Source organism: Leguminivora glycinivorella, chromosome 10, assembly GCF_023078275.1.
Source record: "Leguminivora glycinivorella isolate SPB_JAAS2020 chromosome 10, LegGlyc_1.1, whole genome shotgun sequence".
Taxonomy (NCBI): Eukaryota; Metazoa; Arthropoda; class Insecta; order Lepidoptera; family Tortricidae; genus Leguminivora; species Leguminivora glycinivorella.
This window is the reverse complement of record NC_062980.1, coordinates 21,174,760-21,246,848: the sequence shown is the minus strand read 5'-3', so window position 1 is coordinate 21,246,848 and position 72,089 is coordinate 21,174,760. Positions and strand designations below refer to the sequence as shown.

The window sequence follows — 72,089 nt, the reverse complement described above, 5'->3', positions numbered from 1 at the left end:
CCGGAACGAAAGTCGCACGTACTTACCGATAGGCTACCAGCGCTATAAATGATGGCATATTACCTACAAAATCGTTTCTGGTTATCTAACTAATCCTATACTAATATTATAAATGGGAGATTGTGTGTGTCTGTTTGTTTGTCCGTCTTTCACGGCAAAACGGAGCAGACGAAACGACGTGATTTTTTAACAACACTTTCGAAACCGGGCTCTACGCGGCGCTTGACAGACATTTTCGCTACAGCATGGGAAAACCCATGTAATCGGCTACGCTTCTACGAGCGTGTACCTGACAGTCGAAGTCTTTGGTAGCGAAAGTGTTACAGATAATACGATTGAGAGGACATAGGCTACTTTTTGTCTTTTTTCTAACGCGAGCAGGCCGCGGAAAAAGCTAGTTGTAAATATTTAGCGATTACCAAATGCGCTTTTATTATTAACTTTCGAATCGCAATTAATTTTCGTGCGTATCCATAAATTTGTTGTTATAAGTTACCTTCCGGGAAATGGCGGTTAACATTATATTTCCAACGCGCAACGCCCATTTCAAGATATTAAATTTCAAATCTATACTCAATATTATAAATGGGAAGAGTGTGTGTGTCTGTTTGTTTATCCGTCTTTCACGGCAAAACGATGGCGCGACAATTTGACGTGATTTTTTAAGTGGGAGATAGTTGAAGTCATGTTTTTGTTCTTGCATAGTGTACCACTGATTCTTCTTGATTACGATTATCTACGATTGCTTTCAAGCAATATTGTACCTTTTGTACTATCGACTGACCCAGGGCTCCACGAATAGACTAGCGCTGTGTCAAATATCATTGGAAAGCGATAGCATATGCTGGTAGTGTCCTCTTGCAACCACAAACCAAACTCCTATGTAAGCTGATTTTGTACTGTTTAGTATGTAAGGGCCAACATTCTTTTCTTTTTGGTGGTTGTAATAAATGTCTTTTTCTTCTTTTTTCTTTCTTTTCTGATGTTGAGTGACATGGTAATATTTTCAACCCCCCCCCCCCCCCCCGGAGCTGCTTGTATGGAGCATTACGCAATTTCCATGAATTTAATGCGAGTGAAGCTGCGGGCAAAAAGCGAATTATTAATAAATTTTAATAACTTCGTGACAGAGTGCAATTCTTCCTTTCCTTTAATGTTTTTAATAAGAATTTAATGTCGTCTCAAGATTGTGAAGTGACTCTGATACTCATTTGTAATAAAGTTAATTTTCTTGAACTAATGAATTTATATTTAAACCCTCGTGATATGACTTTCGGAAATTGTAGTTAAAATTGAACCCTAAAGCATTTTTAGGTACCTAACGTAACATAACATCCTAAGGTCCAAAATATGGGTACTTCAGATTGGTAAATTCGATCTGATAGAAACTTATATTAAATCCATACTAATATTATAAATGGGAAAGTGTGTGTGTCTGTTTTTTTATCCGTCTTTCACGGCAAAATTCGGAGCGACGAATTGACGTGATTTTTTAAGTGGAGATAGTTAAAGATATGGAGAGTGACTTAGAGCTACTATTTCTAACGCCAGCGAAGCCGCGGAAAAAAAAGCTAGTTAGAACATAATCGTATTAACTTTGTTTTTCTTTCGTTCAATTTTCAAACGAACTAAAATGAACTATTATTTGCACTAGAAGGGTTATTTGCCGCATGGCAAATATTGGAAATTGAAAAACTCATTGTTCATTTGGAATATATACTTTGGTTTTCTCTACTGTATAGAATTCTTCAAAACAGAGTACCTATAATTTGGCGCTCTTAAAAGCATTTCTTTTTTTTTTTGCCAATAATTCAGGGTCTAGGTTAATTGTAATTAGAATCACGAGTACCTTCAATCTCACTGTGAGACAAAGTAAGTCCCAGAATTTCCATACATTTTTTTACTTTCCTCTTTGTTACCCCACAACATGTACGAAAAATGGTAACAAAATAAGAAAAAATCGTATGGACAATTTTTTTAACTACTAGGATTGAAAAAGGCTAGTAATTCTGTAGAAATAGCATTTTTTTTTCAAAAAATATCACACTTCATAAAAAAGTGGCAAAAAAAGAAAATGCTGTTAAAAGGTTTGGCAAACATCATCATCCCCTTGCCCTTTTCCCATTAGTTTGGGGTCGGCGCAGCAGATCATCTTCTCCATTCCTCTCTATTAGCCGTCATTTCCATACTAATACCTTTCACTCTCATATCATTATTCACACATTCCATCCATCTTTTCTTAGGCCTTCCACTACCATTGTATCCATCCACCTCATATTTACCCCTTGTTTGAGTAAATATAGCTTATCCCTCCGCATTAAATGCCCATACCATGCTAATCTACTTCCTCTCAACCTCTCTCTGTCACTGGCGCTACCTCAGGCTTCCTCTTATACACCGTGTTTTTTTTGTTTTCCGTTAAATTCAACACGTCGTTAGGTTCGTTATCAGGAACCACCCTCTATAACACTTTTAGTTAACTTGCAAAAAAAATTTTTTCATTGTTTTCATAGATAATAAATGAATTAATTAGTGTGAAAGACCCTTAAGAATAATATCTTTGCTAGTGTCAAGTTATTGACGGCACATGTCAAAACAAATAACACTGGGAAGTAGTAAAGGCTGTCAAGCACATGTTCAGTAATTATTTTTATTTTTTTAATAACTCGATAAATCGTAAGAGTTAAGTTAAGACGCTAGTTTCTTAGAGAAATTAATTGTATTTGGTCTAAAGTTAACGGAATTCAATAAAAACAGGTGTATACTTATGAGTGTAAAACTTACAGGCCTTCATAGTCTACCTGTTTACCATCAATTACAACAAAAGTCAATATATTCTGTCAAACAAGTCTGACAGTAAATAAGAAGTAAGAAAACTATAGGTAGGTACCTTTTCTCCTAGCACCCTCAAAGAAAAGGATGCATATAGTTTTCTTTGTTCTTATTTACTGACAGACACTTTGGTTGACAGAGTTTAGTAAAAAAGTGGGTGCAATCCGAAGCCACAAACAAAAGGTAAATAACTAATAACCCCCACAGGGCCCAGTTTTCCCACTAATCTAAATAAATTACAACGCCACTATTTGCATTTCTTGTAATCGTTTTGGTTTTAATTGACTTACGCATAATGAGCACGGAGCGCTAAGTGAAATCTATGGCCGAACCCATTTAGAATTAACGAGCGGTGATGGAGAAAAAGTGCCCTAGATGAATCTAGTGTATGCTAATTGAGAAAATTATTGCATCTGAATCTCGAATCTATTTTGATTTTTTTAGGCAATTTTAGGGTCAACTGTACTCAGAATCACGAGTACTTTCTCAATCTCACCGAGAGACAAAAATGTATCCCAGAATTTCCATACATTTTTGTTACTTTCCTCTTTTGTTACCTAAAACAACATGTATGGAAAATTGTAACAAAATAAGAAAAAAATGTATGGGACAATTCTTTTAACTACTAGGATTGAAAAAGTAGTGATTCTGAGCAGAAACAGCATATTTTTTTTTTTAAATATCACATTTCATAAAAGTGGCGAGAAAAATGCTCAACTATGGACGATAGGCGACGACGGCGGTCGAGCGATCGTCGTCCACGCAAGACACGTCGTAATGGAAAGTAGTACTTTGAGAACCCTAAAGCCTCGGCCAAACATGGGGCGTTTTGTTAGCGTAGCGTTAGCGGGAGCGAAATGCGCGCGTTGAATGCGAGTTGGTATTCAAAGCGCATGCGCTGCCGATACGCTCCTGTTAGTCAGCATATAACACAGCGCGCATTGTGAGCGGACTTGTCTGAATATGGATTCAATGTTAACCATTTAGCTAATTGTTTCATTCCAAAATGTCGTTTTGATTTTTTATGTGTCATTCAATACTAATTAGAAGTTTATAGTTGCAAAATCGCGGATTGGCGGCGCATGAGCGCTTTGAATATTGCCAACGCTACGCTCTCAAAACGCGATTGTGTGGCCGAGCTTTAAATGCAGGTATCGGACCTTAGCCGAACTATCACGGCAAATACTTTTTTTTTTTAGTTTATTCAGAAACCAAACAGTCACATAAACACATTATATATTGGCAATAAAAAAATGTACTGCAAAAAAAAGAAAATAGCTACAAAAGACCTGGAGTTCCAGAATTGTACATTCTAAATAATGTTTACTTAATGAAAATATGTAGTGCCAATATAACATAAATACGAACGTTTCCGAGGAAACACGAGTGAAAACTCATCATGCACTACATCTGTAGCGTATAATAATATGTTTCTACAAGCATTTTTGTCGGTTTTCATGAAACAGCTTAAATAATAATTTAACATTATTCACAAGCGATAATGTTATCTTGTACGTGGCGATAAAACGTGTGTCAAAGCGGGATTATCGCTTTAATTCATTTATAAATAATTTGTCACTTTGAAACTTGTTTCGCAATTTGTTGATTTTATTGTCTGTGTCAAATTTATTTTATGAAATCGGCATGTATTAAAATTTATAGAAATCGAGGAATAGACTATTAGGTATACTTAAAGTAATTGATAATTCGATACGATACACCGTGTTTTTTGTTTTCCGTTAAATTCGACACGCAGTTAGGTTCATCATCAGGAACCACATGTAAGCATGCAGTTAGGTTCATCATCAGGAACCATATAAGTAGGAGGTAGGGCATAGCGAATGATATTCCGCTTTGCGTGGCAGGGCACAGCACAGCGGATATCGTCTCGCTCGAATCTAGAGCAGAGTCCAACTGGGGTAGTACCTCCGCCTTACAGAAGACCGCAGCCAAATAGCACTAGACCCTACTCATAGTGTTGTGTTCCTGCCGGTGAGTAAGGCTGCCAGAGCTCAACGAGGGTGCGGTGTGCTGATGACGGGATAGGACTTACGGAACTAACTTGTTCCGTCTATTGTCCTTTGAGTCGTCGGCAACCCGAACCCTCCTTGGAACTTGTACACTCCTTTTTGCTATGTACTTAACACAGCAAAAGGGAGTGTACAAGTTTCTAATGGGGTGGCAACGCGCATGTGACACTGTTTGAGTTGCAGGCGTCCATAGGTTACGGTGACCGCTTTACATCAGGCGGACCGTATACTTGTTTGCCACCGACGTAGTATATAAAAAAAAAAAAAAAAAAAAAAAAAAAAAAAGTATGTATATCGATTTCGCTTAAATTCTGAATTTTTTTTTCTTTTTCCATACATAATAAATGGATTAGTTAATGTGTTAGTGTGAGAGGACCTTAATCACAACATTAAAGTCATTGTCAAGTGTTTGACGGCACATGTGAAAACAAATATGTAACATTAGGAAGTGGTATGGGATGCCACACACACGTGCTCAGTAATTGGGAACTATTTTTTTTGTACATACATACATACATACATACAATCACGCCTGCTCTCCTAAAGGGGTAGGGGTAACATTTAAGAGGCTAGTTTCTTAGAGAAAGTGATTGTTTGGAGTTAAGCTAATATTCCTTAAAGGTAACGGAATTCTGTATAAAACAGGGTGTATATCCTTAAAGTATTTGATAATATTATTATCCTTAAAGGCCCTGCAGGAGCCTGAAATATACTCATTCCCTTTCCTGACTGTAAATTACTTTCTATGTGCCATTCATTGGAGATGTCCACGGGCATTTTCTAGAAATTGGGACCCAAAATTAGTGACAGTTCAAAAATTAACTCGATGTCAGTTTTGTGACGCAAATTAAGAATAAAATCTGTCGTAAAACCAACTTTTTTTCATGTTCTAAATGTAGATTATTGCTTACAGTTTTATGTAAGCAACACAAAAGCAATATTATTATTCAAATTTCATGCTTAATTGTCGTCACAAAACTGACATCGAGTTACTTTTTGTTAACACTTTCACTAATTTTGGGTCCCAATTTTTGAAAATGCTTCCGCACATAAATTTATGCAAACTTGTCTCATGAATATCTGGAGTGTTAAAGTCGTGGTAACGTTGTGTCTTGCTTGGGCGATGGTCGCGCGACCGTCGCGCGACCGTTGCCGTCGCGTCTCATACTTCCATATCGATAAGGTTTGATTTCGTATGCGTCGCATCGCCGTCGCGCGACCATCGCGCCGACCGTCGCCCACGCAAGCCACGGCGTAAGCGCTTTTTACAAATCTATACCCCATCGTAAAGTCAGCAACAAAACTATAAATGTATAGCCAAAGTGCCAAAATTATGTGCTGCATAACTGTATTGGCTGTACATTATGGTGTGTATATATATTTCTTGGCACTGTATTCACAGCTTGGTTGCTGACTCGTACCCAAGTTCTTTTTACTGATATTGTTCCCACGGTCTCTTTAACGACGGATGTGGCGGAGACAATTATTATAGTGTGAAATATGGTGTTAAAACCAGTCCAGGAATACTTCTTATTGGTCACTATTTATATCCCTGGGTCTGCCGTTGTCAACGCCGCTAGGTACATCGAGCTTATTGCCTCAGTGGTTGTACTAGTTAAGAACATTTTCAAAAAAAATATTGAATAGTTATTATATACTCCATGTTTCATAGTTAATTAAGGATGATTTTAATTTCGATTCAGAAAGTGTCAATCTCTATACAAAAATCAACCAACACTTCAGAGATTCTAAATGTGATATTATATCGAAGAGACCTCACGTTCGAGAATCTAAAACACACCTTGAGGAGCGTGCACTGGCCACCGAGGTCCATTACTGTACACAAAACGCTGTAAAGGTATCTTTAGATTTAAGCTCATATCAACATTAGGTACTGCCGCTTCACAGTTTGGTTATAAAATCATAATTATCAGTTCCGATCCAAACTGGCTTTGGTAAGATCTTAGAACGATAATGCCGAAGCCATTCCAAAAAGTCTGAAAATAGTTTTTTCGTTTTTTGAGACTTTTTTTGGGTAAGTGTAGTAGGGATGTTACGAATATTTGCATTCTGCATTCGCATATGCGAAAGATTCGTATTCTTTTTAAACATTTGCATTGACATTCGCATTCGCTTCAAACGATGCAAATGTTTTGCGAATACGAATATGTGCAAGTCGCAGCTTGTTCCTCGCCCGCGCCGGCCGCTCCAATTGCTACTTGTCGACCGTCGACTCGCGCATGCGCAGATAGCCCAAATTCGTAATGGCGTGAAGTTCGTACTAGGGATTTTGACCAATAGTAAGCATTTTTACCTAGCGGGTTGTTGGTGATTGCTTGGTTTTTATTTTGGTTTTTTATGGAATTCAGCGATATTCGCATTCGTATTCGTACATTCGCATTCTGAATATTCTGCATTCGCATTCGCGAATGTGACACATGCGACATTCGTGACATCCCTAAAGTGTAGGACCCCCACAAGGTGGACTTCACGACCTGGTGAAGGTGGCAGGAGCCCGCCGGATGCGGGTGGTGCAGGACAAGTCATTGTGGCAATCTTTGGGGGAGGTCATGTCCAGTAGTAGACATCTTTCGGTTGATATGATGACGATGATGAGACTTTTTTCCCTAAGATTAAACTTTGCATGGTTGAGCTATAGAGGTCGATAAGTCTATCTCAGGTCTGGGTCTGCTTTTGAGCCCAACTCGGCAACTAACAGGAATATTGGATCGCCAACACCGGTCGACGACATCGCAGGATGTGCCCGCTTATCTTATTGAAGCCACCACTGGCTTTATTACGTTTAAATTTTATTTATGGAGCCGATATGAGCATAGGTGTAGATGGTTTACTTCTGTTCGCTTGTTAAATGAAAATCACATCCTTTGATTACTATAATCAGTGTATAAAACGAAGTAAATTATATTTATATATTTAAACATAATTTACGTATATTACAATTAAATAAATAAATATTATAGGACATCTTACACCGATTGACTGAGGCCCACGGTAAGCTCACAGTCACTTATGTTGTGGGTACTCAGACAACAACATATATAATACATAATATATAAATACTTACATACATAGAAAACATCCATGACTCAGGAACAAATATCTGTGCTCATCACAAAAATAAATGCCCTTTTACCGGGATTCGAATAAGACTCCATTACTAAGCCAAAACCACCATAGTTATGGCTAAATCTCATATACCTTATAAATACTCCTTTTTTCCAATAAAAAAATGCACTGCGGCCAGTTGAATTAGAAAACGCAAACCAATGCATCCGTTAATACTTCGTTTTACAGCTATGAAATTGCACCAATAAATGTCGATCGTGTTTGATGTCTTAATGCGTCGACCAGTTTAGTTGGATCCATGTCAATCCGAGTGTTCCTCGTGTTACTGTTGAGTTGTGGGTTAGGGATGTGACACTTCGACAACTTTTTTTGCGGATAGCAAACGAGCTAGAGCTAGATGAGTCGACTAACGTTATCATCGCCTATAGGCGTAATCAACATCATAGGAGTTATAGTTATCACCGACTCTTGAGAATCTTAAATGCTTCTCGAAGAATTTCCTGTCGAAGCGCAAAAAGAAACATCTCAAGGGGAACATTTATTATTTTGGGAATATTAGGATGTAAGACACCAAAAATAGGGCTGGTCCGACAATCTGGCCAAGGTCGCAGGGAGCTGATTGATGCGAGCGGCGCAAAACCATGGCGATTCCTGAGCGAGGGCCTGTTGACATCATTCGTCTGATATGCTGACTAGGATGATGAACTAATTAATAGTTATACAAGATAATAAACAACACACAATTTCCCATCACTACTTGCATCATATAGGACAGGTAAAAGTCCTCAACACACTGGTCTCGTGCATCACCACCGCAAGCTAATCGTCCAACGGTAGGGGATTGCGGTGTGGACTGGTGGCCTAATTTCGTGTCCACTTTATCATTAACCTGTCCAGTTGATGATGCTGGGATATTATTGGTTTTAAATGGATATGAGTTGAGTTTAACAGCGCGGAATGGTTTATCCGATAAACGGCTAAAATTTACATATTCGTTAGTCTGCAATAGAGCTCTTATTATCCAAAATTTTCAAAAAGATCTCTGAATAGATTTGAGAAAATCATAGGATGACAAGGGTTTTTAAAACATTCCTGAAGCTTATTAGTAAAGTTATTAATTCCGTTAATTATTAGAGAGGAAAAGCAAGACATTATATGAGCATTTTTTATCATTCAGAAACGTCTCCGAACGATATTACAAGGCCAGAGGTCGCAGGTTCGAGTCCTGCCGGAGGTGTGAATTTTTCAATTATTCCTTTAATTTAAAAATATTATATGAGCATTTCATGAACAAAAAAGTAGGAATATACAAACGAAGAAAAATATACTTTAAGTGACACTAGACATCATTCAAATCAAATTTCCTCACGCTTGGCATTTAAAACGAAATCTTTTATATTTTAGATAAGGCATTGGAAGGATCAAACTTATGTGACATCACTTTCTATCAGAAATAGCCTCACTTGTAGTTAATGGAAAATACTAACGGACATTATTGGGGCAGTTTCATTAATTTTATCTTCAATTTCCATCGAAGGGTTTCCCATTAGGCACAATGCCCCGAATGATTTCGGACATCATTGTGCCCAAAGGTTGGGGCAAAATAGGGAAGTATTTATACTAGGGATTTCTTGCAGAACGGTTTTTTGCGCAATTAATTTGTCATGTCATGAAAGAGGAAATCTGGCAATCTAGAATACATAAGTAAGTAAAGAGAGCTAAAAAAACCGTGCGTCAAAATCATGTACCAGCTTTCAAATATAAAATATTATGTGTATTCTAGTATAGAAGCAAATTTTACAGACAAGGCAGGTGAGCAGACGGATCACCTCATGGCAAGGCGCCGCCCATTGGACACTGGCAGTTTGAAGTGCGTTGTGAGATAAAGCATTTATCTAAAGTTGGCAAGTATTTCATGGTGAGAGGTACGTTTTGCAACTAGTTTCTTCGCTACCTACTATTTAATGCTGATTGAATAATTCCGTCCGATTTTTATGCAACGCCTCTTTATTTAAAAGAAGATTTGACAATAGATTGAGTAATTTCTGAAATGAAACGACATCTTTTACATATCATCTCAACAACTAAGCGTTCTACACCATCCGCCATAACATTTTTAATCCAATGAAGCACCAAGATCGCAATTCAAGTTATCCTAGTTGAGTTGGGTAAGTAATCAAATCCGATCCTTCCACTAGGTTGTGCCGCACGTTATATATTTCCCCGAAAAACTCGACATCCCAAACGGTTAGCCTCATTCAGGTCAATTGATTGAATTCGTGGCCGATCGGCCGTCACTCCCGACGACCGATTAAGGGACCGAAAAAAATTGACATGAACCTGTTCCTTTATTGAAAATGTTTAATGGCGTTTCCCTCTTGTCTCGTTCAATCTAGAATAGTATTTCTACTGCTTGTCGAGCAGTAGACTCAAAGAAGAAGATGTTAGGGTAAGTTAGTCATTCAGTTGAATTTCTAAGATTTTCAAGACTAGTGCTAATTAAGATTCTTTTTTGAGTCCTTAAAGTCCTCCCAATAAGTTGATAGAAGTTGCAAATACTCGATTTTGTTTTCGAGTTGCAGATTAGGTTCTTTTGAGCCATTATTGAAAAGCCTCTATTTCACGTATGTTTAGTTCATTGTTGAATCGGATGTGTCTTTCCGTTTGATCTGCGCTTTGAAAAGGACATCCACAATGACAGAATAATTTTGACTTGAAACTACGCTCGAAAGTTTATTTTTCACAGCCTTATGAAAAGAATTGATATCTCTTCAAATTTTATTGAGACTCAAAAGATTCCTACGAAAATTAGGCGATACTTATATATTTTTCTAACTTACAGTGGTTCTTCTGCGACAAGAGTTTAGTAGGCAATCATAATCAAACCGTTGATTCGTTTTTTTGCGAACTTACCTTTATGTCCACTCCGCTTACGGCTCTGTGTACTTTATTAGGTTTGTGTATAAAATTTATGATTTAGGTAAACATTGATGTGTCCTTGGATAAATATAAACATTTGATAGAGACATTATTTCTTTAAAAATTTTAATACATGGATCAAAACTCTTGGGTTTTAAACAGGTTGGGTTGAGTAACAAAAAGTGTGTAAGTATCTCCGTTTTCTGCTTCATAAGGCAGGGCGTTTAAAGCTAAGGGCGTTTAAAGCTAATTCTCCACAGAAATGCCATCGACTTTATTTTTAACTCAGAACCGTATATCTCTGAAAATGAATCCCCACAATTTTTGTTACACCTTTACAGAAAAATGGTAGCAATGACTACTTTGTCATAAAGTCATCCCCACAATACATTATCTATTCCACTCAGTTACGGCCATAAATCCTATGAAAAAGATTCGCGCCACCGCCTGCCACTGAACTGTTAATGAGCAAGGCGGAATGCCAAAAAAAATGCCACCCGGACCTCTTGATTTATTGTAAATTACTTGGCCGTCCTGTTTTCCGCTAAAGTAACATGTTTTGAATTTTCAGAATGCCGTTTGGGGAATTTTTCATTTATTGCCGGTATGCCAGACTTTCTTGAGAATGTTTTTACAATCTGAAATTTGCGTTATTGAAAGATTATCTTGTTCATCTGTTTTCAATATTTGATGATTCAATTGAAGTTGCATACGTGGAGCATTTTTTTACGATTTATAGTTTTACATGGACGGGACATGAATAATTTTCATTGAATTGAAAAAAAAACATAGTGTTCCTACTTGTGTTTGTTGCATTCAAGCATTTATCATTGCGAAACTATATTCAAGGTAAAATCAGAAATAAACCAGTTGTAGAAATATCGTTCCAAACATGTGCATAATCATAAGATCATAGCATTGAGAAACATTCCCATTTTAGACTAAATTGCTCTATCATGTAAAAAGGTACGATTCTTGTAGCGATTTTCCCATATTCGTCCAATCCGTACATATCTTTGCGCTCTTTAAAGTTCAACCAACATTTACTAAACAATAATAAGGCAACAAAGTATGAATAGGGAACTATTACGGTAACGGAATATAATATAAGTAGAAATATCAAGTAGATTTATTATTTTTATCGATGTTATCCCAATTCACATCAACTATAATTATATTCTTGAGCGTCTCCAAGAGCTTTTGACTTCTTTGAAAACGTTATTTGTTAGCGTAAACTTCACAGAAAATATGATTTTATGGCTCTCATATCCGTTTCGGCGGCGCTGCTCACATGCTCTATATAATTAATGTAATTTTCTTTGACGATTATGCTATTGAGAAACGTATTACGTCAAAATCCCATAGGAAGTAGAAGCTTATTTTATCCAAAACTAGTGTAGAACAATACAGGAATGAAAGAGAAGGGCCTATAAAAGGTCAGCGGCCGGTAATTTGATTGTACTAATCCTTTCCAAGCCGATACTGTCCGATACGATCGATATCAATGAGGGAATATATTCCATTTGAATTACGTGTCGTTTTGTCGGTTTTGTAGTATTGCTTTTAGTAACTTCTTAATGATTGAATAGTCTTACTATAAAAATCAAGCTGTTGAATAAATAAACATACCGCTACTCTTTAAAACTAAGGCAAATTAAAATATTAACGAGTCTTTAGAAGTAGACGAATTACTTGATAATAACCAATTACCTTCGCCCAGTATTCGTTTATCGTAACTACTGTCAATTAACTCTTATTCATAACATAACATAGTACAAGTATCCTATTTACTGCATACATCTAAGCTTTGAACGTTTTCAAAATTCTCCAAAATGAACTCTATACTGTCTCGAGCAAGATAGAACTTCTATCAAATTCAACGCCAAAAATCCAAGCGATTCGCAACGGCCTAATGGGCGGGCGTAACGAGAAAAGCACCCTCGAGACGCCCCGAGCTAGCGGGAATGCAGTTAGGAATGAAACGAGTGTGGAGGGGCCTTTACGAGATGATTCAATAGACTAGTCGAGTTTTTCAATATGATTGCTGATGAAGCTAATAGAGGTTATTCAGGGTAATCGTAGTGCCACGATCGTGAATATAAAATAGCAGCTCTGAAAAGGATTTATAATGAAAGTTAATTTACTGACTGGAAAAAATAAAGAAATCTGTGGTCGTCTTTTCTGTTGCAGGATTTTAAAACTTTTAAATCGTTAATGTAGTATAAGTACTTTACGATAAATAACATTGCATCAAGGGCACCAAACAAACTACGAGTAACTTAAATTTATGTCTTCATCTTCAATCAAAAGGCCAAGCGATTAGATTGAAAAAAAAAAAAAAGCTTTCCATGGATTCAAATCTATCTTATTTCGTGCATACAAATTCGCGTTCCTGTGCTTAAAGATTATAATTTTTCTGACCAATTTATGTTTTTTTATCACAGAAAAACTACTTAACCAAGAAATCTTCAAAATACTTTAGCAATTTCTGATACTTTGTCACATAAAAGAAGACCTAACCACTTAACCAAAATATTTTCAGCAAAATTCGTCTCTTTACAGAGCAACGTCAAATTCTTTGAACAAAAGCTACAGTCAGCTGCAGAGAAAGCTGCAAAGAAAGCATTTGTATGCAAGGGGGTCTACTTTACTCTGCACCGGACTGTACAAAGGAACATCCCAGTTATTTGCGCTGTGACTTTTACTTTCCCGCTATTATACTAGGTCCTCTTTGTTACCTCCAAAATTTTTACCTGCAATAGCAACTTGTCCACACAATATGTCCGCAATTATGAATCATACTCCGAACCTGAGAATAAACGGTCCCCCCAATAAGAGTCCGGTTGGGGGTCGGAAGTGCTTGCTCGGCGTCGCTTGATTTATCGGAGCGCCGCGACGGATATGAACCCAGCTAGGACAAGAGACGAAACGTGAGCGAGTCCGTAAATCAAATAGGATTCTGTTTTAAGAAATACAAAAATATTTTTTTAATGATTTCGTTACCTATGTAAGTCTGGATGAAGGCGAAAATTATTACCTCTGCCACACTATGCTCCTTTGCGCTGCCGCGATGTTGCCCTCTCTGGCCACACACTGCCCTACTCACGCGATTAATCGCACTAAGTTGTTGCCGGCCCTTCGACTCGCGCCAAAAAACCGACAAAATAGGGAGCGATGGCATGACGAGCGGCATGACGAGTAGCGCGGCACACTGCCTCTGCCTACTTCCCACGCCGCTCGTCGAGAATGTAGCAGAGGTATATAAATATAGAAGAGAGAGAAATAAAGAAAGAGATGCGAAAGTAAAAATATTTTTAAGACATAAATTTTACACATGGGAGATTGAAGATCGAAAGACAGAAACTTGCTTCTTGCTTGATACATTCACTATTTGAAACTAACTCAAAAATCATCATAAGAGTCCGGTTGGGGGTCGGAAGTGCTTGCTCGACAGTCTCGGCACCGCTTGATTTATCGGAGCGCCGCGACGGATATGAACCGAGCACGTTGAGATCTCCGAGTGAAGGACAAGGGACGAAATGTGAGCGGGTCGCTATACTAGATAAATAAGATTTTTGGTCAATAAAAAAGACTAGGAGATATAAGAGGAGAGAGAGAGATCCAACAGATAAACATGACAGGAGAAGATCAGAAACTTCAATTAAATCCGTGAAGCTAACTAAAATCTACTAGTATGCTCAAACAGTTCAAGTATCTACAGTTAAAAATTAAACGTGATTCGCAAAAAGAAATAAGAGTCATGTTAAAAGTCAAGCATACAGATATAAATGCAAAATTCTCAACTAACAACTGCGATAAGCCCATTCTTTGCAACAAAATTCTGATTAGTCAGAATAGTCAGGCAAAGATTTGTCTGTCAGTGTCAAAGTGACAGATTTCTACAAAAATATATTTTTTACACTGTTAGGTCAGACCCAAATCTGAAGAAAAACTTCAAGTCAAAATCAGAATACTGCCCATAAATGTAATGACAATCGCTCATACTTGACACTTGGGCGTCATTCCGAGGCGTTACAACGAGAAATTTCTCATAAAAATTGAAAGAAAGCCTTGCTTATGAGAAAGTTATGTAGATTTTTCAAATGTGTAGCAAAAGCGCATTTATTTTAATGAAAGCGCTCAAGGCTTTCATTTCATACGTGGAAAGAAATATTGTTTTCGAGACAAATATTACACTACATTTACGATTTACTGATCGTACAAACTGGTTGATAAAAGCAGTCAAGTGAAAAAACAACAATTTGCATCTTTTTAAATCCAGAGAGAAATTTTAGGTAAAACATAACCCATCTTAGACTGTATTGTCACTTAACATTCGGGAATATGAACTGCTTACCTTTATCCAATCAAAAACACCCACAAAGAGTCAAATACACATGTATAAAAGCACATTTCGTTATGTACTTAGTGTGTAAAATTTTTCCTACACTAAATAATAATTTAGTTCAATTGTAAAGGCAAACATTTTGATTGTGTAACCAAGTTAAAGCAACTAGGAACCAACTACTAGAAACTGAATTGAAATGAGTAAACAAATTTTCTCAAATCGCCTCTTGCATTAACTGGAACGGAGGAAAAACGAATTGAACGGCACCCCGTTTTATTTCATTTGAGCAACTTCGGTACCGTACGTGCTATTCATACTGACCTAAATATTACGTAGGAAGTAGTCAGGAAAGAACAAAAATTCGAAGAAAATCCTATTAGGCGAACAGTGGCGAGAAATTGTTTTCATTTTTGCGAAACGAGTGCTCGTGATAAATTCGTTGTGATTTTTCTATTTGTGAGTTATTTCGATTGGCCCGAGGTGCTTGCAGGATCTAATTAGGTTTTGTTACAAAATTCTATTTCACCCAACCCAATACAAAAGAGTACAATAAATGATAATCGTAGAAAAGTGCGATAAAAACATTTCGCTCGTCGTCAGAAACGTTTGAAACTCTCTCTAAACATATGAGTTCAGCACATTCGGCGATTGATTTGTCCCATATTTGTCCTTGTGCAGAAAAAAGAGGCGTGACATGATAAGAGAGCTTATACATTTTATGTCTTGTTTTCCCGCTCATACTACATACCCATCTAAGCGGGTAGGCAATGATCACGGATTTCCCTTTGCTATGCTCCTGATTAACCACTGCATAACTTTTATCATAGACGCTCGTCGCTTACTTGCGTAAATTGCCTTCTTAAATTAAACGATCGATCGGAAGAAAATCATGTTCGACATTAAGATCTTTTATGAAGACTTATTATTTACTCCTTACCTCGTTAATCAAACAGAAACAACATCACAAAAGCAAACTAACGACAAGTGGAAGAAAAGGATCCATTCTTATACTTCCTTCGCCATACATAAATGATGGATGATAACTCAGCTACAGGTAACTTTATCCATTTTCGTACATGCTCCTTATCCCGATTCCTAAATTATTCAGAGAAACACGAAAAACAGATTTTCCTTGTCATTTCCTGATTTAGAAGCCAATAAAACGCCCCTCATTTCGCTGCTAATCTAATAACCTTGCAATTTTCAGAAGATTTCCATTTCCTTCGAAATTTAGCAAATAGAATGACCGGTAATAAATTTTGTCTATCGGTAGATAAATCACGGGTAGACGAGTCGTGTGCTTCTCTTTTTACACGGAGCTCCGTCAGTCTATTAGCTTTGACATAGGAAAATGCTGAGATTTATATGTCTGCACATACACTACAGTTTTTATCATGCGATCCTATTCCAACGTGCATTTCTTTGACCACCTTTTCTTTTGATTTCTTTCGTAATGTTTATTTATTGCACAAGGTCTACTTACATTTTTCAATTTTTAATTTTAACTCATTACGTGTATACAGTAAATTGTGATGAATTCCATTTCTTTGAGATTGCAATGAATAATAATAAATGCTACTTATAAAATTTTCTAATTAGGTAAATCTAAATGAGAGTTCATATTGTATTGCAATGAACACTCAACCTTACCTGCGAAGTTAAACTTTCATAAAGGTTACGCAGTTATTATTTCTAAATCCTCTCAGCAGACGTGTATTTCTTTTGATATCTAGAACATAATCCTTAAACATTTCTGATTCATTATTACTTGAGACAATAAATAAATTAAATTTAAATACAGTTACACACCTTACTCGTAAGCGTAAGTCGCAATTTTTATCATGTAATACTAACCTACCTTCACAATGTAGGTAATAGACATCTACTTAATGGAGGACCTATCAGAAACGAGCTTAGAGAATCCTTCAGACTCAAATAATAATCCGATAAAGATATTTATATAACGCAAGATAGTCACAAATTCGCAAACGCGACTTCTGATTTCCCAACGTTCGTTCAAGCAGCGCTTATACATAATTTATCCGAATCGACGTATCGTGTACCAATTGGTCGGTCTTGATCCGCTCCAGTCGCCAGATGTCGCCGGATCTCGGGATTTGAGCAGATTTATTGGACGAGCCGATAGTGTTCTATTAAAAATTCGATTTCGTTTCGGATCGACGATTTACGTATACTCGAACGAAACCGTGTAATTTGAAATTGAAAACTGGAACGTATTGAATCCGCAAAGAGGATTTTTCTAACACGTCTTGCGACATTTCGCGGAATTGCATTTGAATAAGAAGCGCTTGCTCATTTCCAACGTTATTTCGCAAACTTTTTCATTCCTTTGCATTGAATCGCATAAATTTTTAACGTTTAAAAAGGATTATGTCATAATATTTTCTAAAGTATGACGGAGACGTTGCAGCGTAAAAAATACAACGCTTATGTTAATGACGTACCTACTGGGAACTCTAAAATTCACATTTTACCTCGCTTTCATAGAGAAATTCTATTTCAGCCGCGTCGTTATAAAAAGGTTTTTTGAGGAGGAAAATGTTAATCTGTCATTTGAGAGTGTCATCAACTAGAAAATTATTATCTCTCTTTTCTAGTCTGGGTAATTTATTATGTTCTTTAACCTATTTAAGCTTTCTATTGAAAATTTTAGCGGATGGAAGAATTAATTTAGGTAACATTTAGAAATTAGGTTTATTTAGTAAAGTTAATTATGTAGTTGGTTACTTCACCGTCCTGTCAACTTTTACATTTAAGATTTTGCTTTTAATCATTATTAGAGTATAAACACAAAACAAAAAGTTAACTAAGCGTTATCTTAAATAAAATAAATAATCTTGGCATTAGATATTCGCTAAGCTAAGATGAAAGTATTGCCAGGATCACTGCCGCTGCCAAAAAGCTGATGAGGCGAGATACGAGATTGACACCAACTGGGGCACGGTATGTTTTGCTAATAAAAATGCATCTTTCTTAATTTTTGCTGTGCAAGTGAGTCCAGTTTTTACATGATCAAATTTTAGTGACCTCGGTGGTCATATAATTATAGGCCAATAATGGTGTGTACGTTTTCTACTAACAGCTACCTCATAAATACTATTAGTGCACATTTCCCTTTCAAACATATAAATAGTATGGAATGACATCGTCGTGTCGTGGAATATAATATAGATGACAATTTAGAGAGCGAGACGTTTATATGATTATAGATTGTAAACGATGCAAAAGAACGTTTAAGCTTAACAGTCATACTACCAAGTCAAATATTTCTAGTGATAACGAAATGAAAACTTTTATTATGTTCAATGGCCGTATGATGGTCGTGTATTTGTCACTTGTCATACCATGCGTCACTTTCGCACTTACATACTTGTTAGTACGAGACAGACATGGTGACAAATGATAGACAGCCGTCCATCTTAGCACTACTGATAAAATTATTTGATGACCAACGTTCAAATGTCAAACACAAACTCAGGGCAGTTCGAAAAGCTTTCGAACGCCACCTCAAATGCCGCGGACCACTGGCACAGAACACAACACACGGACAAGTCACACTACATTTGACGTTTATCTACACACTAGTATTTCAGGCGGGTGAACCTTATTATACGCCCGCTTTACTACTGTTACTATTATCTACTTGACCGTTTGTATGCCTTATTTCAACTACTATACGGTCAGAGTATGGCTAGTTCGTAGTGGAGTAGCTAGTACTAAGTTACTTCAAGCGCGCAATTCGTATTTGTTCTATTCCGCTGAAGAAAATGTATGTTCAGCTTACGTTTTCTAGTGTGTTCTCTACAAGTGTACAGTCTCCGGCAATAACATCGCACAAAAATAACGACGCAAAAATATCAAACATGCTGATATATTTCTAGAGCCATAAGAGGCTGTCAGATAGCCTGATTTTGTGCGACGATATTGCAATTACTGTACTAAAAGCATACCTACATTATTTTCTTCCTATCTTTTGATTATTGGGTATATCATTGAAAGACAGTTTTAAGATAAGTCAAATTCAATGTGTGCTGTTTAGTTTTCAACAACATTACAACGCTATTAATCATCATCATTATCATTTCAGTCGTTAATCGCCCACTGCTGAACACTATTAAATATTATATTAAGTAACAAATAACCGTTTTGAGGATTTTTAATATTAGGATGGCACTCAGTTACTTAACACTTGAAGTTGTGTACAAATTCAGTATAAGTATATTTTATGTTTAAAAACTAAATTCTAGAATATTCAATATAAACTGATCATTAATATAAGTTCCCCAAACAAAAGATTATTCAAGACTACAGAGAGCTCCTTAAAACGGTTTAAAACCGTCACCCGCGACAAAACTTCGATCCTTCAATCTTTACTTAACCTACATAAGACATTGTATTCTTTACTTGACGAACAAAACGTAGTCCAAGGCGTTTAACCTGATCGATCCTTCGAAGCCTCATTGCCATCAACTCAAGTTTACGGCGAACCGTGTCACGTACGGAATATATCGTCCCCTGCCTGCGAAGCGTCCACATCTCAAAAAACATGTTTGTGGGTCAGTAAGATAGACTTAAAGATGTCCTTCTGTTATGCAGGAAAACAAGAAGATTTGAGGAGAGACGTGTGGGAGGCCAGTCGGAACAGTAACCTGCACTCCAACTCCAGGGAATTGGACTGAATGACCGCATCAGCGATCGACAGCCCGCCTGTATCCGGCCAGGCGTCCCTGCACTACATTTACAGTAAGATAGCTCTAATTGGGTTAGTCATGTCATTTTGGGGCACGGTTTGTTCCTCAAAATGGACTGCTTCAATCTAGTGACACATGATGACATTTGACATTTGAATATTTATAACTTCGGTCACATTTTCCTATATAATATGAGGACACAAGTCAAAAAAAAATCTTAAAAGTTTCTGCAATACGGCCACGACTCAAAAGTAATTATGATATTTATAACGGGATATTTGAATTTGTATTGCAGGAAAAAGCTTTTGTGAAGATGTGGCCATATGCATCTTCCAAAAGGCTTTTAAAGGAGACTTTATTTATTTATTTTTTTAATAATGTCGTAATTTGAATGATTCTGAACACGAATGTGCAAAAATCACAAAAATCTAAATTTTCGAGATATGGTCGTTTAGCAGGCATGGGACGATATACATTCCTCCATTCTGAAAAGAGGTATCCACCAAAGGCATCATAAGCGTCATGTTACTTTTTACTGTCTCGCTCCCTTTCCCTTCCCTGCTTCGTTCGATTTACACGCTTCAACTGCGTAAGTATCTGTGTAGAGAATGTCAGCTGGTTGATTTGAAAATACACGCGTGATATCATGTGAAACGATATCGGGAGGCTTATTGATTCCCAAATTGTCTTAGTTGAATTTTTCGCAGATGTTTGATACTTGATACCTTACAGGTTTAAAATCTTGGCAATTTCAATTGTAAGATTTGTAAGGAGTGTCACATATTCCATTACTTCTTTACTTAAAAACGTTTTTATTTTAATGTTGGAATTGTAAATTTTGTATAAATGTTATTAGACCTTAATAAATACAATGTAAGGGATCTCTTACAACGAAACATGATCGGATATCTTAAAAAGTGCTAAACTTTGTAGCACACTTTGTAGGCCACTAAATCTACGTTCATCATCGAATTAATTTGTTTGTGTGTTGACTTTTCGAATATTATCAATACTACCATTTTGCATTATTGTCATGATCAAATAATTGGCTGTTAATTCCGACTGTCGTGGTGTCGCTCATTTCTATGGAACAGCCAATTTTTTTGCGATTTCAACATTGGTCCCATACTAAAAGTTGTCCATTATAACCTCAAAAGTCACTGTAAAAAATATAGCTGGTCCTTTTTTTATTTCAGCTACATACATTAGCATATTATGCTATATAGTTACCTACAAATACAGCGTTTTACTACCAACTGTTCTAACCTTATCTACCAACGCTACGTCCATAAAAAGACTCCTTTCCATGTGGGACGTTATAGACTTTATTGACCCAGTTTATCGCACACGTGTATCGTACCTGGGTAAATAGCCGAATGGCACAAACGCTCACGAAACGCTCGTAGATATCTATCTCTATCGCTCTTGCGTATTGGCGCGACAGAGCAAGACTACCTTTCGCGGCGTTTCGTTTTCGTTTCGCGTCTCAGAAATGCCATTCGGCTACGGCGCCTGTCTCATACAAAAATACCCCTTGAAATAGATCCTTTGTGCTCAACAAACTTTGTTTTTAGAACAAACTTTTCTGTGTAATTTTTACGACTTCAAGAAAAGAAGGTTCTTAATGTTTTTGGGTTTACAATGCGACTCAGTTACTAATGAATAAATTTTGTGTTTTTTGTTATGTAGTCATACTTTTATTTCTATAGCATTTCATTCAGTGCTCTTTGTGAAGCACTTTGTTGTTGTTACCTAAAGAGTATTATGTAAGTGTTGCTGAGTTTTTTTGTACCTTGTATATCTGAAATGTAGATATTGAAATTACCTTCTTTATCATTACAAATAATTTATTAAAAAAATTAAAAACAAGAGCGTTCATTCATCAAGCTACTCTTACCTCTGTACTTGAGAAATGTCTCAGCTTTGTCATGATGACCGGTCTGGCTCAGTCGGTAGTGACCCTGCCTGCTAAGCCGCGGTCCTGGGTTCGAATCCCGGTAAGTGCATTTATTATGTGTGATGAGCACAGATTATTTTGTTCCTGAGTCATGGATGTTTTCTATTTAAATAAGTATGTATTTATCTATTTAAGTATCTGCATCGTCGCTTAGCACCCATAGTAAAAGCTTTGATTAGTTTAAGGCTAAGTTGATCTGTGTAAGGTGTCCCCAATATTTATTTATTTATTTATTTTACATTACAAATTTCTACGTAATGATCACACATCCGAACATGAACATTATTCTCTTCTAAGTACATCATTTGAAAATATTTATTGAAAACATGAACGAAAAACATCCAAGCAATATTTTTGCGCTCATAACTTCTCAACTTTTCCATTGCAAATTTCTGCGACTTCTAAACATTTACAATCTTCCCTTCTTCGGTAAACACATAATGCTATTTCACGATCACGTTGACATCTTAATCCAAATTTGCGATACCTAAATATACGCATACGGCACTTATGCTTGGGTTTTACGGTTGTTTCTACGACGGTAGTAAAATCTCCTATAATTTCTCTCAATGCGTCGTCAATGGACCAAAGAGTGCAAATGAAAGTATAGTCGAATGATAACTGCTCACATCTTGTTACAATGAGAGTTTATAGTGTTGTTAGTCGAACTGGTGAGTGTGGGAAACCATTAAGGGGCAAGTATAGTGGTGATTTATTCGTAGTTTTTGACTTAAAAGAAGCGTGGTATTCTAATAAAAATCTATACTTTCCAAGTTAAGAATTGTTGCTCGGTGGCAGAATAAGCAATTTTACTTTAAAGCAACTATATTCATATGCTTGTGAGTTTAAAATTTGATATGAAGACAAATTGAGGCCCGGAGAAGGACCTAGATTTTTAACAAATATTCTGGGTCCAATTCTAAATCATTCACTTTTCAACGGCAAACAAACTCACAGGACCTCTCATGACTTTTTAACATTTTAGAATACTTAAATATTAGTAAATTTCTCACGTAAAATGTCATTTTTCTTTGTATTGTTTCATTGGAGAAACTGAACCGAAAGTTTTTATATTAACAGAAAAAATGTAAACATTTACACTACCGGCGGGAACAGCGCCCTCAAACCCCAAACAAAATATACAAATTACAACTTATTCTAAAATTCATAATAGAGGCTCTGGCGTAGGCGTTAGTGACGGTTCCCTCCAAACTAAATATACCTATGACTTTAGTTTTCGGTGATATCCGGAAAATCCAACCCCATTCCGGTAATGGCACTAATATCGGAACTTTGAACGATCGTCCCTGAATCAAATTATCGTTCGAGTCGTTTCGGGGACAAGTCGCAATTAAACCGTCATCGTTCATCCATTTACGTGTTTTATGACGTTCAAAGTTGGTAAGCATTCCGTAATTGACACGTAGTTTTAGAGGGTTAGGAACTTTACGTCATTTACGTGTTTCAGTTAAGTTTATGTTAGTTTAAGTATCCTTTTAACAGTTATAATGTTTTTCAGACACTCGTAAAATATGAATTCCTTGTGTTTTTTTAACATGTCTGATTGCATACTTTATATGAAGATGGGGCAAATTAATCACTCCAAGATTTTTATTTTATTTTTTATTTTATTTCTTAAGAAACAAACAGTCTCATATTATGACAATTGTTACAGTATAAATTACTAATATTGTAGACTAGTACGTATGCATGGCAGCGGCTGCGCCCGCGCACCCCGCGATAGGCCTATTCTGATTAAACCAGTGTGCAATTAGCTACGGTGCGTTTCACTCGTGTCCTCACATACCTACCAAGTGGCGGCGATGGCTGGGACTTTTGGGTTAATTTCGGTTTTTAATCACGAAACCCAGGAATGGAGAAGCTACAAAAATCGTCTATCTCAGTGGTTCATAGCCAACGATATTAATGACAACACAGACAAAGCCCAAGTGAAACGTCGAGCTATCTTGATAAGCGCACTCGCCGAATCTACCTACCGGCTAGCAAGCAATTTAGCATTACCGGATACGTTAGAAGAAAAGGGATATTCGGATGTGGTGAAGATTTTAGATGCACATTTCACACCTAAACGCTGCGGGTACGTTGAGCGATTCCATTTTTATTCGGCCACCCAGCAAGCGGGCGAAGGTCACGTGCAGTGGGCTGCGCGTCTGAAAGGCCTCGCCGCGTACTGCGATTTCAAAAATATGGACGACGCTATTCTCGACAGATTTGTAATGGGCATGCTCCCAGGTCGAGAGCGTGAAAAGCTGTTCACGCAGAATGTCGGCGAGCTCACGTTGCCTAAGGCGATAGACTTGGCGGAGAGCATCAGGGTTGCTCGCACCGGTGGCGCTGCCGCCGGCCCCGCTGGAGCGCCGGTGGCCACAGAGGCCAGCGGCCAGCTGTTCCAGATTGAAAAAGCACCTGCGCGCTCGTCTGCTGCGGCGTCTGATGTACAGTGTTCGGTGTGTGGTAGATTCAAACATAGTGCTACAAAGTGTCGGTTTAGAAATTATAAGTGTAGGAAGTGTCAAACAAAAGGCCATCTAAGTAACATGTGCAAGGCTGTAAAATATATCGAGTCGGAGGAGGTGAACGAAGGTGATGACGGTGAGTTTTTCCATATTCGTACTGAAGATGGGGCACCTATGGTCGAATGTATGAAAGTGAACAACATCTCCATTAAGTTACAAATAGACAGTGGGGCAGCAGTATCGGCTATCTCAGACAAAACTTATAAATGTTATTTTAGCGACGTGCCATTGTTACCCCCAAAGAAAAAACTGTTTGGATATACGCGGGAGTCGTTTACTATTACGGGCGTAATTAATGTACCTATATGTTATGACGGCCAAGAACAATATTTAGATATATATGTGATTCCTAATGGTGGACCCCAATCCTAGGTCGCGATTTTATTTCGAAATTCCATCTACAATTAGCACGAATTCCCGACGCACCGATTAATTATTGTACGGATACAGATATGGTACAACAAATCCTATCTGACTATAAGGATATATTTGTAGACCGGCTGGGCTGTTTCAATAAATACAAGATAAATTTAAACTTAAAAGATAACGCAAAACCTGTATTTATTAAAGCTCGTCCGATTGCATTTGCGCTTAAGAGTAAAGTCGAGAACGAAATTGATCGGTTAGTAGGTTTAGGTATTTTGCGACCTATTGAATACTCAGAATTTGCTTCGCCTATAGTGCCCGTGTTGAAGCGAGATGGGTCCGTGCGCATCTGCGCAGACTACTCGCGCACTATCAACAAACAGCTGATCGCCGAGACCACGGTGTTTTCACTCAAAGGAAATAGTAAATCCGATGTACTTTGGATATACTTGGGGAACACGACAATAGAGGGCGCGAAAAACAATTGAATTATTCTATAAATTCCTGTCTAATCTGTGATACCAATTCCATGTTTCCGTTACGCGCAATTAACAAAATAAAAGATATGACAAAAATAATGTTGTATTATTTTTAATTAGCCTTTTAAAATGTTATTAATTATAATTAACAAAAAAAAACAAATATTATCTAAAGTTTTTGTTCTTAAATTGGTCCGTTTTAAAATCTGAAGGTGCGAAACTTTTATGATAAACTTTAAAAAAGAGGCATGGAACGGAATGTTTTTTTTTTCAAAGCCGCCATAACGCCATTATTTCAATTCTTCACTTTCTTGTGATGTTCGATGCTTTGCTTTGCTAGAAAGAACTTTAAAATTATGATGTTGAACTATACAACGACTGTGCTTGCCCTGGACTCCGATAAATCTGCTTTTTTGTGAATATACCGGCTCTGCTCAACGGATTTTGATTTGCTCGTTAGATTCGTTTGTCGTAACAATGGTTATAAGTGCTGTGTGTTGTGTACTTAATTGCGGTAAAACGCGTAAGTATTTCATCTTTTCTAGCTACGAGTATAATACATAAATCTAGAATAAAAGTCTGACCTCGTTGAGATTCACTTCACTTATGAAACTGATACAAAATAGTAGGGGAAAGTTTTTCGATTTGAGGCCGGAATTTGATTTCTTTGTCTCATAAAAGCCTTTTATCCTGAATAGCAATGGGATCTATTGCCATATAAAAATAGTTTATAAAAATTACCACTTGCTCCAAATTTGCTCGCATTCAGTATGTATTTTCGCAAATCTATGAAGTTCCAATAAGACCTATCAAAATACAATCTGTATGTTTTTTTTTCAGGATTAGATAATATGATTCTTCACCAATGACCCAATCCAATTATTGAGCCTGACTGGTTTCTTCTTCTAATGGCAGTGATGTGTTAGCAATGGAAAACTGTGTCATACTCACTTTAAGAAAAAATATAATACTTCAAGCGGAAGGCTCCGTTTTACCCATTTCTCTATTGAGGTCTTGGGGTATGGTAAGTTTTAGCTTTTAAATTTAAGATGTTACAATAATAATTTAACATTTGATGACTGGTCTGGCCTATCAGGTGTTAATCCTACCTGCAAAGCTGCGGTCCTGGATTCAAATCCCGGTATTGGTATTTATTTGTGTGAGCATAGATTTTTGTTCTTATGTCTAGTCTGTTCCGAAAGAGAAGAGTCGTGGAGCATTCATTTATTTTTTTAATTTATAGCTTTAATTGAATATACTTTATTATATGATTTATATGGTTGTCTAATATTTCGGAATTAAATTGAATATATTTATATGTATATTTTTTTCAGGAATTGATAAGCAAACCACATTGCTGCAATTTCCAATCAATGTTCAAGAACCAATGCAAGATGATCAAGTACCCAGAGCCCCTTTGAGGAACATCACCAATCAGTACCCACAGGGCGGCTACTAATCTCAGATCTCAGCCGTCAGCTTCAGGTCAGTCAAATGTAGTTGATTCTATATAGTAGTATCAATAATATATTATGTATTCACTTTGACAAAAAATAGAATACTTCATCTGGAAGACTAGACTCGACTTGGTCAGTGCTATTGCAATTCCAGCAATCACGCTGAAAAAGTGGAAAAATTGTTTTTATTAGGGTACATTAGGGTACTTACCCGATATTTACCCGTTGCCTCTTACATTTACCTAGTTATATTCAATTCTTATAACATTACTGTTTAAGTACTAATATTTCAGCATTAAATTAGTTAAATATATTATGTATATGTATTTCAGGAATTGATAAGCAAGCAAACCGCATCGCTGCAATTTGCTAGCAATATTCAAGAACCGATGCAAGATGATCAAATACCCAGAGCCCCTTTGAGGAACATCACTGATGTCAGTTCTCAGCCGTCAACTTCAGGTCAGTTGAAATAAGTTTATTCTATATAGTAATATCAATAACATAATGTGGATTTTTCATCACATTTGCTGCTAAAAGGTCTTCTTGCATCTACGTGTACTGAACGAGTACTACATCATACCATTTTATTCCTAAAAGAGGGATAAGAAAAATAAATACCATCATGTCAAGCATTTTCGTTGCACTGAGAGAATTTGACTATTAAGCTATAGGTACCTACACAGTATAGAAACAGTCTCGTGTCTATAATTCACTCCAGGTTGTCCTTATCAATATCACCCTAGCCTCCCCTGTTGCACAATGCACTATTTTAATATGGACGATAAAGCCCAGAAACATATTTAAAGTTTTGGATGACGTTAAGTTATTTTAGTCACACTTGTACATCAAATGTATGTAATGTATATGAAATATCTAGTACCGTATTTAAGTTTTTTATATTTTTAACTCCACACGACTGCCTAGTGATATCTAACAGCTCCTATATTACAGAATTTATTTCAGGTCACGCGCCACGACACACACCCCGATTTTTCACGGAAGCTAGCAGTTTGGCCAAACAAATAAAAAACCTTACTGAGACAAAAGAAAAATATTCTGTAAGATTAAAAAAAAGCTTATGTGTCTATCCACAAACACATCTTTTCAAAAGGCTATTAGGAGTTTCATCGTTGAACATCTTCTCTTCACCACACCCACACACACTCTCTCTCTCTCTCTTCTTGATTCTTTGAACTAATAAGAAAGGTCCATTTTATTCATAAGAGTGCAAAGTAATTTGATTCAAATTTTAAATTGAAGTTCTAAACTGCTGGTAGAATGTACCTTTAAGTAATGATTTTGAATTGGAAATGTTTATTTAATTGTTGAAATGTTTTTTTACAGTTCGTTTATTGCTCGTGTTGGTGTGGTGAAAATTGTCGGTAGGAAACACTGCGCTTGAAATAATTAAGACGCATTAGGAGAAGTAATTCTCTAAACGCTTTCGACTAGTTCTTTCCTGGTTTTTGAAGCTAAGTAGTATCACCACCAATTACGTAACTATAAAACATATTTTAAAATAAATTATTAAAAACTATTCCCCTGCTTCATTGTTTTATTATATTCCTGATTTCCTACTGGTCTAGGCATTGTGTGAACTTCTGTAGCAGTTTCCTGGTGAGAAATGCATTGAAGGTTCACACATGATAACTGTAATCGGGTTCTGTTTGCTCAGACTCAGGCTAAATTCAGAGGAACGCGCGGCAACGCGCGATTTTTTCGCCGCCCGCGCGGTAAAAAATTGTTACAAAATCAAATGTGCTGTTTACATGACCGATCACAAGCGGCAACGCGCGGTCATGTACACAACGCCATTAATTTTGTTACAATCTTAAACCGCGCGGTGAGAAAATCGCGCATCGCCGCGTGTTCATCTGAACATAGCCTCAGAATGCAAAACATCAATCCTATTTAAAAAGCCCGCCGTAAATATGTGGCGTTCCATGTCTAAAGGACCCACATGCTTAATATGCTATAAGGTACCTGCAGGCGTGGAAAGTCACATGAAAAGTTGCGGGAAATTAACAATAGATGGCGCTGCAATCGAAAATCGTGACTGATAACTCTATACCATTCTATTCAATATACTCTATGGCCGAGACCTATCCGCTCCCGACAGTAGATGAGTTATTCGCAAAATTACACGGCGGAGTTCAATTTTCGAAGTTAGATATGTCTATGGCCTACAATCAGTTTCCGATAAATGACCCCGATAACATAACCTGTATAAATACCACCCGTGGTTTATATAAGTATAATAGGTTAATATTTGGGCTAACCAGTTCCCCGGCTATCTTTCAGCGTGCCTTGAATACTTTGCTAGCAGGAATAGACGGTGTTCTATGCTTTTTAGACGACGTATTGATAACGGGGCGCGATAAGACAGAACACCTTCATAGATTGCACGAAGTACTTGCGAGGTTTAAGGACGCCGGTTTAACACTACAACGAGAAAAATGCGAATTTTTCAAAGATGAAATATCATATTTAGGGCATGTTATCAATAAACACGGCATTTCAAAATCGCAAGAAAAGGTAGCAGCAATTAGTAAGGCACCGCGGCCTGAAAATGTGGCTCAGTTACAGTCCTTTTTAGGTCTAGTTAACTATTATCGTAACTTTGTACCTGACGCATCTAGCATCTTAAGTCCTCTATACGACCTGATAAGGAAAAATGTTAAATGGTCCTGGACGCCTACTCATCAAAATGCATTCGAGACAATTAAGCGACACTTGTCCTCCGACCAGGTTTTAGCGCACTTTGACCCTTCGGCTAAAATAATAGTTACAGCTGATGCGTCGCCGGTCGGCCTTGGGTGTTTATTATCACAGATAGGTACTGACGGGATTGAACGGCCAGTGTCTTTCGCTTCGCGAGTATTAAAGGATGCCGAAAAAAATTATTCCCAAATTCAGCGGGAAGCAACGGGAATAATTTTTGCTATTAAACGGTTCCATCATTACATTTATGGTAGATCACAGCCGTTTGTCCTCCGAACAGACCACAAACCGTTACTGTCTATATTCGGGCCACAAAAAGGCATTCCGGAGGTAACGGCGAATCGGCTACAGAGGTACGCAATTTTTTTATCGGCGTACAATTACGTTATTGAATATGTACGAAGTGAAAATAATAGTGCAGATTATCTCTCGCGCGCGCCGCTTGCACTTAGTAACAGCACGTTATCGCAAGGCTGTGACGTCACCAAGGGTCAGGAATTCGACGACCGCGCGGCGTATATAAACTTTGTAGTAGATGGATGTTTACCTTTAACAGTTGAAGATTTATGCCGCGAAACATTAAAGGATATACAACTGCAAAAGGTATGCGAATTTGTTAGGACCGGTTGGCCGAAAAAAATTAGCGATATCTATTTAAAACCGTATCATTTATGCAGAAACGAATTGTCAGTCGAAAATGGGTGCTTAATGAGAGGGCACAAAGTTGTTATACCAATGGCGCTTAGGGAACAGATTTTACATGAAGTTCATAGTTCACATCTAGGAATAGTTAAGTGCAAATCTGAAATTCGGTCAAAATTTTGGTTTCCTGGTGTGGACCAAGCAATTGAGAGAATTGTTGGCGCTTGTAACGTATGTATCCAGCTACGTCCTTCGCCGCCGCGAGTGACGATAGCGCCTTGGCCATATCCTGAGTACGCGTTTCAAAGGTTACATATCGATTTTCTCGGTCCAATAAATAACCACTCATACTTTGTTATAGTGGATGCCTACAGCAAATGGGTCGAGTGCTTCGATATGAAATCAAACACAACAACGCATAGTGTTATTGAGAAACTCTGCGAAGTTATGTCTCGATTCGGCACCCCCCAATGTATAGTGAGTGACAATGGCACGGCGTTTACGTCAGACGATTTTAAACAATTTTGTTTGCTAAACAATATAAAACATTTAACCAGCGCGCCATATCAACCAGCTAGCAATGGGCAAGTTGAGACATATGTAAAAGTGGTGAAAAAGGGTATTAAATCGCTACTTATGTCAAATGTTCCCGATGCAAAAGTTAATTGTAAATTAATGAAGTATTTATTTGACTACAGAAATTCTATTCATTCGACCACCGGTACTTCACCCGCTCAATTAGTGTTCGGAAAAAAATTAAAGTCCAGATTAGACTTATTAACCACCGCACACTCGCCACCATCATCATTCACCGCCTCCGCCTCGTCCGTTAAAGATAAACAGTCCTCACAGGTTAATTATCACGGAGGCGCTGAGAGAACTGATTTTAATATCGAGGACCAGATATTATATAAAAAATATATAAATAAAAATAGATTTAATTGGGTAAGAGGAAAAATAACAAAAAAACTAGGTCAAAGGTTGTACCTAATAGAAGATCAAGAAACTCGTCACGTTATAAAAAAGCATATCAACCAAATCGTTTTATACAAAGGGATGCCAACCAATTCACCCACTACAGAATGTACGGTGCCCACTAGACAGCTGGCGCCGACCGCACAGGAGCCCACCATATTCCTGCCCGTACCGGGCCCAGCAGCCTCCACGAGTGTCAACGCGACATCCACGACGCCTCCCGGAGAACCTGATGGCTTGGATACTCTTCATCCAGCGGAGAGGGAAGAGGGTGATAGTAGGCACGTAGACTTACTGTTTCCTTAATTTAACTATCTTAACCTAAACATTATCAGTTAAAAGTGTTATAACATTCAATATATTGTTTACTGGTGTTTAAGTGGTATCGGTATACATCACTAAGTAATACAAGTGAAAATATCTATTACAAATAGTGTGCTTGTTGAATACATTGTAAAGATAATCGTTTGAAGCTACTTAGTATTTCGTGAAAAATGTCTAACTCTTGGAATTTTTCATCATAAAGCCTGCATGCTCTCTTAATGAAACCGTTTTTAGAATAAGAAGTACGACTACGAGATATATGAAAGAGGGGTTTTTTCCTACAAGCTCGCTCTCATTGTTTTGTAAATATTTATTATTTCTGTATTTCCTTTGGAATGTGTAATATGGACTTTTTTATCAGAATCATTATTCTTTTGCCCTTATACCAGTCACTAAGGCTCTGCGCAGCATGTCGTCCTCTTCCATACATCTCTATCACCCGTCATCTCATCATGTTTGCTTTTGTTTCACGTCCACACAGTCCACCCTCCTCTTCTTCGGTTTTCCTCTCCCGTTGCCTTTTTATCAGAATATTAGGTGGAAAATTGGAAATGTCCTTATTGCGCTTAAAGCATTTGGATCCTTCAATAAAGATCCACGTTTAGCAGTGCCTATCAGCTATGTCAGCTGCCTCATAATGAATGCATGATTCGGTTCCATTATCATTTCCACTTAAACCAAATACCTACATCGGTAATATTTTTGATACCCAGATAATCAACTGTTATTTTCTCTGTGAGATCTTTACCCAGCTTTCCTTCACTCATAAGACCATTAAACAAAAGCTCGGTCTAGTATTAATACAACGAGACGGAATGGTCACGACCTCCGTGAGAGTCGACGACCGGCGTAGTTCACAGTCAGACCTGGGGGTGTATTCTCAATGCCTTTGTCACCGAGGTAGTGCGGTTGATCCAGCCTAAGCTATCTTGGAAGTCGTTATGATCACATATCTACCGGATGGTAATGAGGGTATCACCGGTATAATGGGTTTCTGGAGTAGACTTTTCTCCCGTTTCTCGCTAAGAAGAATGAGCGGGAGTTGAGATTCTCACACAACCCGATGCTTACCAGAGAATATGATATATTGTGCTTCGTAAAGCGTCAAGCACCAAGTGTCGGGATATGTAACATACTCGGAGCTCGTACCACACCGTCAAGAAAAGGTGACGCGTTGTTAGTGACGTCACCGACGTATGCTTTTGTTAAACCACAGTAGCACTAGTAGAGCAAAGTATAGAATGACGTCACGACATGTAACTGATACAATTTTCAAATTTATATCCAAAAACCGGCCAAGAGCGTGTCGGGCCACGCTCAGTGTAGGGTTCCGTAGTTTTCCGTATTTTTCTCAAAAACTACTGAACCTATCAAGTTCAAAACAATTTTCCTAGAAAGTCCTTATAAAGTTCTACTTTTGTGATTTTTTTCATATTTTTTAAACATATGGTTCAAAAGTTAGAGGGGGGGGGACGCACTTTTTTTTCCTATAGGAGCGATTATTTCCGAAAATATTAATATTATCAAAAAACGATCTTAGTAAACCCTCATTCATTTTTAAATACCTATTTAACAATATATCACACGTTGGGGTTGGAATGAAAAAAAATATCAGCCCCCACTTTACATGTAGGGGGGGTACCCTAATAAAACATTTTTTTCCATTTTTTATTTTTGCACTTTGTTGGCGTGATTGATATACATATTGGTACCAAATTTCAGCTTTCTAGTGCTAACGGTTACTGAGATTATCCGCGGACGGACGGACGGACGGACGGACGGAGGGACGGACGGACGGACGGACGGACGGACGGACAGACAGACATGGCGAAACTATAAGGGTTCGTAGTTGACTACGGAACCCTAAAAACGTCACCCCACTATGTTTTTTTTTAACATTTAATACGACATGGGAGAGATTTTCACAAAAATCAGTGTTATCATCATAATTAATAATATAATAAGCTGATAAGTTTCTACTTCTGACAGACAGAAAACAAACTTATAGCCCGGCAAGTTTTTTTTTTCGCAGAGAAACTCACGACTTTTTTAAATTTCTAGCCTGTTGCAATGAGAGCGTAAGCGTTATGAACAAGGGCATGAGCATCGATGAGATGCCAGATAACTCCTCAAAGGGCTTTGCGAAAAATATAGCGATTGCGAATATTCAGGGCGCAGCCAGACATAATCGTAACGCGGGATGAGGATGGATGGGTTACGTGTGAAAGGGCTTTTAAGAAAGGATATGTTTATGGTATGGGTTAAATTAAAGAGTAGCAATGGAATATGTTAATTTGTTACGGAAAAAGGGTGAAATCATGATGAATGTTGGAAAAAGTAGTCTGTCATCGTGAAAATTACTGTCATTTTATCATGTAAGAAAATTTGTTAATACTTTCGTAAATACCTACGTCAATCTGTAATTTGAGCGTGGTGTGCCAAACTTACTCATACTAAATAAATAAATAAATATTATAGGACATTCTTACACAGATTGACTGAGTCCCACAGTAAGCTCAAGAAGGCTTGTGTTATGGTATTCAGACAACGATATATATAATACACGGGTGTGTAATGATTATTATAACTTTTTTTGGTATAGTAACATTTGATATAACAACATTTGGTATATATCTAGAGGGTATAATCACTCATTTTACATAATTTACATTTGGTATAACCACAAAATAATTATCTACTTTTATTTTGTATAATGATTATTTCGTATAACACTTATTTGTAATAACCATGGTATGGTATAACTATCTATTGATATACGACTAGTATAATATAACTAGCAAACAGTATAAAACATTTCATGAATTAATTTCATTCTTTTTTGAAGGGATCACAGTTCTAACCTAACCTAACCTACTTTTCTGATAGCAGTACGTATGTTTAAGGGTCACAGTTCTAACCTAACCTGTTTGTCTGGGTCACAGTTCTAACCTAATCTACTTTTCTGGTAAATGATGGATCAAATTTATTGTGCAATTCTAACTGGGCTTTAGAAAGAATTTGTGTTATACAATTTATTTATTATAGGAAATAAGCATTATATTCAAAGTATGTTAAAGTAAATGTTATTCGAAAAAATGATCATTACATTAAATAAGAATTATACAATTTGTCAGTATATTATTTGTTGTTATATGATTCAATAATTATATCAAATGATCGTTATAACGACTAAAAATATATCAAAAAAAGTTATACCGATCGATAAGCACCCATAATACACAAATACTTATATACCTACATAGAAAACATCCATGACTCAAGAACAAATATCTGTACTCATCACAAAAATAAATGCCCTTACCGTGATTCGAACCCGGGACCGCGGCGTAGTAGGCAGGGTCACTACCGACTAGGTCAAACCGGTCGTCTATAGCTGCTTTTTCAATTAAGCGATAAAGGGCGGTGACAACAGAGATCCACCAATTGGTTTTTAGGGTTCCGTAGTCAACTAGGAACCCTTATAGTTTCGCCATGTCTGTCTGTCCGTCCGTCCGTCCGTCCGTCCGCGGATAATCTCAGTAACCGTTAGCATTAGAAAGCTGATTTTTGGTACCAATATGTATATCAATCACGCCAACAAAGTGCAAAAATAAAAAATGGAAAAAAATGTTTTATTAGGGTACCCCCCCTACATGTAAAGTGGGGGATGATATTTTTTTTTCAGTCTAACCCCAACGTGTGATATATTGTTGGATAGGTATTTAAAAATGAATAAGGGTTTACAAAGACTGTTTTTTGATAATATTAATATTTTCGGATAACTTTTGAACCATATGTTTAAAAAATATGAAAAAAATCACAAAAGTAGAACTAAAAGACTTTCTTTGTTTTGAACTTGATAGGTTCAGTAGTTTTTGAGAAAAATACGGAAAACTACGGAACCCTACACTGAGCGTGGCCCGACACGCTCTTGGCCGGTTTTTTTTTTATGGAATCGTGCAGAGGTCTCGTGAGCAAGGGGCTGAGGATAATATGGGCTAACCTTTCTCATGTGCATATCAGGGTACGTAGCCAAATGGCACAAACGCTCACGAAACGAAATGCTCGTAGATATCTTTCTCTTGACGACCGGTCTGGCGCAGTCGGTAGTGACCCTGCCTGCTGCGTCGCGGTCCCGGGTTCGAATCCCGGTAAGGGCATTTATTTGTGTTTGAGCACAGATATTTGTTCCTGAGTCATGGATGTTTTCTATGTATATAAGTATTTATATATTATATATATCGTTGTCTGAGTACCCACAACACAAGCCTTCTTGAGCTTACCGTGGGCCTCAGTCAATCTGTGTAAGAATGTCCTATAATATTTATTTATTTTTATTTTCTCTATCGCTCTTGCGTATTGGCGACAGAGCCAGACTACCTTGCGCGGCGTTTCGTGTTCGTTTCGCGTCGCAGAAATGCCATTCGGCTATGACACCTGCTGCCATCAGTTTTCCTGTAGCCGCCTTAGACGATACCCGTGGGAAGAGATGGGGTGGTGCTTTTATTTTCTGATGCCGGAACCCACCACCAATAGGTTGTAAATACAACAAAGCGGAGAAGACATGTAGATAAGAGCAAAGAGAGCTTAAGAGGTCTGTATAACGTACTACCTCATTAAATCAGGTAGGGATGTAATTCGAGTTGCACATTAAAAAGAGCATTTCATCATGTTAAGTTGAAGATTATAATCACTTTCTCCATAAACTGAGATTTCAAGTTACGAAGAATAATGTCGGTTCAATGTCCGAATAATCACCCGTATCCAAAAATAATCGCAAAAAAGGTAAATAACGCCGCAAGTATCGTATAAGGATAATATCTCATGGCCAGTAAATTCTGAGAATCTGCAACGATGAGCAAGACATGATAATGCCATAGTCTTAATAAAGACAGTAACCTATATCCAAAGAAAAATATATGATTCTGTTTGTACTGGTGTGTTATTGAAGTGCGACATTACTAGAGACTATAATGACTGTTGAAAATGTCAAAATCGATATTGATACCAAAATTTTCACATTAGGGTAAACTCGCCTCATTCGGTGACACGCCTAATTCGGTGATACAAGCTTTGAACCACTATTCCGAAAGACGATTTTTGGTTGTTTCACCGAATGAGGTAGGCGTGTCACCGAATGAGCTGCAAAAGTGGATGTTTATCAATGAATTCATTCATTATGTACCTACAACTGTAGATGCCAATATTTATAGAATTAAAAAAAAAGAGTTGAGTAATTACTTCTAAAAGTTCCAAGTTAAGGAATCTTCTTCGATTCGGATGGAGCGAGCTAGGATTACACGCAATAAAATTGGAAATGTATTTAGATGCTTTGCAGTTTGCTAAAAAAAACATATTAAATTAAAACGTGACCTAATCACGTAAAACTTACGTTTATATTTAACCCGACGTTTCCGACATGACATTACGTCCGTGGTCATACACAGATCATGAACTTTATTTTTTTTAAATAACAGTGGCTAGACTATGTCTAGATATTCTGCTTTGTGGATCATGTGTCGTTGAGGATCGCACTGTACAATTTTTTTTTCGCAATTGTGTCGTCTTGTACGCACTTTGTGAATTTTCTAGTAGCATTTGTCCGAAATCGTAATTGGTACTCGGGAGGGTTAAGTCAATGCTGTCTAAACCACATGCTTTACCTCGAGTTTCTAGGACAAAATGCGTACCTTATTATGTGCCTTATTAAGCCCATGTCTTGTTATAAGAAAAAAATATAATAGCAAATAAATACGGCTACTCAAAGTTGTCTCCATATTTAACGATACAGTCTTTAATCACTGGATTCCACGAAGATGAAATCCCTTGCCCTTCATTTTGATTGAAATTACGATGTTTCCTGATTTCTGGGTTTTTGATTTAAAGGTAAACTACTTTGACGTAAGTTTACTCTGAACGAAAAGCCATACCATACACGATATAGTATAAGCTTACATCATAAAACGCTTAAGTGAAATATCTTCGGCGTAATCTTAAGGCTTACATGTCGAGGTTCTTTATGCAAACGACATTGGTTCAACTACCTACAGAGAGTCTTGCGAAAATCTTGTTCGACGCATAAATATAGCGGCAACTTTCGATAAAAATATCTAGAGGAGCCAGCAAAATAGTGTGCTGCATTTTCGTTTTATTTGTCGACAGAGAGTTTGATCGTAGTCATCCTCCTTGCGTTATCCGCTTTGACAACTAATCCCAAGATTTGGCGTAGTACTAGTATTTACGAAAGCGACTGCCATCTGACTTTCCAACCCGAAGGGTAACTAGGCCTTATTGGAATTAGTCCAGTTTCCTCACGATGTTTTCCTTCACCGAAAAGCGATTGGCAAATATCAAATGACATTTCGCACATAAATTCCGAAAAACTCATTGGTGCGAGCCGGCGTTCGAACCCGCGACTTCCGAAACGAGTCGCACGTATTTACCGCTAGGCCACCAGCGCTTCAGAGCCCAGAGTTTGATCGTAGTTTATACAAAAATGTCATTTATATGTTTTTTAGACATAGACATTTTATAAATAATATTATCAATATTACACGTTCATCAATTATTTAATAGAAAAAAATTATTTAAATTATTTAGTTAGGTATTGTTTAATGGTTTCAATTATTTAGTTTGACTCCATAAGATTTTATACACGGGCTTACTCATGGCCACAGACTAGCTGGGGCGAAGACGTAGCATACTGTGGAGCTAGCTCGCCCAGAAGGTGCCTGTTCAAGGTGCACGAATAGCAGCAAGCCAGCAGCACTAGTATGAATATTAGATTAAAAAAACATATTTAATAAAGCAAACATAACCTCCCTTAGCCCAAAAACATCCACATCCGTATCCGTACAATACAACCACCAACTTTTAACAACTACAAAGATGGCCGATCGTCTTGTCTAATAAACCAAGTCGCATTGCGGCGTTAACCAAGTAAACTTAGTCGTGGTCAGAGACCACGTAAAATAAAGACTGTCCAGTTGACACTGACACTATTTTTATAGTCTGTACGGAAATATAAAGAGTCATATGATGTAATGGCTCCCTTATCCTATCCCATGAATCATCTCTTTCCGCACAGAATACGCGGACGGAGTCACAGGCACAGCCGTTCATCTCGACTCGGCCCTGTTGTGGATTTCCTGTCAGAACTTTTTTCAGCGGTTATAGCCGACGATTATTGCACTGTTGCGTATTTTATTACAAAAAAAAGTTACCTGCAAAACTTCAAAAATTACTACAGTATATGTAATCCTACCTAATAGATAGTTGTATAGAAGAATAAGACGTTTGGTAGTAAGGTAGTAACGACATTTTCTTGAGCTGCATTTTGTTTGGTGGCTTCAAATTTTAACTCCGAGATCCTAAAATGAGGTTATCAATTTATCCGCTTGGACGCCACTTTTACTGTTGTAAAATAGTCACAGTGTAACCAAATCAGGTGGTGACTTTGGCCGATTACCGATCTTTATCCTACCCTATCCTTTTTACCTAATAATACTGTATTGACGTGTAGCTGTATGTTACCAATAAAGATTATCTTATCTTATTTATAACTCGTCTCTGGCCTGGGCAATACAGAAGTCAGAAGTTTGGACCATTACACCGGGGACGGTGTTATCCAATAACGGCGTGTAAGTTGGACCGAACGAGAGAACATGTCTTGTTTTATTGGTACTGGCTTAATTAAACGCCAACTTTGCGTAAAAGAACAAGCTAACGCCGTGGCTTGCGTGGGCGACGGTCGCGCGACGGCGATGCGACGCATACGAAATCAAACCTTATCGATATGGAAGTAGACGATGCGATGAGACGCGACGGCGACGGTCGCGCGACCGTCGCCCACGCAAGACACGGCGTAAGTATTTTCACAAAAAATATCCGACATACAAAATTATCCGAAGACAGAATAGGGATAATTTCGAATTACTGCCTCAGATGAGATTTGATCTCATTCAGATCGGCTTTTTAAACCCCGGTCCCCGGCGCAAAAACGACGAGGTGTTATAAGTTTGACGTGTCTGTCTATCTTTCTGTCTGTCTGTGTTTGTCTGTGTCATCGTAGCAACGGGTGAACCGATTTAGATTTCGTGTTTTATTTTGTTTGAAAGCTGAATTAGTCGGGAGGGTTCTTAGCCATGTTTGATGAAAATCTGTCCACAAGTTTTATTCATAATTTATTTTTTTAGAGAATACCTAGTTAGTAAATATAAATGTAGTTGTATATACAGCGTGTGTATTCCATACGGGCGAATATCTTAATAACGATTACTATCGGACCCAAGGAGCCTAACTACATGTTTTCTTTTTGAACAGACGAGATTTTCTTTTTCATACATAATAATTCAGCACGCAATGTATTACGTTCACATCAATTAGCGTACCTACCTAATTGTCATTACGACATGACGTTTATGTCATGTGAAATTAAGTTGGACGGCGTACATTGCCGCTTGGTTAGATTTAAAAAAATAATTACTCTTAATTAATAACACTTTTTAACAAAATAAATATCCTATACAATTCGTTTGACCAGATACTATAACTGGATACATTATTCGCCCGTATGGAATCCACACGCGGTATGTACATATAATTTGCACAAAAAACAAAGTCACATCAGATTTTGCAAGAACGTGAGTAGAAAACTTTGAAATTAATCTCACCATTACCAAAACTTAGTTTTAAGAGCACTAGCATTAATTCAAAGTGTAATAACAGGTAACTTCTTAACAAATAAGTTCGGGATTAACTTATTTGCCCCTGGGTGTACATTTGATTCAATTTGGAGCAAAGTTATAATCACCTTAGCGCAACTTTGCCCGTTGCTATCGTTTTCTTGAACTTGGTCAACTATTTTTTGAGGCTGAGAGTATTTTTCGAGAATTGGTTTTCGGAGAAATTTATTGGAGATTGAAAAGAGAGTATACGCAAAATTATACATACATACATACATACAATCACGCCTGTTTCCCAGAGGGGTAGGCAGAGATCACGGATTTCCATTTACTACGATTCTGACAAATCACTTTCGCTTCACACACTTTCATAACGTTTCTCATACACGCTCGTCGGTTTCGAGTACTTCTGACCTGGCCTTTTTGCAATATTTCCCCGATTTGAACAAGAAAAGTTCGCCTAGGTCTTCCACTTCCAACTGACCCTTCCACTTTTTTTTCATATACTTTCTTCGTTAATCTCCTCTCATCCATTCTCTCTACGCAAAATTATGTATTAGATAATCTTCAAAGTAGCTGATATTAATAAAATAAACCTTTGATTACAAGACTAAAACGAAAAATATTGTACCTAGGTACATCATAATTCCGTAAAAGGCAACGTCTTAGAGAGCGAACCATAGAGAATAAAAAATCGTTTCGATTAGATAGCGCTACACCTTTGGTTGATGTTCGGTTAGATGGCGCTAATATTTTAAAACTGAGATTCTAAATATTTTGATTTTGTGTAGAGAGCTAGAGAGATGGCAGTCAATACAACTACACATTTTACTTTGACATAAATTCTCTATACCTTAATACCCATGTTTCCTACTATCAAAACATGGTTAAAACCAAAAACTTGAATTTATAACTCAAACCAGACTACACACTCAATTTAAATAAGTCGCTGAAAACGCCTTTGAATGTCAACTTAAAGTAAAGCACAAATTCCTTACCTATTTAAAATGCATTTCGCCCCAGACTTAAAAGGTAAGAATATCAGAAGACGTATAAAAAATTCAGTAGGTACACATAACTTTGTGTTCCATTCAGTGGACCCGCTTTGATTTCCGGCCCCTTTCATACGTCGTATTAGACTGACAGTACAGTTGGAAAGAAAAAGCAGAAATTCGGATGCATAATTGTAAAAAACTTTTGCAGGAACTACGTTTACGTATAACTTTAACAATAATATTTTTAGTTAGCAGCAAACGAAGTGTTTTAATGTTGATAACAGTCATGTCAATTTTGGTCAGCAAACGAAGTGTTTTAATGTTGATAACAGTCATGTCAATTTTGGTCGAGCATGTCCTTTTTGTAAAAATATATATAATAAAACAGTGTTATTTGGACAAACAGCTCGAAGCTAAAGATGCTGATATTCGATACACGTTATTATATGGTATCTAAAAGCTCGATTCGCGTAAATGTAAAAAGATCATACAAAACACCTACATAACTAGACATAAAACAACCTCATAACTATTATTGTGCTTACGCCCACGCTATACTCTGCAATGGTATTCTCCAATGGGGGAATAGTACAAATTCTAAAAAAGCAAGAACTCATACAATGCTTTAAATATCGAGTTTTGTACACATATTTAAAGATAATCGATTATTTGTGACGATATCTGGGTCAAGGGACCTAATTGTCGATGGCGCATATGGCGTTATGAGCGAGGTTCGTATACAGATATGACGTCGCGGGACGTAAGCGCAGCAGACAATAAGGTCCCTTTACCCAGATAACGTCACATTTTACCATTATTCCTACACTGAGAGAAATTTGCATTGTGAATTTAACAAGTTCGACTTGTTGCGGTTTATCCGTTTGAATCAGCCAAACGTATGTTTAAAACAATATGTGTCAGGTTGTTTTTATAAAATCGACTTGTTGATTCAAATATATTGCCGATTCAAATGACAAGTAGCTTGTTGTTTGAACCAAAGAGCACTTAGGCGCTATTTTAACCAAAAAACTTGTTGAACGAACATGAAAACTGGTTGTATTTCCTCTCAGTGTACGTTTCTTCCGTGGCCACGCAAGACATCCACAAAGGGTGTTAAATACAGTAAGCTTAAATACAAGAAATCTTGTCACATAAATAACAAATCGTCTCAATACACGATATAAACTTATTGCCAATCTCAAAAGTCACACGCTGACTGTACCGGCAAAGGGAACCCACGTCAAAGGTGGAGACTCGGCAAAGCATCATTCATGTATCGCGCTTTTTAGCCTTTTCCTATGCGATTATACCGCCATCTACGGAGAGACGATTTAGGGTTTCCCCAAACCTAACTCCCTAACTTCCCGTAACTCTAGACGACCAAAAATCGCTCGTTAGTATCGCCAAAGAGGATCGAGTTTTATAGAGAGTTACTGTCAAAGTAAAATGTGTACACTGCTATCGACGCAGGCTTAAAGCTTTTGACCTCAATTTTGACAATTTGGCATTCTCGATGTGTTAATAGTTATTTGTTATACAAGGGGGCTTGTATTTTAAACACTTTTTGAACCTCACAAAACTTTTGACAATTTGGTTCCACATATTCTTCATTACTAGATTCACCTTGTTAATTTGACTATTCAAGTCAAATTACTTTACCCACTTGGATAAATGCGTTTTTACCAAAAGGACAAAACACGTATTTCCGAGCTAGTGAGGGGAAAAATGTCAAAATTTAATATAAGCGTCACCTAGCCGAGCGTCCCCCAAAGGTGTAACGCCATCTAGGCCACCGTACCTTTTTCTCTATGGTTCTGAGGTACGGTTTTTTCTTAACTTTATCAGTCTATACGAAGTTACATATATGTCTTTGATATCGCTGTGTGATGTGTTTAGATAGATCCTTTAGGTACTTCCTCGGACGGTTGGAAAGAATTTGTGTCATTTTCAATCAAAAGGGTACTTACTGCTGGCTCTATTGGCACTATTTCCGTATAGCTTCAATTTAAAATATACCATATCGTCTACCGCCATATTTATTTAGTAGTCTACGACGTGGTCGGGTATTTATAGGGCGTCCAATGGCGGATTATTCACTACAAATTCAAATATTTTTCGAACGCAAAGTATGGAAAGTACGACTTGTCTGTCTGTCTGTTCGTATTACCTGTTCATGCTTAGAAACATCTGAACCCATAAACAAAACGAGGTGATGATTTAAAGCCCGGAAAAGTTGATAAAACTACTTTATCAATCATCATCCTTCTTCCTCCTTGCGTTATATGCCACGGCTCATTGGAGCCTGGGGAACGCTTTGACAACTAATCCCAAAAAGATGAAGATGAAGTGATGAATAAAGAGATTAAAGGAATAAAATCGCAACTGCCTAATTGCCTATCCTATGCCGTGCCATACCAAATGAAATTAGATGACAATGAATGACTACAAGTTTAAGCATTCGCTACTAAATTGTCGTAGACTATTTATAGTTTTTATATCATGTCATTTGATATTTGCCAGTCGCTTTTCGGTGAAGGAAAACATCGTGAGGAAACCGGACTAATTCCAACAAGGCCTAGTTACCCTCCGGGTTGGAAGGTCAGATGGCAGTCGCTTTCGTAAAACTAGTGCCTACGCCAAATCTTGGGATTAGTTGTCAAAGCGGACCCCAGGCTCCCATGAGCCGTGGCAAATGCCGGGATAACGCAAGGAGGATGATGAATTGATGATGATATCATTGTACTTTTTATACCTTTTGGTTATGGTGTTATACAATGACATTCATAAATGTAATGTTTTGTTTTCTCGTTTTGTTAAGTAGTTGTCAAAATATAATAGGTCTGGAAGCTGGTTGTTTGGTTTTTCGCTCTCCCTTTGCTATTCTTGTTTTAATGTTCACATTCCTGTACACAAATATTTCAATGTCAATCTAATAGTATGAACTTATTGAACTATTGGTATTTCTTGCGATTCTGCATCTTCCTTTGCACAGCCAACTCGTAGGATATTCAAAGGGCATTGATAAACCATTAGGCCAAAGATTTTTGACATTTTCGATTCGCCAAGAATGTTGAATTGAACGTTCGGCTTTCGAGATGGATGCATTTTAAAATGTCGCCTGCATTTTTAGCCATTTTGAAGAAGATTTTCGAATTGTGAATGTATAATATTATAGGATATTCTTACAGGACATTGTTACACAGATTGACTGAGTTCCACAGTAAGCTCAAGAAGGCTTATGTTGTGGGTACTCTATTTTTGCATGTCCCTGTTAAATGGATTTTCTTATGCGATAGGAGGCAAACGAGCAGACAGAACGCTTGATGGTAAGCGATCACTGCCTCTCATGGTGTTCATGCAATTCGAAGCGCAATGGCGTTCCGCGCGCCATCTAGCGAGGCTAGTTGTAACTACGACGTATCGAGCGACATCATTGGTCGTGATTCAGTATTGGCTAATATAGCAGTGAGTGCTGCCTCTCGCGGCGAGAGTTGAAGTTTTGAGTTGACCTGTGAGCTTGTAAGAACAAGCACGGTAAAAATGCGTTGAGAACGATTTGTATAAGTTTGCTGTTTGGGGCCGGAGACGACGCGTCGACGGCTACGAGCACCATTTCTTCGGTGTACCAGATCGGCGGGTCCATGACCTGGCCGTGTAGCGTACATTTTGGTGGCCCATGAGGGGAACGATCGTTATCAGCACGATATTGGAAGATAACCCTCGAATTGGGACAAGATTCAGGACCGAAGCGGTCTACAATCAGCAGAATCGAGGATTCGCGTCATTCCAGCATTTAGTGTTAAATTCCGTGCGTTGGACGCTAAATAACGAAGTGAAAATCAAAACCGCATGGGTTTTTAGGTTATTAGTGTTGTGCCAATTTCATTGAACAGATTACCGGTTAAGTTGCCAAGTTGGTAACATTGAGTGACTAACTTCACATCGAACAACTGTCAGCTGTCAGAATCGGCCATAGTGTATAGACTCTAAGTTACGTCAAACTTCAAGTTGTTGACATGTTTTTTTGACAGAAGCGCATTGAGTGAGTCTGTTCGGATTTTTTCTAGGTTATCCCAATAAATAAAACTTCCCGTTTGTAAGTGTTTGGTACTGGTTTATTTAACAATTTTAACACAGAGTACATAAATAATTACACCGACTGATAGGCGGTAGGGTATTCGTGATGGGGGACGAGGCGGATAAGCCGCCCGACCCGGGTGGTGGCACTGGCACTGGTGGCAATTCCACAGCCTTGGCGAACGTTACAGAAATGATGGATATAGACATTCAGTCCCGGAAAAGAGACGCCGCCAAGGCTTTGGAAAAGTCACGTCAAATTCTCGAACCCAGCGAGAAGCGTCAGATGCAAGGTGAAGTCAACAACGCCTCTGTTTCAACCGTGTATAAACACCCAGACCTCGACAACAATACATCCCGGAAATACGACGTCGCTGACAGTGGTCCGTTTGTGGTACACGTATCTCGAGAAGCAGCACCCAATGCAGGAACCTCTTTACAACCTATCAGAGTAGGCCAATTGTTTGCTAGAGACAGTGTCCCTGGTATCAAAAGGGACGGTATTAAAGCCCTAGGACGTAATCGCGTTGCCGTCGAATGTAAATCACCAGCCGACGCCAATAACCTCATCTCAAACCAATGTTTGACTCGCAACAAACTAATAGGAGTAATCCCATCCTATCATGTCTCTCGTATGGGTCTGGTCCGCGGTGTTCCTGTGGATTGGTCGATGGACGAATTTGTATCCGCTACAGAATTGAAAGAGGGCACAGGAAAAATCCTGAAAGCCCGCCGCCTGCAACGTAAAGTTACCAAGGACGACGGCTCACCATCTTGGATCCCTACTCAGTCCGTAGTCGTTACATTTGAAGGTCAAACCCTTCCATCAAAACTATACGCCTGCTACACGTCACTAAATGTAGAAGTGTATGTTCTCCCTACTATCCAGTGCAGAAAATGCCTGCGCTTTGGCCACATTCAGACACAATGCAGATCTGATGCTCGATGCTATAAATGTGCCCAAAAACACCCTGGAGAAACCTGCAACGTGGCACCGGAACATATTTGCTGCCTGTTCTGTACAGGCCGCCACTTGGCTACTGACAAAAATTGCCCAGAATTTGGTAGACAAAAGTCAATTAAGCTACTCATGTCAGAACACAACATCTCCTACCAGGAGGCTGCAGCTCGTACTCCTGCTGTGCGTAAGACTTTTGCCGAAATTGCTAACACAATGTTCAGTACCCCACCACCAGCGTCCCCACGCAGACCTTCCACTACTGAGCCTCCCTGTACATCAACGTCATACCGCAAGACAATATACCGTCCAGTTAGACCAAGGACCCCCTTTCTCCCGGATACGACCGTCGAGCTCTCCAGAACATTACTTCTACTCCCCAATCTCAGATGCCAAATGGACACGCTCTTAACCACCATCCCTACAATGATGATGTTCCCCCTACTGACAACTTTATACAGTCCGGTGTTGCCTTCCTTGAGGGCATGATCACCAGGTTAAGAGACTTAGTACCGCCCAACGTTGCCCAAGACATGAACTCTCTAAAACAATCTCTATCAAGTTTAACCTTTGACAATGGCTACTATGGCCTCATTCCTTCAGTGGAATAGCCGTAGCATTAATTTAAGAAAGCCAGATCTAATTAATCTAATAAACTCGCACTCCGTAACTGTTGCGGCCATCTCGGAGACATGGTTACGACCGGGTTCCCGGTTCCGGGTCTCGGGATTCTCATGCCTCCGGGATGACCGTGATGACGGACATGCAGGTAGTGCCTTATTAATAAATAGAAATTTCCCTTTTTCCCAAATTCAACTTCCTCCTCACACCCATGAAATTAACGCAGTTGCAGCTAATGTCATAGGAATAAATATCATTTCAATATATATCCCCCACCCTAATTTAAATTTAATTCCAGATCTTTCCACTATTTTATTCTCTGTTCCACACCCCCTTATAATAATGGGTGATTTCAACTGCCATAACACGGCCTGGGGCTCATTGCACAATGATACTTTCTCCTCTTTCCTCATTGATTTATTTGATGATATTAATGTCTCAGTAATCAATGATGGCACACCCACTCACCGGGTGTACCCTGGCCAGAACCCCAACTCTGTTTTAGACCTAACTGCATGCTCTCCTAGCCTTTCTTGTCTTCTCTCATACCGGGTTCTGAGCCAATCTTATGGAAGCGATCACTTTCCCATTGTTATGACAAAACCATCGTCAGTGTCCCCTGTATCTACTCATGAGCCTCTCCTTAAGCACAGAATCGATGGAGCCGACTGGCCCAACTATTGTTCACACGTCGAGGAAAAACTAAAAGAAATCAACAAAGACTTATTAAACCCTTGTGACAAATATAATCTCTTTAAATCTTTCGTTCTTGAAGCGGCCGATAAGTTCATCCCAAGGAAAAAAACACTTAATTCGAAAATCCCATCTCCCCCCTGGTGGAACGCAGACTGCACAAAAGCTGTCAAGGAGCGAGACATGGCAGAACGTAAATACAATAGATCAGGCCTAACTTCAGATTTCACCCTTTTCAAAAAATATCTGCTCAAACTAAACGCTGCCTTAACAAATCAAAAAAAGCAGGATGGAAGGGCTTCTGCGAAAGTCTAAACCCTAAAACCCCTCCATCTTTGGTATGGAGAAACATTAAGAAATTCAGAGGCTCCTTCAAATCAGACCCTACATCATCATGTGACCCTTCAACCTGGCTAGGTGAATTTGCCAACAAACTAGCTCCTCCGTTTGTGCCTGAGGAATGTTATACATATCAAGACACTCACCCAACATATCATCATTTTGACAGCCCTTTTACAACCTCAGAACTGGATATAGCTTTAAGAGGACTACGTAACAGCTCACCCGGGGAGGACGGCATCCCATACTGCTTTATCCAAAAACTAAGTCCCCCTTGCATTGAATTCCTCCTACAAATATACAACTCGTTCTTCATGTCGGGGAGGTCCCAGAGGATTGGAAGTCACAGATTGTAATCCCAATCTTGAAGCCAGGCAAGGACCCGCAGCAATCCACTTCTTATCGCCCCATAGCTCTATCTGCCACTATGGGTAAAATCTTCGAACACCTGGTGAAGAACAGATTGGAATGGTTAGTGGAAAACAAAAAAATACTAGCAAACACCCAATTCGGTTTTCGAAAAGGAAGGAGTACTATGGATAGCTTAAGTATACTAACCTCTGATATCAGATTGGCACTCTCTAAAAAACAGCAACTAGTTGGATGCTTTCTTGACATCTCCGCTGCATACGATAATGTCCAACTACCTCTGCTCAGAGCAAAATTGCGTCAGCTGAGCATCCCATCGAGAATAGTCGACATTATTTTTAAGCTATTCATGGGCAGAACGATTAAAATTCGGTTTGGGAATGCTATGTACTCTCCGCTTACTGTATGGCGAGGCCTTCCTCAAGGATCTGTCCTTAGTCCCATTCTTTATAACCTATATACCTATGATATAGAGCAATCTGTCTCCCCTTTCTGCAGCATCCTCCAGTATGCAGATGACTTGGTCATTTACTCCACAGCTCATCATACCGACGAAGCAGCTGACAGACTCAATGAGGCTCTAGCATATCTGAATGACTGGTTAGATGATCATGGTCTATCTCTTTCCCCTTCTAAAAGCTGTACAGTGACCTTCACACGTCGGCAAACTATTCCTGCCGTCAACCTTCAATATGAGGACCAAATTATTCCTAGCTGCAACTTTGTGAAGTTTCTTGGTGTATTTTTGGACTCCAAAATGTCTGGTATTCATCACCTTAACTATGTAGTTGGTAAATGCGAGAGAGGTATCAATGTTCTCCGCGCCCTTTCTGGAGTCTGGTGGGGTGCACACCCCTACTGCCAAAAGCTGCTATACAATGCACTGATTCGTAGCCAAATTGATTATGCCTCATTTATTCTCGAACCCTGCAACAAACAGGCACTCAGTAAATTGGACAGTATTCAATCCAAATGTCTGCGAATCATTATTGGAGCCATGCGTTCCTCACCCAAGAATGCTTTACAGGTTGAGTGTGTGGATCCGCCCCTCTTCATTCGAAGGCAACTTTTGTCAGACCGATACGTATTTAAGGCCTGTTCCTTATCGGATCACCCGCTCACTTCAAGATTACAGGCCCTGTCTGATGAGGCATCTGTAAATGCATATTGGACACATAAAATACCACCCAGAATTATTATTAGTTACAGAAAACTTTTGAACCTTCCCTTCCCACTAAACAAAACAAATATCAACCCCCTATTTGAAACTGATTTTAATAGCTTAATACATTCCCCTAACATAATTCTACACTTCAATATTGACAAAAATGACCCTGCTGCAGATATCACTTTTAATAAAGAATTAAATAAATGGCAAGACTTCTTACCCATTTTTACTGACGCCTCAAAATTGGGACCTGGAAGCTATGTGGGAGCCGCGGTATGGATCCCTAGGTATCGTATCCTCCTACCATATAAATGTCCACCTCAGGCTTCTGTCTTCACTGGCGAATCCATTGCTCTTATGGAAGCCTTGGCATATGCTGAATCGCACAAAATCCCCAAGGCCATAATCTTCTCAGATGCTAAAAGCTGTCTGCAGGCAGTAGTAGGCAACCACCTGAAAATGAAATTAGTCTCCCCTTATATCCTAAAAATAAAACAATTGCTCTATAAATGTCACGAAATAGGTTTACAGATTGTCCTTGCCTGGATCCCGGGACACTGTGGCATTGCTGGCAATGAGGCAGCTGATATGTGGGCTAAACAGGCCACTCTTAACGGGTTGGAAACGCATAGTACAGTACAATCTGCTGACTTAATGATGAAAGCCCGCAGTGATGCGAGGAATGACTGGCAGGAATTATGGAACTCTTCTAGATTACAAAAGGGCAAACATTATGGTAACATCCAACCAATCATTCCCTATAAGCCGTGGTTTTCTCGCTTTAAGTCTACCCACAAATGGATCACGTCTACTATTTGCCGCCTACGTTTGGGACACGTATGCACCCCGGTGTTTCTGTGCAAAATTAGGGTACGGGATAACTCCCTGTGTGAGTGCGGGCTCGATGAAGGTACCACGGACCACATATTTTTTAACTGCGTCAGGCTCAATCACTCATTATACGACGTCCTACCAGACAGTATTCCACGACCTATCAATTTCCAATCTCTTCTATCTTTTATGGACCCTCCCTTCACTAGTATACTTATAAAACATATCAAAGAAAATAACATAAAACTATAATATCTCTAAAACTGACTCTACCTTTTTTGCTTTGCCTCCATCTTGCATCTTACGTTTCGTTTCTACCGCGTACACTCATGCTTTCTTGTTGTCTATGGTATAATTATATATTGCTCTATAGTTGCTTTAAAAATAAAATATTAATAAATTTTAAATCCTTTTCTATCTTCCTTTCATGTCAATAACTTTCGAATCTATCTTCTTCCAATGCCCTTCATAATTAAGTGTTGTTTTGTCTGTGATGTCTAAATAACAATTATTCTTCCATGTCCATGTCAGGTCACCAATCCTTCCCAAAATCAAAATTCTCAGTTCACCGAACATTCTTTACGTGCGTTGTATGTTGAGAAACGTCGTCATTGGCAAAATACACCTCGGAAAAAAGACCGAGGAGTGAAAGCCAACTTAAAAAAAAAAAAAAAAAAAAAAAAAAAGTTGTTGACATATTAAACGTCAAATTCATTTACTTGCCGGATCGATATTGTTAATCGCTATTATAATATAGAAAACAAGTGTTACAATTTAGAGTTAACTTTACTGTGAGATATTTGTGTTCATAGCAAACATGTCGCTAAAAGCCGCAAAGGTTCAATTAAAGACCCGTTATTTAATGTTAACGGATTATGCTGGCACAATTGAGGTACGACCAGGCACGATCGCCGCGACCGTAGCAAGGAGGCATTTCCGAGAAGCCTACAAAACGTATGTTTCGGCATACGAGTCATTGGTGGCGAGTGATTCGGAACTTGCAGAGGAGGAAAGACTACTGTACCAGCAGCAATTTAGCGAGGTAAATCGACTCCTCATTCAATTGGATGAGGCATCAGAGGAAGAGGAGTCCGGGAGGCCCTCAACCTCAAAACATCAAGGTAAGGTCAAACTTCCGTTAGTTCAATTGCCTACATTTTCAGGCTGCCTAGCTGAATGGCTGTCATTCTATGACTTATTTATGTCCCTTGTTGATGCGGGACCGCTTTCCGACGCGGAAAAACACTATTATTTAAGGACGTCGTTAAATAGTGAGGCACTATCGATTGTTCAACATTTGCCTATGGATGGCGACAACTATACAGTTGCCCTGGACCTCCTAAAGCAAAGGTATCACAACAGCAGGCAGCTGGTAGACACCTTTATAGGACAGATCCTAAACCTGCCCAACGTGGGAGGCCCCAGTGTCAATTTAAGAACCCAGTTTTATGATCCTCTCAGAGAGGCCATCCAGGCGCTTAGGAAACTGAAGCAACCTGTCGATGAATGGTCGTATTTATTACTGCATTTAATTTTACAGAAGTTGCCCCTGCGCGTAAAGACGCTCTTTGAGGAGCGGCACGGGACAGATCCGCAAGTGCTACCGACCCTTACCCAGCTAGTGTCGCTACTAGATGAACAATGCCGGGTGCAGCAGGCGATCTCCCCTGCAGCAGTGGAACGAACTCCTGCGGCACGCCGGTCACCCACTGCTAGAGGTCGAGGCGGCGCAGCGCCGGCTCACCACCTGGCAGCCCCCCGGGTCCTGGCAGCACAACCGGAACCCAATGATCAGGTGAATCGTTCATTTGCAACTTGCTCTTATTGCTCGAGCAGTGCTCACACCCTGTACAAATGCCCCGCTTTCCTGGGACTGCCACCCTCGAAGCGCAGAACCTGGGCTAGAGATACAGGGGCCTGCTTCAAATGTCTCCGCGCTCATTATGCTAGAGAATGTATGTCGCGCAATTGGTGCGCGGCATGCCAATCATCAGTGCATAATTCGTTGTTATGCTCGGCTGTGGCAGGCATGTCGGTTGAGGAACCAGCAGCTGCAAAGGCTGTGCACCGAGTGCAAGATCAGCCACCGGCTCAGTCAGCCTCGTGGAGGCGATCACCACCGCAGCGGCGGTCACCACCTCGACCGGCCCCGCCACAGGAGAGAGGGCCGCAGCAGGCCCACTCATCACAATCATGCTCACCACTACCGTGGGGTGTGGAGGAAGCTAGGACTCCCTCCCTATCAAACCAGACACCTCTTTTGGTGGCTGCTGGTCACGTTCCACGCCTGCCGGTTGGAGCGAGGGCCCGCCAGGCGCAGGAGACCTTCCACTCCTTGCGCTTTGGCACTCGACGCAGCCCTGAGCCCCGGCAATGAAATGATCTCACTGTTGGTGAACCAGAGGCACGGTGGATGACGCCATCCATCCGTGTCAGTCCTACAGCCATTGTTCTTGTTAGATCAGGTAATGGTACTTACGTTAAGGCTAGATCTTTGCTGGATACCGGCGCGGCTTGCTCCATAGTAAAGAAATCATTTGCAGATGAAGTAGGTTTGCACCAACAGTTTAATGGTACTAATATATTTGGAATCGGTGATCAAAAGGTCAATGTCCCCGGGACAATAGCAAAGGTAGTATTCAGGCCGGTAGGAAAAATAGTTCCGATAATTAGCGTTATAGCTACAGTTATGTATACAGTTACTGGGAATATTCCATATGTAAATGCATACCTCAAGGGTCACTTAGATGCGACGCAGCTCAAGTTGGCAGACCCAAAGTTTGATGTATCTCAAGATGTAGATATCATTTTTGGACTGGATATACTCAATTATATATATACAGGCTCAAAGATTCTCACTAACATTCCAGGTGTGGAGGCCTATGGAACGTGCTTTGGCCATGTACTGATGGGTGCTTTGTGGAAGCATCCCGCTGACATCTCAACGAAGCAGCTGAGAGGGACGTCCGTAGAGGACTATGGAGTCCATGCGACACGCCTCGAGGAGGTACTTGAGAAGTTCTGGAAGGTCGAGCAGCCTCCAGAGGATCCGGTGGAGCATCCGGAGCATGTCGAATGTGAAAGGTTGTATACCTCCAATACTACACGTATGCCTGACGGCAAATACATGGTACGGCTGCCCTTATTGACAGACAGACCCGCACTCGGTGAGTCGAGGGCCATTGCCGCACGCAGGTTTTATTCATTAGAGGCGAAGCTAGCCAAGAATCCAGTCTTTGCTGAGAAATACAGGGATTTCATGCGAGAATATGAGTCATTAGGACATATGTCGAAATCAAACTATCAATTTGATTCAGAACACTTTATAATTCCACATCATGGTATTTTTAAGAGGGATTCTGATAAGCTCAGAGTGGTATTCAATGGGGCATCTCAAAGTAGCAATGGAATATCTGTAAATCAGTGTCTTCACTCAGGAAAGCCGCTCCAGAATGATATTACCAAGATATTGTTGAATTTCAGACGACATCAGTTTGTCTTCACGGCCGACATCCGCATGATGTTCAGGCAGACGTGGATACACCCCGACGATAGGCGCTATCAGCTGATCCTGTGGCGTGAGGATCCGTCGCAGGACCTACAGGTATATGAGTTAAATACTAATACCTACGGGCTACGGTCAAGCCCCTTTGTCGCAATAAGGACGCTAATACAATTAGCCAATGATTGGCAAGCTCAGCATCCAGGCTCCCCAGCTGCAGACGTCGTGCGACGGCAGGTATATGTTGATGACGTACTGGCGGGAGCAGAGTCAATTGCGGAGGCCCAGCAGCTAAAATCGGAGCTCACAGATCTCATGAGCAGTGCTGGGTATGAACTTAGAAAATGGTCGTCCAACTGTCGCGAGTTACTGCAGGACCTACCACAGGAATATTGTGAGATACCTCATCAATTCGACGCAGAAGATAAGAGCCTCATAAAGGTATTAGGCATCCAATGGAACCCGATAAACGACACAATGTCATATCAAATCAACGTACCCCTAGGGCAAGCGATAACCAAGCGAAGCGTGTTAAGTACTATCGCTCGATTATATGATCCTTGCGGATACTGTGCTCCCATCGTCTACAGATTCAAACTGTTTATGCAATCACTTTTTTCAGATGGAATGACGTGGGATGAACCCCTCACGGAGGTTCAAGAAAGTCAATGGAACGAAATGGTTCAGGATTTAAACCATTTGTCTCACTTACAGATCTCTCGATGCGTCGCGCTACCGGGATCGGTATCATATTCACTCCACGGTTTTGGAGATGCGTCTGAGATGGGCTACGGAGCGTGCGTATACCTCCGGACAGCAGACGCCGCTGGAAACGTCATGGTACGACTAATTATAGCTAAGACTAGAGTTGCGTCGACAAAGACCAAGCAAACCATTCCAAAGAATGAGCTAAACGCGGCTCATATGGTTTATAAATTGCTGAATCACGCCGCAGCGGCCTATGAAGATGAACTTGATATTGACAGCATAAATGCATGGTCCGATAGCAAGATAACGTTGTGTTGGTTAAACACTAAGCCACACCTGCTCCAAACATTTGAATGTAATAGAGTACAAGACATTCAACAGTCGAAGCGACTAATGACATGGCGCTATGTCCGGGGTGAGTTGAACCCGGCCGACGTCGCGTCGCGGGGAACCACAGCGAAAAGGCTCCTCAAGTGCAAGCTGTGGTGGTCACCAGACTGGCTACTCGAGGAGGAATCTCAGTGGCCAACGATGCCAGTCACCATGTCACCTGAGCTGCCAGGGTTCAAACAATTGGTACATGTCGTCGCTGAAGAGCAGTCATGGGAAGACTGCCTACTATCCAGAGTGAGCTCTTATAGTAAGCTCATAAATGTAACGTCATACATTTTACGGTTTTGCAAGAATATTCGTTTGCCGAAGCAGCAACGAAACTTGAACCAGACCCTGTCTATAGATGAAAATCGTGCCGCTACGAGCCACTGGATCAAGAAGGTCCAGTTGGATGCATACAAGGATGAAGCCATCTTACTGAAAAAAGGAAAATTAGTATGCAAGTCTCTCCAGAAATTAAGCGTCTTCGTAGATGAAGACCAGTTTATTCGAGTCGGCGGCCGACTCCGTAATTCAAGCCTGCGCTATGAAGCGAAGCACCCATTGCTTATTCCGAAGGATCATAGATGGACTCAGTTGTTGATGCAACATTATCACCGAATACATTGTCACGCATCGACAAGTGCGCTGATTAATATATTGAGACAGCGGTATTGGATCCCGTCAGCGAGACGTCAGGTTGCTCGCGTCATCCACAGCTGTACCCCATGCTTCAGGTTCAGCGCGACCGAGCAGGCGCCGTTCATGGCCGACCTGCCCGCCGACCGTGTCACGGCCGCGCGTCCATTTTCCGGCGTTGCAACGGATTTTGCTGGCCCTTATCTGGTTAAGGCCAGCCAACTTAGGAATGCTAAATCAGTTAAAGCTTACCTGTGTGTTTTTGTATGCCTAGGTACCAAGGCAGTGCATCTAGAGCTCGTCTCGTCGCTGAGCACCGAGGCTTTCATCGCTGCGTTCACACGGTTTGTCAGTCGACGAGGGCTGCCCTCCCTCGTCCGTAGTGATCAAGGTACGAATTTTAAAGGTGCTAGCTCATACCTCCGTGAGGTTAATCAGTTCTTACTTGACCATGAAACCGTCCTGGCGGATGAGTTTCGTCGTCAAGACGTGCGCTGGGAATTCAACCCTCCAGGCGCTGCCCACATGTCTGGATTAGTCGAAGCGGCCGTAAAGAGTAGTAAGAATCTGCTTAAACGGGAAATAGGAGATCGGATCCTAACCTTTGAATTACTGTATACGGCCTTCTGTCGGATAGAAGCGGTTCTTAATTCTCGAGCGCTGGTTCCAATGTCAGAGGATCCTTGTGACCTGGAAATTCTCAGTCCAGGTCATTTTTTGATTGGTCAGCCGTTAGTTTCATTACCTGAACCTTCGTGGAAGGACACAAATATGTCACGGTTATCACATTTCCAATTTGTACAAGCTATAACTCAGAAATTTTGGGCTAAATATTATTTTGAGTATTTGAACAATTTACAATCACGTAATAAATGGAATAGGCATGTACCTAATGTTGCAATTAATGATTTAGTCCTAATTAAAGATGACAATACGCCACCTCTACAATGGCGTAGGGGTAGAGTAATACAAATATTCAAAGGATCCGACGATGTTGTCAGATCGGTAAAATTAAAAACTCAGGAGGCGAACTCGTTCGTCCTGTTGTTAAATTATGTAAATTGCCCATGGAACTGTAATTAATCATAAGGAGTAATTCATTATAAATGTAAATTGAAATATTGCTACTAACGTATGTCTGTTTGAGTTCCACCAGGGAACCATTGTAACTAACAACCTAGTAAATAGTTTACCTTAAGTTTAATTTCACTGATGTAAAAATTGTGTGAAGATGTATCTAATGGTCACAGATCACTTCTTGCTAGATGCCACATGTAGTATTTGTATCTGAATTTTTAATTTGTTTGTTTTGTTCACTTGATCTCTAGAACGAGACAATTGAACAGCTTCAAGTCTTCAGGTCAATCTCCCCCTGGGGGCCCCAGGATGTTCATGCAATTCGAAGCGCAATGGCGTTCCGCGCGCCATCTAGCGAGGCTAGTTGTAACTACGACGTATCGAGCGACATCATTGGTCGTGATTCAGTATTGGCTAATATAGCAGTGAGTGCTGCCTCTCGCGGCGAGAGTTGGAGTTTTGAGTTGACCTGTGAGCTTGTAAGAACAAGCACGGTAAAAATGCGTTGAGAACGATTTGTATAAGTTTGCTGTTTTTGTATCGCGACGCGCGTTAAAATAGTGTCTAAGGTGTAACTCGTTGCATTAAAATAAGTGTTAGTTGAGCCCAGTGGTTTGATTCAACGCCCAGATACCATCCCCTGGCCGAGGTAGCTTCGGGGACGGCGCCGGTCCTCGCTCTGGACCTTAAAAGAGCATGGACACCCAAAGCACCAGAGGCTTGAATCAAATCAAGTAGATATACATCTGGATTCTTGTATAAGTATAAATATTGTATAATACTATAGGTACGTACGTTAAAAGCTATGGAATTATAGCGGGCATAATGAGATGAATGGCTCCAAGATTATATTATTACCTGCAACAAACAAACATAATAAGGTTAATATAAATAGTAGTGTATTTTGTAAATGAAAGCAAACAGGGTAAACATAAACTCACGCCTGTACGAGTATTACCAAGAAAGGTGCGCAGAGCACATGAAACTGCTCAAGTTAAGGAATTAGGGGATTGAAAAGGAACGATATAAATTTGTGATAAGAGTATTCCAGTAACAAATTGCTAGTCCGTCGCCCACATCAATTGAACCAATATTCCATAGTCGACTTCTGCGACACCTACGGGAGAAAAGAGGGTGGAGGTAACGCACTAGCAGGTACCTAAGTACACTGGTGTGTAAGGGTAGGTACATCAGGTACAGTCAACCAATTGAAACTCTATGCCACTCTACAACCATGTCAAAATGACAAGCAATAAGAGATTTCTTGCAATCTGATTTATAACGTCACTTAAGGTTGTCTGGTAGAGATCGCTCTTTAGCGATAAGACCGCCTGTTGTCTGCCTCTATTTATAATCATTTGTTTAGTCTCCCTGTATCTTTTGCTGAGGTGTGCCAATAAAGAGTATTCTATCTATCTATGACATAGTTCTACAGTGCTTTCATTTGGTTGACTATGCCTACTAAATTTAAGTGTATAAATTGTGTACATAAAACTACTTCACAAGATATCACAGGGAACATTAAAAAAACATTATTTTTATTTTTTCTTTTGCCTCAACTAATCCAAACAAAACTGAACTACTTATACAAATTCGAGAACCCCAGTTCGTGCAACTTGTTTTATTGCAGTTTTTCTACGTCACTCTAAATTCTCGCAGCAACTCGCGCTCCACACCTGGTCGCACATAAATAAGGAAAACGGGTAAACTTGGGGTTACATCTGAGTAGTGAGTTAGTGTTGTGCTTTATTCCTTGGTGGGAATATTTCCAGTGTGTGAAAGCATTCTTGACCAAAACATTAGGGGAAACGAAAACTCTAGACACCATGGAGTCCCAATCAAATGGCGATCTACGGGGCGAAGTGAAATATGGGAAACAAGGCGGCGTCTATTGATTAACGGAATCGGATTTGGACATAAAACCATGACGGTCTTTATGTGTCGGAGATCTAAAACCACTTCGGGTCATTGCGCTACTGCCGAAACGCCGTTTGCAGTGTGTAAACACACTAAACCGGCACTCAGCAGATTTTCTTAAAAATATACATGGATTTTTTTCACATTTCATATGCCTCTATGTTTTCATAGGTTCAGATTTGAGTTTAATTCGTCCTCCTCGAGTTGGGTTTAAGTCCTATACTTTTCTTCCTCTGTTTCGTGATTCAACACTCAAGAAACACCAATTTTATTTTGATAAATAAAATTAAAAAAAAAAACTTTTTTTTAAAAGAGCATAGTTTAGTTCCAAGGAGCATTACAAACCAAAGTGTGGTACATAACTATAATATTGCCATGGCAACACCTTCCTGGTTTGAGATTGGTGTGATGCCATTCGAGTTAGTGTAAACGATGCCCCCGGCTAAAATTGTCTAGACTAGAGACAGACCGAGTCTATCTACTTCGCATATTTGCAAGAAGAATCGATGTCAGTAAGTTCTTGGTGTGGTAAGTAGTAGTTAAGATATTATCCTTCTTCTTCAACCTAGAGTCTTCCCGGCCTAGCGCCATATTATATAGGGCAACAATTAGTAGGTAGGTACTCTCAGCTGCAAAAATGGGATGGCGAATTAATCAACGAATTAATTCATTATTTCTCCATGCACTTTTTCAGCTGATAGTACTCCTAAATCAAACATTTTGCGAGGGTTTTTAATGAAAATGAAAAAAATAAAAATGAAAATGAAATATTTATTTTTCAAGTAGGCATATTACAATGCGCATATGAACGTCAAATAAAGCTACGCCGGCTCTAACCCTACGCCTCAGCCTCAAGAAGATTTCAGTCCCCCCTCAGTTGGGAGGGGGTATCCACTATGGGACCGGCAAGAAACTCGGCGGGCAACTTCTTTTCAAAACATTACATCTTATAATTAACATGCATTAAATAACAAGATACAATTTAACATGCAAAAGTATTCATCAAAGAATATGAACAGACTAGGTACTCTATGGAAATTAATTTCAATAAATTATATTATTGCTTAATAATACGTCGTTCTTCTTCAGAGAAAACATATCAAATTGTCACAGAAGAAAAAGATAATATGAATCTCAATGTCATTAAATATGTAATTTACACAAGATAAAATATAAAATATTTGATGTGCTTTCTTATCTGAACTGTGTCCTCTATACATAATACAATTATTTTAATTGCTATTCGTTTTTTGTAGTTTCTGGTTCGGGCCATGCATGTTTGTCTGTCAAATAGTCCTCGACTCTGTAATAAGCCTTTAACATCAATGATTTTTTAAGTAGTTCTTAAGAGCTGGGAGGGGTAATCTCAAAGCAGTGTCAGGTAACTTATTATAAAAATGAATGCATTGCCCAACAAATGACTTCTGTACTTTACGGACACGAAACTTCTTTATGGCAAGCTTATTTTTGAAAATAGTACCACCGCGCGGTTATCGCGTGATTCTCGTAAACACTTCACACTTAAATGGGGCAGTCATATTATGATGGATAGCCTATGATTACGAAACATAATATGTTAGTAATTGGTAATGATGTGCCGACGGAAAGTTTCCAAAATTCTGAAATTTTCACATAGGAAAACTTCGGAAACTTTCCATACTTTGTATGGACAATTGTATGGATGGAAACTTTCCATTTCATAAATTTAAATTCCCTTTATTGTTTATGAAAGCTTCGTGATTTTTTCAAGAAATTTAAGATTTTTTTGGAAAGTTTCCGCAACTTGCACATCACTAGTTATTGGGCATTATACGAACTCTTCTATACAAACACGTCATTTTGAGTATTTTTACAAACAATTTCATACGAAATCGGCCATGGCGCGAAAATTCGCATTTAAACAGGACAACGATGTACAACTTTGAATGCTTATAAATAAACAGTAACTTTGACTACTGTTTAGTCGTGTTATTTGATGTAGCGAGATTTCGCCCTTTTACTATTCAACATTACATTCACTTAAATGTTCATGCAATTGCCGCCATGTTTCCCACGCAAAGACAAACTTAAATTAGGATAGAGAGACTGATCACCTTGTACTATCCTATTAGCTAAGAAAATACTTACCAGACGAGTCTGTAGAATCTGTCAACATATAAAAGGAGTTAGACGAAAATATGTCTGTCGCTTATTTGTTACATATCTCTGTTTTATTTTCGTCTCACGTTGAAATATTTGACCGTAGAAAAACTTTAGCCAAGAGAAGGCTCTTCATTGGAATATCGTATGGTTGATTATTTCAACCACATGAAATCGTGAAAGGTACTATAAATAATATGATAAGATTGATAATCTCCTTAGTATATGTACGTATTTGTCAGCATGGCGACCAGAGACAGCAAAATATTTCCGTTATAAAAACTAGACTCCTCTGAAAACCAATAAAATGATCTTTAGCTTATACAAATATTTCTTTTCCCTAAACCAGCACCGATTGCTAAAATTTAATAACCACTACTCCGACAAAAATAACGGTAAAACCGAAATAAGTCTTTTTAACCGACTTCAAAAAAGGAGGAGGTTCTCAATTCGACTGAATGTTTTTTTTTAACCGAGTCAATTCTATAAATATCCACAACAGTTTCGTGTCCTATCACGACAATTTTATTGTTCGAGACCGGTCGCAAAAGTATAATGGGCAATTTCAGGGAAGAGCGTCACTAAAGTGACTAATAATTCGCCTAATTCACTAAATTTAAATGTTAAGCAAAAATCTAGGGATAAAAAAATCACATATAAAAAAAATGCGTAAAGATAATTATTATGACGGTCAAATCAAAGTTGAAGGCAACCAGTCAATAAAAACTGCACGACGCCATGCGCTTGGCGAGGAACGTAATCTTCAACAGAATAACATTATGATATGAATATGAATATACTCTAATAGCTGTAGGATTCACTACAGTTCCCGAGCGTAAAATCCGTTCACCGTCTAATTGTTTCACCAATATTGGCTCTTAAATCCGATACTTTTCAATTTTGTAGACCTCTATTGAAGGATTGAATCAATTTCATAGAAGAATAAACAATATCAAACGACCAATTTAACTTTAAAACAAAGACCATGATAGTCTCAAACAATTTAAATTCTGTGAAAACTAAATTCCATTTTGAAACAGAAGTTTAATTTTCTATGAACGCAAAAGTATAATCACAAATGTCTTTTGCAATAAGAAAGCATTTTCAATTTGCTACACACACGGTAAATTAAATTAGTTACGGTTATTATAGAGTTCTTTAGACATTTGTTTAATAGCATCAATTATCTTTAAAATGGTATACTCCCAAAAATTTGCTTGCTTTAAAACGAATATAAAATAATGTTTGCCGACTGCATTGACATCATAACTGAAATGTTTTACAAATGCGAATATTATTTTGAATGCTAATAATAATCCAGAAAACCTACCTATTATGAATATTTTTTTCAACAAATATAACTTTATGCTTTGACCAAATAAAATATTTCCAAAAGATTAAGAAATCGTGCACAATTTGAAAGCATTTCTTGCTTGGCTATAAAAAATACAAAGAAGGAGATAACTCTAAAGCAAAGACGCTGCCTCTGACAGTGCAGTAATATATAGGAGTCATACCAAGCCTGGTCATAAGTAAGCCACTTCGCACCCCATATTTTCACTACAGCTCTGGTTCCCTTGTATCTGACTTAAGTAAATAATGTTACCTCATTCTTGGTGTTTATTTCTTATTTGCATTATCTCTCGGTGAGATACGTTCCTTATTATCAAAAAACCGGCCAAGAGCGTGTCGGGCCACGCTCAGTGTAGGGTTCCGTAGTTTTCCGTATTTTTCTCAAAACCTACTGAACCTATCAAGTTCAAAACAACTTTCCTAGAAAGTCCTTATAAAGTTCTACTTTTGTGATTTTTTTCATATTTTTTAAACATATGGTTCAAAAGTTAGAGGGGGGAGACGCACTTTTTTTTTCCTTTAGGAGCGATTATTTCCGAAAATATTAATATTATCAAAAAACGATCTTAGTAAACCCTTATTCATTTTTAAATACCTATCCAAAAATATATCACACGTTGGGGTTGGGATGAAAAAAAATATCAGCCCCCACTTTACATGTAAGGGGGGTACCCTAATAAAACATTTTTTTCCATTTTTTATTTTTGCACTTTATTGGCGTGATTGATATACATATTGTTACCAAATTTCAGCTTTCTAGTGCTAACGGTTACTGAGATTATCCGCGGACGGACGGACGGACAGACAGACGGCGACGGGTTCCTAGGTTGACTACGGAACCCTAAAAAGTGAACTTAAATCACACACACATGAAATATGTTCATTAGATAAAACAGTCGCTCCCACATTTGTTACAAGGTTTTGTAGAACCAGTTCACATAGGTATTTTAGCACAAAAAAGGAAATCTCACATTCTTGTATTGTAAAACCAAAGAACGGTTTTGCTTCCAATCCGCGATTTACCAATACGATTATAAATACAAATCATTTATTTAACAAATAGGACACCACATTAACATGTTATTTTACAAATTTTATATATTACCTAAAAAATTAGAAAACTATAAAAGATGGATAGTAATGTATGTACAGTTTAACCAAACCAACAAATAATACTAAAATGAAACATCTCTCTCTCTCTCTCTCTCTCTCTCTCTCTCTCTCTCTAATGTACAGTTTAACCAAACCAACAAATAATACTAAAATGAAACATCTCTCTCTCTCTCTCATCTAGACTCTAGAAATGTAATGAAATGAAACTATTACAGATTACAGACAATTGGTTATATTGTCCCACACTAGACAAAGCCTGAGATTAAAAGCCTCTAAACATCAATCGATAAAATAATACTCTATTTTAAATTACATAAACTCAGTATGTAGGTTAAACTATCAAACAATCAGCAACAACTGACATTTATGAATCCCCAAGCTTCTGTTTCTCGGCACTCCGGTCAGCCGTCGCTCGTCAGCTGTCCGCGTCGGGTTTATTTGGAATTCTCGCTTCACTCCGCTGACGGGTCATTCCTTCCGCCAATCATCCATTGACAGTGGGTTTAGGGCGTAGCGGAAAGTAGTGGATATTTTTGGATCCCTTTTCAAATGGTGTTAGTTCCTTTTGTTTTCTACCGCTAGTCACATGTCGGAGTTTGGAAGCAAACAGGGATTTATTTACGTCAAATCATTCAGTATTCCCTTTAGTGAAATCAATATCTACTAAAGAAAAAGGATATTGATTTATGATTTTGCAATCCACCTAAATGCAATATCATTCCATCGAAGGAGTCAATTTTATTTATCCCTTAAGCAAAAAGAACAACAAATCTCCGAACACGACGCAATAAATTAAAAACCACCCCACACCAGCCAGACCGCTTCTCGCAGACGCCTCGAACGATTCAACTCTTCGACTTTTTGCTTTAATGTGGGTCTCCATCGCCGCCTTTACATTGCAAGCGTGCAAGAGTGTCGAACAGATACAGAGTTGGAAGTTAATCTCTTCCAGCCAATCGCTTCTTTCATGGTTAATGGCGCGGGAGGATCCACCGGGAATGGCGATTACGATAGCTACTCACGTACATTGGCTGATATATAAAAGTGAAATGTCTGTGGTGAAACTTTGTTTATCCATCATGGCGTAATGAAAGTCGGGGATCTCGCATCAAATAGAGGCTGGATTTGGACGCAATTTATGATGGTCTTCGGTAATAGGAGATATGTAATAATGGACACGATGTTGTGTACATGATTTCTTTTTTAGATAGTTTGTTTAGAATTAATTTAGTTATTATTTGTGTTATTTCCCGCTAATGACTGTCTTGTGGCATGTCTGTGATTAAAATTTACTGAGCAATTTGTGATTATAACGCCATTCATTCAACAGTTAAAGACAAAAGTAACAGATCAGACTACACGTAAAAGTCGTTACAATTCTTCATCAAAATAACAAGAATTTAGGTCTACAAAGAAACGTATAACATTTAAACTGTTACAGACACTGTTGAGCGCAAATTGTACGAAATAATATCTAATTTGGAAAAGTATTTGAAATTAGCAATATGAGCGCATTTGACATTACCTGACTAGGTATAACCACTGTTTAGTGATTAGTGTGAAGTAAATACTACAATTATTTATAAAAAAACAATAACGAAACTCTTATCTAAAATCACACATATAATTATCACTTGTAAAGCATTACAAAACCTATGATAAATAACCTAAAAAAAAACCAAGTATCTCATCCAAGCAACTTCTTTAATTGCTTTCCCAGACCTTCGCTTTCACGTCACTTTTTGTCCATCACAAAATTGCTCACTTAAAAGTCCACGGAACCAAGATTCTCACAAAAGTTACGTAATGCTTGCAACTCTGCAGTTACGTGGAAAGGCATTTCAGCTGTTCACTAACTAGCACTCGAGGTATGTGGTGATATCTAGACAAGTCGGAGAATATATGACAACATTGTTAATACTGGTATTCCTAAAATTTCTGGCCCATTTGGAACTGGAATTTTAGGAATCACACTTGACCAAAACAGTGTTGTTTAGCAAATAATTCGTACGAACGATACTGGTTTACTTGACAACAGTATAATACTCGTAACAGTTCATTGAAATATAATTATGTAAGAGTTCTAATAAAAATAATTGTAATTGTAAAAATAGAAACATTAGAGGGTTCTCCGAACTTTGAATAAAATTACTTCCTTGTAAGTACTTCTTCAGAATCGTCAAGAACCTTATTAGTCTTCTGTTTTAAATTTTATCAAATTCATCGTCTAATAGTACAAAAATTCATCCATCAATCGAACCCAACCCATTTTCTCGGATCCAAAGTGGAAACGAAATCAAATAATCATCAAACGTATTTGAATTTCTTAGAAAAGTATAATTTGCCTTCAACAAGAAGGAAGCCTAATCTAGAGATGCCAGGAAATGAGGTTTAAGCCGATTACATATGAAAGACTGATTGAACAGAAATGATTAGAACGATAACTATTTGCTGGTAATAAACTTGGCACCGTGTGGTGACGGGTTAAGAATTTCACCACCCCCTTTCTTCCCGTTGGTGTCGTAGAAGTCGACTGTGGATATGGGTTAAATTGTGTTGTAGGCGAGAGGCTGGCAACCTGTCACTGCAATGTCACAATTTCGTTTTCCTTCAACCCCTTAATTGCCAAGAGTGGCACTGAAACTTGAGTAGTTCATGTGCTCTGCCTATCCGACTTTATGGGATTCAGGGGTGATTTTATGTATGTATGTATGTGATGAACTTTCATTATAAAAGCATATTTTAACTCGCGTAAGAATATTTTCAAGGAAAAATTGGTTACTTAGTTCGATGCATGATGTTCACACAAATTTTCAGATAGTGTTTTACTTTGTTATTACTTCTTCTGTAATGCCTGTTTTGAATTGAGGCTATAATATTATTATTACATTTTTAAAACAACGCTCAGCAATCTCTGCATGTCCTTGTTTGATAATTTTATATATGAACCATATGTTTACCATATTTTGAAACGGTAGACAGATTATCATATTCATTTTGATTTTTTTTTGGTTATAGATTGTTTGATATTTAAATAAGCTTCATATTAACCGATAATCATCCTAATTTTACAAATTTAAGAAGTCACAGTCGGACGTATATATAGCATGCTTTTATCACGTCAATGCTGCACTGATATTGCTAGAAAATTTACGATTCCTTAACAAACCTAACACAAAACTAAACCACATTTACAAGAATAATTGAGAGAAGAGAAAATCTTTTTTCCCTCCTCATCCTCGACCACATATTTTCGGTGGAATGTTTTGCGCGCAAACATTTTCTTGCCGGTCCGACCTTGATACTTATTTCGCGAATCTCTTTGCTTTGTTACATGTTCTGTCCTAAATAAATTCCGAGTGTTCCTCACAAGTCACAATATTTTGTCCCTGCAAATACGTGAAATATTCGATGCTCTCCGGCTTGCGTTTCGTCACTCTAAGAAATATCTATAGAGGAAGAGTTTAGTCAATTTAGTTTAGTCTAATTAGACTAATTATTGTCTATCCTGATGAAATAACAAGTCACAGAAACCACAGAACCATTACCCAAACAATTCCTTCTTCGTCTTATATTATTAATATCGATACAGACGTAGTTTCAGTTCATATCTCCGTTTTTGTTCTTTTTCTTTACTCCAGATCACATAGCATCGAGATTTTCTCTAACAATCGCAGAATTCCTGCATCTAGAGCGCTGCAATCTCAAATTCCAACATTTTCCTTCGCGCTCAATTGTGCCGTATCGATATAAACAACACAGAGACCGGGACCCAACTAACTTCATTGTCAAACAATACGACTGCAACAGTACCGACGCGGTGAAAAAAGACAAAACGTGAACTAGTAATAAAACACGGCCAGAGGAGTTCCCTGAGGTACACCGTTCCGACCAGAATATCTGTGACTTTAAAATCCTCTTCACCCAGTTGTTATCAGGGTTCATGTCTATACTGGTTTGATTAAACATTTATATAGTTGAAAAGCTAGAGGAATAACAATCTAGCGGTGGGCAAGTTCCCTTTACATGGATAACAAAATTCCCTCGGTTTGTGACGGTAATAACTTTGTCCAGTCGCTTTGTATTCGGGTCGATGTAGGTTGACGCTTGTGCTGCATTTGGATGCGGAAAGGCTATAAGTATCGGAAAGAAGTTGTTCATACTAGCTTTATTTTGAATGCTATATTATTAGTTGCTTGCATTTGCTATTGCTTAAATCTGCCCCTTTAGCACAACTTGCCTTGTCGCGCGCGAGTCCATATATCAAGCGCGACTTCAAGTATGGACTCGCGCGCGACAAGGCAAGTTGTGATAAAAAGGGGCTGGAACAGAAGTGTGTGCTAAAACTTTTGTGTTTAGGTACAGTTTGTATGACTTATGTGTCAGATTGAATTCCTGCAAAATGTAGGTTTAGATGAGCAGCAATATCTCTAGATTTAGATACTCGTAGCACGTAGTTCAAAAGCAACAAAATGTAATGTGCAAATATGATTTTTTTTTACAAACATGAATGTATACCATAAAATTAGTAATAAATATGTATGAATTATTGTTAACAATTATAACCTGAGTTTGGTTTACACGGGGGGCAAGAACCATACCGTTCTGCCCTAGGGATGGACAGAGGGCGCTACGAGTCCTTGTATAGATTACTTATATAATTTCGACCTCGACAGCTGTGACCTGGGTGGCCGAGCGGATAAAGAGGCATTTCCCGCGATTGGAAAATACGCTGGTTCGATTCCAGCCTCAGGCACCAGAGGACTTGGTCACTTTTTCTTTCATATGTGTAATTTATTTCGGTTTTAATTTATATACATAGTAGTGTGACTACTTTAAGACAGCACAAGTTGAAATATTTTCAATAGAATTTAATTTAACTTGTGTTCATTAGAATTATAAGAGCGAGCGTTTGACAAAAAAATATTTACTAAACCCAGTATTTATGCGTATCAAATCCTTTTCATAGCCAAATACGCGCTTACATTTATTGAAGACTCCAAAAGCTGTGAACGCATAAATTGGCAAAAAATATCGTTGAATTTTCAGTATCGCCATGTTTATCCAGGGCGAAATTAATGGCGGGGCCAACGGTGGCTGTAAAACGTTGTCTATTTTCATTTTAGGGGCCAATACGGATTTAGCGAATACTGTTATAAACACTGGCAACTTTAGGGGAAGCTTTTCGTTATAAAAGGCTTTAAAGCGGAAGTAACAGTGACTGAAGACCGGGATAAAATGGAAATTTTGGAAATAATCAAAAATATTGCAGACACTAATATAAATTGGGGGTGTTATAAGGAGATCATTTGTGACAAAAATATTGTTATTAATACTGGCAAGGAAAGCCCTCGTGAGTCTTCCCCTAAATCTCGGAGATAATGCAAAATATTGCAGACACAAATATAAGGTAGCGTTACTTGCGTTTTATAGAGTCAATTTTTGATAAAACATTGTTACTAATGCTGACATCCAATTTAGGGGACGCGCTCGTGATATGGAAGGCTTTAAACCTGAACATAATGAAATAGAATTTTAAGAAGTATGTAATGTTAAACATAAAGACGAGGTGGCGTTGTACGAAGACATACTTAATTAATAAATAAATAATAATAATAAATATTATAGGATATTATTACACAGATTGACTGCGTCCCACGGTAACCTCAAGAAAGATTGTGTTGTGGGTACTCAAACAACGATATATATAATATACAAATACTTATGTAGACATAAGTTTTGTGATAAATACTAATACTGTTATTTAATACTGATGACTTTACAGGAATAGTTATCGTTATAAAAGGCTTTGGACACAATGAAATATTCAGCATATTGTAAAATATTACAGCGACAAATTCGTTTTAGGATAGCTGGACTGTCAAACGCTTCGCTTCGTCTTGTTACCTGCCGCAGGGTGTATTCGAAAGTGCTTTTCTTTACCTGAATAAAAATAATACATTACGATACAAGTGCGTAAAAAAGGAAGTTCGAAACGAGTGGCGATAAATTAAAACACGACCGAAGGGAGTGTTTTAAATCGACACGAGTTACGAATTTCCTTTTCGCACGTGTATCGTACGACGTTTTTCAGTACAGATGAGCCACCGAAGTTTCGACCTGGCATATAATGAACCACTTCTCGCACTAGTGCGTAAAAAAACACCATCTGTACTGAAATAGTACATTACATCAGAGGCCGGGAAAATGAGGATTTCCGGCCAAGTGGGTATATACGGCCGAGCGAGCGTGCGAGCGAGGCCGGATAGGGATACGAGGCCGGGAATCCGTTTTCACGCCGAGGCATGTAGGTATAGTGCTTTTCTCAAACATACAATGAAATAAAAAAAAAATGCTCTAAAGGACAATATTTTATAAAAAAAAGTTACTTTGCAGGCCTAGGCCTGAAAAATAATATGAAATCCCTTTACAGTCCTCTCGAGTTGTTGCGCCCAAAAAGCGATACTTCCCAGCCCATTTTAAGGAACGTAAAGACAATATTTCATTGCATGTTTGAGAAAAATATATTTTCAAGCTTGTCTTAAGAATTAACACCTCATCACTTTAAGTCTTAGTCATAGTTCTGATAAACTTTAAGTAGTTCAAGAAACCCGCGTAGCTAGATGTTGATACCAACTTTACACAGTATTTTTCCATTAGCATGAGGACAAGAATAACTTTCTCTAAAACGGTATTGGATTTATGTATGTACACAAATAAATCGTGAATACTTGTAAACTTTAAAATAATTATAAGATAAGGACAATTCCGTCTGGTGGTTAATATCAACTATTTTCTACATATTGTAAAATGTTAATTAATTACATTAATAAATACAGTGTCCACTGGACACAGGACACATCGAAAGTTAATAGTGTAAAACATGTGAACCCCCCCCCCCCCCCCCCCCCTTTCCCCTGTACCTTAATTTATACATACATACATACATACATATAATCACGCCTGTATTCTATGAAGGGGTAGGCTCTTGGCAAATAAGGGGTTGAAAGAAAACGAAGCTGTGACATTGCAGTGACAGGTTGCCATCCTCTTGCCTACGCCACAATTGAACCCATATATCCAATCCAGTCGTCTTCTACGTCACCTACGGGAAGAAAGGGGGTGGTGAAATTCTTAACCCGTCACCACACCTTAATTTATAATTCCACTTATTCATTTTACGGAACAGTTGCAGTTGTACGGGACGCGCTTGACCCGTATTTTTAATCTCTTTATTTACAGCTGCTCACTTCCGCGGCATACGTGCGGGCACCGGCATATCTATTGCAGAATTTGCGGAGTTTTCAGAAAACTAAACTTGGTACTGATTTAATACAAATCCAATAGTGTTTTTGGGCCATTTTTTTCAAAGTTGTCCACCCCATTTTTTTTGTAACATGGGTAAATTTTACGCGATTCATACTCAGAATCGCGAGGTCAATCGATCCTGATGGGAGAAAAAAAATGTCCCAAGATTTCCATACATTTTTCAAACCTTCCATTCCGTTACCGCCATACAAAATGTATGAAAAAATGGTAACGGAATGGGAAAAAAACCTTGGGACACTTTTTTTCTCCTATTAGGATTGAAAGAGCTCGCGATTCTGAGTGGAAACCACATAAACATTTCCAAATCCAAAACAAAAGTGGGGTGGACAACTTTTAAAAAAATGGCTCTTTTATAGTTTACAAAACGCACAATGTATAGTGACCTGAGAAATTTCATGGAGCCAATTTATGAATGAATAAGCCATGCACTTTTGCAGCCCACTGTACCATATCCATTAAACCCAGCAATACATAATAGTATCCACTATTTTTGTTTGAAATGTCTATTTATGTGAAATTAAATACACATAAAATAGCATTTGACTCTAACTTGACAAACCACATAAAACTTTTGTCAATTCATTTCAACGTCATTAGAAAGTCATGCCGGTTAGAAGGTTCCGGGACTAAACTAAAAGTTTGAAACATTCAAATTATAAAATATCTAAAAAAAAAACTACATTCGAACGAGCATGGAGGAAAATTGGTATATCGGGTTGGTACTGGTGAAACCCGATAAATCGAGATAATTTGTCCTTGAAATAAATAACAGCATTGTGGAATTTACACATAAATTCGAATTTCAAAAACCAGTTTGCTCAACTTATCGTGTTTCACCAGTAAACCCTCGATATATCAATAATTGTATTGTCTTACTTCAAACTCTTACTCGCATATAAATTATTAGTCATACGCACGCAACCAATGTGTTTTAGATATAAATCCGATGCGTGAAATATATGTTTTAGAATAGCGCCGGCGTAACACTGCGTTTTATAGCCAGGCCATGTATCAAAGTTTCGCAAACGTACGGTATACAGTGAAACCTGGGCAAAAGGATAAGTGATAATTAATTGTCTTTAATTTATGTCACCCAATATACATTACATACATTTATTTTAATAATTTGTTATCCAAATAAATAGGTATAAGAACCTCTATTTTCCAGTATTTTCAACCAGTGTTGAAATAACATAATCTTACGGAATCATAAATATTTCTTTTCACTTTAAATATATGGCTTTAATACCGCTTGTATTTTATGGATGAATCAACTTTTTTTTGCCATGGTTACGGTCCCCTGAGTAACGCTGGTTTTATGCAAAATTATGCTACTTAAACTATGCAAACATGCATTTTTCTGGTGTTAACAAGCCCTTTCCTTAATTTGCCACCTGGACTACATGCATGCTGGCATAATTTCAGTAGAATAATTTTGCATAAAACCAGCGTGACTCAGGGGACCGTAACCATGGCAATAACAGGCAAGAAAAAGTTGATTCATCCTTAATATCCTTATACAAATATTGTAAAGAATCAAGGCATTCAATTTGTAACGTTATAAGGTACAGCAGGTTAAATCTCGACTGGGGGCAAATGTAACTGGTCCATTTTTTCCATGTTTACAATGTTTGCATTATTAAATAGTGTCCACCGGTTATATATATAACCGGTAGGCGTGTCAGTGGATGTGTGTTGTAATAAAGAAAAAAATAGATAAGGTACTCCCGATGAACTACAGTATGGGGTTCTTCAAAAAAGGAGTATACAAGTTTCTAATGGGTCGGCAACGCGCATGTGATGTGACACCCCTTGA

The 72,089-nt window shown here is 38.5% G+C and overlaps 3 protein-coding genes and 2 long non-coding RNA genes across 15 annotated transcripts in view; 3 read left to right on the top strand and 2 right to left on the bottom strand.

Moving 5' to 3' along the window:
- Positions 1 to 5,639, bottom strand: part of LOC125230435 (serine-enriched protein) — a 26,172-nt gene extending 20,533 nt beyond the window's left edge. The window contains exon 1 of the mRNA XM_048135572.1: positions 5,603 to 5,639. Within this exon, the coding sequence (XP_047991529.1) occupies positions 5,603 to 5,639 (37 nt within the window). The remainder of the gene's footprint in view (positions 1 to 5,602) is intronic.
- Positions 5,640 to 24,092: 18,453 nt separating this feature from the next.
- On the top strand, positions 24,093 to 31,343 carry LOC125230434. The gene is made up of 2 exons (XM_048135570.1): positions 24,093 to 24,498; positions 30,943 to 31,343. Exons 1-2 carry the CDS (start codon positions 24,093 to 24,095, stop codon positions 30,945 to 30,947), a joined length of 411 nt encoding a protein of 136 aa, XP_047991527.1. The 3' UTR covers positions 30,948 to 31,343.
- Positions 25,184 to 28,272, top strand: LOC125230657. Of its 2 annotated transcripts, XR_007177544.1 has the most exons (6): positions 25,184 to 25,790; positions 26,108 to 26,291; positions 26,602 to 26,752; positions 27,057 to 27,186; positions 27,691 to 27,785; positions 28,072 to 28,272. It is a non-coding gene; the product is annotated as an uncharacterized LOC125230657 (long non-coding RNA). The 2 variants fall into 2 exon arrangements; XR_007177543.1 differs by lacking the exon at positions 28,072 to 28,272 and having other exon boundaries at positions 27,691 to 27,896.
- Positions 31,344 to 48,081: 16,738 nt separating the features above from the next.
- On the bottom strand, positions 48,082 to 50,466 carry LOC125230093. 2 transcript variants are annotated; one of them, XR_007177489.1, is made up of 5 exons: positions 50,398 to 50,466; positions 49,514 to 49,746; positions 49,136 to 49,279; positions 48,315 to 49,052; positions 48,082 to 48,204 (listed from the first exon to the last, which is right to left on the bottom strand). It is a non-coding gene; the product is annotated as an uncharacterized LOC125230093 (long non-coding RNA). The 2 variants fall into 2 exon arrangements; XR_007177488.1 differs by lacking the exon at positions 50,398 to 50,466 and having other exon boundaries at positions 49,514 to 49,821.
- A 355-nt stretch (positions 50,467 to 50,821) lies between these two features.
- Positions 50,822 to 56,363, top strand: LOC125230092. Of its 9 annotated transcripts, none has more exons than XM_048135106.1 (4): positions 50,822 to 51,166; positions 51,665 to 51,919; positions 52,152 to 54,466; positions 55,620 to 56,363. In XM_048135106.1, the coding sequence occupies exons 1-3, from the start codon at positions 50,942 to 50,944 to the stop codon at positions 52,539 to 52,541; spliced, it is 870 nt and encodes a 289-aa protein (XP_047991063.1). In that variant the 5' UTR covers positions 50,822 to 50,941; the 3' UTR covers positions 52,542 to 54,466; positions 55,620 to 56,363. The 9 variants fall into 9 exon arrangements, with proteins under 9 accessions (XP_047991063.1, XP_047991064.1, XP_047991059.1 ...); XM_048135107.1 differs by having other exon boundaries at positions 50,822 to 51,245; XM_048135102.1 differs by having other exon boundaries at positions 50,822 to 51,919; positions 52,152 to 52,589; positions 52,995 to 54,466.
- The last annotated feature ends 15,726 nt before the right edge of the window (positions 56,364 to 72,089 follow it).

Coding starts and splice junctions, on each gene's coding strand:
- LOC125230092 (XM_048135098.1), top strand. CDS start 52,814: ATGTATACAGTTACTGGGAATATTCCATATGTAAATGCATACCTCAAG. Junction 54,467..55,619: donor ACGCCGCTGGAAACGTCATG/GTACGACTAATT, acceptor TTGTATGCCTAG/GTACCAAGGCAGTGCATCTA.
- LOC125230434 (XM_048135570.1), top strand. CDS start 24,093: ATGGACGACGCTATTCTCGACAGATTTGTAATGGGCATGCTCCCAGGT.